At 46.5% G+C, this 60948-nt stretch overlaps 2 protein-coding genes and 1 long non-coding RNA gene across 7 annotated transcripts in view; 2 read left to right on the top strand and 1 right to left on the bottom strand.

The window, feature by feature from the left end:
* The first annotated feature begins 1488 nt into the window (after window positions 1–1488).
* Window positions 1489–46425, top strand: Jhy (junctional cadherin complex regulator). Of its 5 annotated transcripts, XM_090319295.1 has the most exons (10): window positions 1848–1921; window positions 3607–3666; window positions 4245–4517; window positions 16415–16931; window positions 25626–25739; window positions 30452–31059; window positions 34163–34463; window positions 43079–43159; window positions 43771–43899; window positions 45977–46425. In XM_090319295.1, exons 1-10 carry the CDS (start codon window positions 1848–1850, stop codon window positions 46172–46174), a joined length of 2355 nt encoding a protein of 784 aa, XP_090175421.1. In that variant the 3' UTR covers window positions 46175–46425. The 5 variants fall into 5 exon arrangements, with proteins under 5 accessions (XP_090175419.1, XP_090175420.1, XP_090175418.1 ...); XM_090319292.1 differs by lacking the exons at window positions 1848–1921; window positions 3607–3666 and adding an exon at window positions 1500–1652 and having other exon boundaries at window positions 4096–4517; XM_090319291.1 differs by lacking the exon at window positions 3607–3666 and having other exon boundaries at window positions 1892–1931; window positions 4096–4517.
* A 1971-nt stretch (window positions 46426–48396) lies between these two features.
* LOC150045445 (uncharacterized) lies at window positions 48397–52549 on the top strand. Its single transcript, XR_016532856.1, has 3 exons — window positions 48397–48442; window positions 50181–50256; window positions 52097–52549. It is a non-coding gene; the product is annotated as an uncharacterized LOC150045445 (long non-coding RNA).
* Window positions 52550–58956: 6407 nt separating this feature from the next.
* Window positions 58957–60948, bottom strand: part of Bsx (brain specific homeobox) — a 4097-nt gene continuing 2105 nt past the window's right edge. Inside the window, exons 2-3 of the mRNA XM_090319785.1 lie at window positions 60921–60948; window positions 58957–59193 (exon numbers count right to left, since the gene is read on the bottom strand). The exon at window positions 60921–60948 is cut by the window's right edge and continues 169 nt beyond it. Coding sequence (XP_090175911.1) covers window positions 58957–59193; window positions 60921–60948 — 265 coding nt within the window. The remainder of the gene's footprint in view (window positions 59194–60920) is intronic.

Raw genomic sequence — 60948 nt, 5'->3', positions numbered from 1 at the left:
CCCCACCTCAGCCTCCTGAATAGCTAGGATGACAGGCGTTGAGACTGCACCCAGGGACTAATCTATGTATTTTTATATGGTTTTTAAAACTTGTTTTCCTCATCCTTCTGTGTTGTGTTAGATCGGGGTCGGGCTGAATTCTGATCACAGAATACATGAAAAGACACAGCAATTCCCAAGAAACGCTATTCGCATGTCAGTTATCTGGAATTTCCATGGCATCAGCTGGAAACAAAGCCCTTTACAGCCTTGTCTGTGGGTGCTCTCCCCAAACCTTACCTAGCTCAAGAACAGAGCATGACAGCACTGCTTCCTAAACTATTGTCTCTGCTTTAAGCACACTGTCTCCCACCGGCTGATGGACTGAACCCAAGGCCAGCTGGCTCTCCCTTAGGGGGCAGGACAGGGAGACCGTCCTCTGCTTCCCAGCCCTCCCAGGGGCCCCAGCACAAGGATCCCGCATTCTGGCCTGGAATTTAGTTCCTAGCTGCAACTGACTTCCGTTTTTCTATCACCCCCAGAAGCAGCTGGGTTAGACTGTTTTCCAAGACACAGCATCCACCAGCCTGGGTGCACCAGCTCTGAGGGTCACTGCTCCGAGGGTGTCAAGAACTGCAGATTCTCCCGTGTTCTAGATAAGACGCATCAAGCAAGGCTCTTGCTACCAAAAGGAAAAAAATAAAAAACTGCATCCAATTCTACTGAAAATCAGAATGAAAACGGCCAAGTGAGTCACAAGGACATTTTCTGTCATTCCTGAAGCAACTAAAGCCTTCTTGTGCTTTTATTTATTTATTTATTTATTTATTTTGCCAGTCCTGGGTCCTGAGCTCAGGGCCTGAGCACTGTCCTTGGACTTTCTCAAGGCTAGAGCTCTACCACTTGAGCCTCAGCACCACTTCCAGCTTTTTTCTAGGTATGTGGTGCCAAGGAATCGAACCCGGGTCTTCATGCATGCTAGGCAAGCACTTTAACCACTAGGCCAAACTCCCGGCCCCTTCTTGTGCTTTTAATGATGTCATAACGTGCATCTAATTCCGTTTTCCCTCCCCGTCCTCCTCCTCCTCCTCCTCCTCCTCCTCCTCCTCCTCCCCCTCCCCCTCCAGGGCTGGGTGCTGTCCCTTGGTTCTTTCTCTCACGGTTCAGCTTCTGGCTTTGGGGAATAACTGGAGATGAGGGTCTTGCACGCATGCTGCCCCAGCTGGCTAGGATTGCAGGCCTGGGCCCTGGGCCGGGCTCTTTTAGTTCTTGGAGTGTGGCCTAGTGGTTAAAGTGCGGGCCTAGCATGCACGAAGACCGGGGTTCGATTCCTCGGTACCACACACGTAGACAAAAGGCCGGAAGTGGTGCTGAGCGCCCGAGCCCCCCTCCCCGCCCGTATTCCTCCGCCCCTCCCTCTCTCCGCCCCCCTCTCCCCCCCCCCATCCGCGCCTGCACAGCCCGTGGCATTCGCGTGGTCGCCTTCCCTCTTGTGAATGCTCTGGCAGTAAACGCGCGTGTGGGCCTCTCCTCGTCCCCCGTGGGCCGCCCTCGCCGGCCTTCCTGGGAGGACAGGCCGTGGACGCGGCCGTTGCCAGCCTGGGCATCCTCCCCACGCGGGACCGCGCCGGATGCAGCGGCTGGTGTTGGCCTCGGTCTCCAGGCAACGCGAGGTGGGCGGGGGCTTGGGGGGGATGACCGCGTGGCGGGCGTGGCGCTGCGTGGCGGGCGGGGCCTCACGGGGGCGGGGCCTCTAGGAGGGCGGGGCCTGGCGGGGGCGGGGCCTCGCGGCGGGCGTGGCGCTGCGTGGTGGGCGGGGCCTCGCGGCGGGCCGGGCGGGAGCCGGGGCGGCGGCCGTGGCGTGACGGATGCGGGGCCGGGGTCCCGGCCGGGAGCGCCGGGCAGGTGACGGGAGACGCGTCCGGGGAGGACGGAGGGTGGTCAGGACCGCGGTGAGGGCCGCGGTGGGCACCTGCGGAACCTGGACCGGGGCGGAGACCTCACGCCAGGCGGGCGGGGCGGGAGGCCGAGGTGGGGCCCAGGTGGGGCCCAGGTGGGGCCCGGGGCCCGCGAGGCGCCCTCCCGGGTGGGTCCAGGCCAGCCCAGGCCGCAGACTCGCCGCCCGTGGACGGGTCTAGTCCTTCCTGGCGCCCCCTGCCTCCCCACCACTTCGTCTCATGAGCGGGGGTCCTGTTCCTGCCACCCCCGAAGGGGTCCGGGGGACCCGCCAGACCCAGGGCCTCGAGGACCGGGGGGCCAGACCCAGGGCCTCCAGGCCAGACAGTTGTAACCCTTAGGAACTGAATTGGTTTTTTTTCTTTCCGGGGTGGGAATTGAACCCTGGATGCTCTCCAAACGGATTGTTCTAAGCTTGCTTTTCAATGGTAAACCTGGTGTTTATGGAGACTTTTATTTAAAATGTGTTTGTGTTTGCTCCCTTCTAAAAACACCCTAAAAGGCAAGTTAATCAGCTTGTTGGTATTGAAATATAATGTGGCAGAGTGCAATATGTATTGGTTAACATAAGACATTATAGCAAACCAGTTGTCGGAGTTAGGCAGTGATGTTAGTCTATTAACAGTTCCTGTGTACCTGTGAACATTACCTTTTGTTTGTGGTGTTTGTTAATCTGTTTTCCTCAAGGAGTGTTCCCTGACGCCCTTAGCAACAAGGTCAACATACTGAGTAATGCTAGAGGAAGGAAGTTAGGCTTTGCCAAAAGTACATGAGCAACCCAATGAAACAAATATTACAATCATCTCTAATGGTAAAGATTTCTGTTATCTGATTTACAAGGGGGGTAGGGGAGGAGCTTTGCACAAAGGTGATGAGATAGAAAATAAACAAGTAGGAATACTAGGTAGAGATGCAGGGACACACAGTCTAAAACAATTGTCTCCTTCCAATCCTACGTGAACGCAAAGCATCTTTCTAATAAACCCTTCCATGGGTCACAGTAATAACCCTTGGAGACACGCAGCGAAGATTCACTGGGAACCAAACCCTTCATTTAGGGGACCCAACTAACTGCTAGGTTTGACTCAAGCCAAGACTCCTACACCCCAGTTTTTGCCAAGACAGCATCCCTTAGGTGGTCAGCCAGCCTTCCTGTGAGTTACTCAGTGGCAGGATTTACATTGCCATCAGATCTTTTGTTGACCGGTTTTTATTCTTGTTTTTATGCTGCTGTTTAATACTGACAAAAGATTGATCTTCACATAATGTCAACTAAAATACATGTTCCTCCTCCAGTAGTGCCCTTTATATCAAAGAAGTCATTTTTCTTTTTATCTTTTCTTTGGGGGGGAGGGTGTTAGTGGTGGAGCTTGAACTCAGGGCCTGGGTGCTATCCCTGAGTCTCTGAGCCACAGAACCAGTTCTGGTTTTCTGGTGGTCATTGGAAATAGCCTCATGGGCTTTCCTGCTGGCTTTGAATCTCGAGACTCAGATCTCAGCCTCCTGAGTAGCTAGGATTACCAGCGTGAGCCACCAGTGCCTGGCAAAGAATCATTTTTCAAATGACTTCAGTCCAAAATAAGGTCTAGAAACAAACAGTAACCACCTCCCCTGTTTACAGTTCTAACTCTGAAAAGCACTCTTTCTCTCCTTCTTTTAATTTTCAAAAGGTGGATCTGAACCTGTTTTATTCTACCCATGGCTCCTACTGAACAGGATAATAGGAGGTAGGTAGAGAGGTAGGTAGGTAGATGTTCAGATGATAGATAGATAGATAGATAGATCTGTCCATCCCTGCACATCTGAAATACTGCCATCAAAGTACTGTCCATAATTATCCCCTATTTGCCCTTATCTTGGCTTGTTTGTAACAAGCCCTTGGTGGAACCTGGAAATAAGAATCTGCTTTCAAGTAGTCATTTGATTTCCTCAATAAAGCTGCATTCGATTACTCAGGCTGTTTATGAGCTCTAAATCAGATGTGTTTCTGTATAGAGAGAAGCAATCATTTTTCCAATTGGCCTTGCTCATACACACAAAAGGATGCAGCAAGAGCCTGCAGATAATATAACAAGGCTTTTACTTGTTGAAAATTTTTGATAAACATTTATGTCAAAATTTCTGTGGTCACAAAAATAACAGAAATATGATTTTTTTTAGGTCATGCTTTTTCAAGTCACAAGTTAAAATGTCAGCCAACTGCATCTATTAACAAGAATGTCCCATTCATTTTAAATTTTTTTCAAGATGAATAATAAATTAATTCCCAAGCTTTCCATTCAATCTCCTGTCCATCATGCCAACTTAAGTATCCAGTCTTCAGATCCACCTTTTAAGAAAGACTTAAATCAGATGGCAAAAGACTCCTTAGAATCTGATTCAGAAAGCCTCACTCAAGAGATTAAGTCCCAGTCTGAAGTTGAGGGCCAAGACCAGGACAAAGATATGGAGCCTGACAGCTTAGAGGAAGACAGCCCTGGCCCGGACAGCCTGAGTGAGACAGAAGAGGAAGCAAGCAGAAAAGCAGCTCAGATGGCCAAGGAAAAAGGCTTGTCCCTTGGCGACAGCAGCATGAATCACAGGTAAGGGGCTGGTGCCAACTAACTACTGGCACTGTTGCTCTCTGTTGCTCATCTGATGAGCCCTTGCTATGTGTGTGTGACGTGGATCCCCAAGCATCTAGGGACAACGTGGCTCTTTGCTTTATGCTACATGTCTTTCTCTCCTTAAATTAAAAAGCAGAAGCTGGGTGCTGGTGGCTCACTGCTATAATCCTAGCTGCTCTTTTTTTTTTTTTTTTTTTTTTTTTTTTTTTGCCAGTCCTGGGCTTGAGCTCAGGGCCTGAGCATTGTCCTTGGGCTTTCTCAAGGCTAGAGCTCTACCACTTGAGAGCCAGCACCATTCCGGCTTTTTTCTATGTGTGTGGTACCGAGGAATCGAACCCAGGTCTTCATGCATGCTAGGCAAGCACTTTAACCACTAGGCCAAACTCCTGGCCCTCCTAGCTGCTCTTATCTGAGGACTAAGGTTCAAAGCTAGCCTGGGCAGAAAAGTCAGTGAGATTCTTATCTCCAATTGACCACCAAAAAATTCCAAAAGTGGATCTGTGGCTCAAGTGGTAGAGCACATTCTTGTGGATGTCAAAAAAAAAAAAGTACAAATAATTGGGTGCAGAATCCCACCTCACTTCTTTCTTCAGGCTAGTCGAAATCTATCTCCTGGGCTGTCTGATCGTACACAGATGATTTTTTTTTTGGCAGTCCTGGGGCTTGAGTTCAGGGCCTGAGCACTGCACTGTCCTTGGGCTTTCTCAAGACTAGAGCTCTACCACTTGAGCCACAGCATCATTGCGGGCTTTTTCTATGTATGTGGTACTGGGGAATCGAACCCTGGTCTTTGTGCATGCTAGGCAAGCACTCTACCACTAGGCCAAACTTCTGGCCTCACTGATTTGTTTTTATTTTAATAATATGTATAAGACTTAAGTTTCTGCCATGAGCTACCTAACAGTGGGAGGGAATAGAAAATAATGCAGCAACATCTCTTTGTTTTAATAAAGTGCTAGAGAATATGATAACATTCAGAAGATGTTAAAAAAAAAACTATTGGTTAGAAAAGGATTTTAGTGGGGGAGAAGTGTGTGGAATGAGGCCGAGCTCATGGGTTCAAATACTGCTTCTGCAGCTTACTAGCTATATCGCCTTAGCCAGGAACACCTCATGCCTTTGGGCCTCCACCTCCTCACCAGTTAAAATGGGGTACTAATCGCTTTACATGTGCAGCTGCCACCCTCTGTACATCTTCACAATAAAAAATGGGGACAACCGGGGCCGGGAGTTTGGCTTAGTGGTAGAGTGCTTGCCTAGCATGCATGATGGCCTGGGTTCCATTCCTCCGTACCACATACATAAAAAAAAAAAAAAAGCTGGAAGTGGTGCTGTGTCTCAAGTGGTAGAGCTCTAGCCTTGAGAAAAAGTCCAAGGTCAGTGCTCAGGCCCTGAGTTCAAACCCCATGACTGGCAAAAAAAAAATGGGGACAACAGTAACAGTATTTATTTAATAGAGATACCATAAGGAGACACACACACACACGCACGCACACACGCACACACTCGCATCATCTCCAGTTGCCATTTTGCCCCATGCCCTTAGGAACAGAGCTTCATTAAGACCTGTGCATCCAGACGTTCCCAGGCTGGCTCCCAGGAGACCCTGCATCTATCTGCCTCAGCATCCACAGCGCCTGCACTTCCCGCACCTCACACCCAGGCCTTTTGACATCTGCTACTTTGTCAGGCTAGAAAGTCCTTTTTCTAGATGTCAGTGGTTTTTCCTGGTGACTTACAAGCATGTCTACAGCCAGAGGAGATCAATTTATCCACATTCTTTTGCTACTGGTTCATTTCAGTTAACCAATTTATTTTGGGTTTTTCTTCTGTATTTATAAGTGTGGGTTTGCCTTGTGCTACAGCGTTCCAGTCACTGGAATATGCTATGCTGTGAACTTCCACGCTAGGCTGGACATTATAATAATATTGGGATATCCCCCGTCATTCTTTTATGGATTGTACTCTGGTACTCATGAAGAGATTGGCAGAGCTTGATTAAATGCAGAGGCTGTGGGCATAAACCGAAGAAGCCATGGGCTAAGTGGAATCACCATATGTAACATGTACAGAATGACTGTCAGGAAGTCATCTCTGTGCTGAACACCACAGGTATTATCTCATTTAATGCTTACACACCCAGCCGGGAATGGGGATACTGCAGTAATCCCGTCTGAGAGGTTTCAAATGAGGTTTCAAGAGGTTGTATTTATGCCTACGCCTCGCATCTACTGAAGCGGAAAGCTCAGGTGGTCTGACTCATGCTCTCAAACCTGTTTTCATCCTGGCTTTAACCAAAGAGCTTCATAATCTCCTAGGTAGTAAATGGTAGTCGCTTTATTTACAGAAATGGGAGCATCAGAAAGGGAAAAAAAAATCCTCCAACTTGTACCAAGTATTCTTATCTGTACTTCCAAAATGAAGAAACCAAAGTTTGAATCCATTAAGTGACCTCACTTCCCCAGTTATTCAAGTTCTTTTCTTTTTTGCATTGTTGAGAGACCCAAGTTCAGTCCTGTTCTTTACCAAAAGGACAATTTACTACATAATGTTCCCAAAATAGAGAACAGTGCTTAAAGAAACAAAATTCCAATGAGATTCTTAGTCTACTGATTGAGAGAATCTTAAACAGCACTCTCCTCCTTCTGACTTGCCTTGAAAGTGTTTGATGATAGCCTCACGGCCTAAGGGCAGGGTTAGAATGGATTTTAGCTGAGTGATTGTTAGAGGGTAGTGCTTAATTTACTGGTCTTAGGGCGGCCAGTTCCATACTAGGAAAGGAGACAGAAGCAAAGCTTTTGGCCAAATACTCAATGTCTCACAAATGTAATTCAGATGCAGTTAGACATCAGCCTTTCTCTCTGCCTTGCTTTAGTCTCAGGAATCTTTTCTGGGTGTGTTGTTCAGGTTGGCGTAGTTATGAGCTGTGATACAAATAAATTGATCTCAACCTCTCAACATGAAATTCAAGTAGGCTTTCATTTCTTTAAGGGTAGGTGGCATTCTGGGGATTGTAGTTCAAAAGGAATTAGTCAAAGCCTGGCCTTAAACCAAACAAATCTCTTTCTCCTTGCTTTTATAAGCAATAATTTTAAAAGCTGCCTGACAGTTCACTTAGCCTTACTCTTGTGTTTTGATGTTACCCAGAACCTCCCAACGTGAAAGCCACAGTTCTGTGTATATGGATTATAGAAAACCTTTTACTTAATAGAAATTGAGCAGCCTGGACAGTACTGAATGAAGGAAGAGTGGAGAGAGGATTTTCATGTGACAGTCCTTAAGCCCCACTCCAGAACAAGCCGTATGACATTCAGCACTCAGGAAGAAAGAGATCCATGTGAGACCTAAGCGTCAGAAACAACCTCTTCAGACCTGAAGCCATCTGAAGGCTTCTGTTTGGGGTTTTTGGGGTTTTTTATCAGCAGCAATTCAATGCCTAGTATGTGTCCAAGGATCTTCATTTATAGGAATACATATTACTAACGTTTGTAGAACCATTTCTACTATATATACTGTCTTGTTCCTCCTTCCAGGAGTCTCTGAGAAAGGCACTTACAAAGTGTGCATTCTACCACTGAGGCCAGCCCTGAGCTATTATTATCAGCACCCCTTTTTTTTGCCTGTCCTGGAAACTGAACTTAGGGCCTGAGCACTGTCTTGGGCTTCCTCAAGGCTAGAGCTTTGCCACTTGAGCCACAGCACCACTTCCAGCTTTTCTATGTATGTGGTCCTGAGGCAAGCACTCTACCACTAGGCCACATTCCCGGCCTTTTATCCCCTTTCTATAGATAATGAACTGAGACTCTAAGACTATATAGTATACGTAGTTGCAAAATGGCATAGCCAGACATTAAATTGAATTCTTTCCTAACTCCAAAGCCCAAGCTTCTAAATATCATTGATTTGGGGGCCTTGAAAAGGACTACTGGAGAATGAAACATGCACTGGTGTAAGGTTCTGAGCAGGACTTCCTGAGCACTGAAACTCAAGAGTTATGTTCCTCCCCAAGTTTCCCAAGGTATTTAGTAGAACATTTTGGAAATATTTACACTCAGGCTAGATCACTACTCTTTACAGGTATTGTAAATTTGTCTTTATTTTGTTTGGTTTTGAAAGAGAATAAGGAAAAGACATTTAAGGACGGTTCTGATAGTCTAGGGAATGTTATTACCTCGAGAAAATTAGAGCTGCTGTTGTTGTTATTCAGAATGTAATATCCCAACTATTTGCGGGGCCCAACCCCCCCCCCAGTGAAGCGAGCTAAGAGCCAGTTTGATGGCAGCGCAGCGGCTGCTTTCCACCTTCAGGGGCCTGAAGGTTTTAAAGGTAAAACCTGTGTGATATCACCTTCCGTCATCCACAAGGATGAAGCCACGCACAGGTGGTCGAGCAGGTTAAGCATTTTTACATAAAAAGTTTAGCAGCTAAGCCCACCAGGTTATTACAAGAACATTCTAGTAACTTCCAGAAGTCAGCTTTTATTCTTGGTGATTTCTGGCAACGTACTTTTATGTTGATCTCTCATGCCCGTTATTGCCTGTAGGTTGTCCACGTAAGGCCATTGTTAGCCAAGCTTTTCTAATACATCATATGCCATGTTCCAGGAATTTCCATACAGTAGCTAGTATTTAGGTTATCTGTTTTGTGTCACAGGAAAACACCTGCAGTGACTTTTGGCCTGGGTTTTAGGTATTTCTGCTTTATGCCCATCCTGCATTACTTTCCTCCTAAATGATGCCTTAGTTACACCCTGGCACCTCCTTGGGGCAGGCATGGTGCCACTGTGACAGAGGAGCAGTCACTGCGAGGTCAAGGGTGCAGAGGCACAACCTGAGTCTATTAAGAGCAGCCTCCCCGCCGGAAGGGCCAGGGCCACCGTGCCTCCTGGGGCTTGCGAGCTGCCCCCAGAGACAGCCACTAGGGCCTTCTTATTTATTGCAAGACTGGGTTGCTTCCTTCCTTCCTTTCCCTCCCTCCCTTTCTTTCTTTCCTTCTCCCCTTTCTTTCTTTATCCTTTTCTTTCTTCCTTTCTTTCCTTCTTTCTTTCTCCCTTTCTTCCTTTTTCTCTCTTTCTTTTTCTCTTTCTTCCTTTCTTTCTTTCCTGTTCTTGAAGCTTGAACTATGGGCCTGGGTGCTGTCCCTGAGCTCCTTTTATTCACGGCTAGCACTCTGCCGATAAGCCATGGCACCACTTCCAGATTTTTCTGTGGTTAATTGTAGATAAGGGTCTCATGGACTTTTTTGCCCGGGCTGGCTTTGAACTTCAATCCTCAGATCTCAGTCACCTGAGTAGCTAGACTTACAGCCTCCAGTGCCTGTCAGGTTGCATTTTTTGTGTTAAAATAATAGTCCCAAACCTCATAAAATATCCATTTATTTCACCTGTGGGTTGGAAGAGCACCTGTCTAGTGAACACAGGGCTGTGAGTTAACCCCACTGCAGCCAAAACAAAAACAACCAAACCAAAACCAAATAAATGAACAGAAATTTACAGCACCCGCAATTCTGAGCTTACCAAGAGGATAGAGAAGATTGTGGAGAAATTACTAAAGGAATCATTTAATGTATGAAGTTTACATCTTTATTTAGTTTTTACACCTTGACAAGTTTGAAAATACAGAAAACTTGACTGAAATAATTTTTTTAATGTTTTGAACTTAACCTGAATGAGTTTCCAAACACGTACTGACATTGAGTAGTTTCATGTGATGGAACCAATCTAGTTAATAAAGTGGTGGTTTCTTAGAGGGTCTGGGCCCTGAAAGGTCAGCTCACGTCCTTACAGTCCAGAGGAAGAACCCAGACCCAGATCTGCTCATCCCACCTTTGAAGCAAGAGACACTAGTTAAAGGAAATGTAACCACCTGTGAACTTTAAAACTCAAGCTCTCCATGTGTTAGCCATTGCTTGGAAAAACAAGAGGACCCCCGAGTCTTCCGTGAGAAGGGGCAGCATGTACCTGAACATAAACGGTCATCCCACACTGCCAGGAAGCTACAGCCCCCAGATCACGTCGCGTAATCTCCATACATTGGAGTCTTTCATTTGCCATAACTAACACATGCTCTTTAGATAAATCACACATTGTCCTTGAATCAAGATTGGTCCTAAAAAGGATTTGGGACAAATACCTAGTTAGTTTGCAGTCACAGATCGGCTGATGAAAAAACAGAAAGGATTTTTGTGTCATTTTCAATAAGATTGTAATAACCTGGCAGGCTTAGCTGCCAAATGGTTTTTGTTTTTGTAAAAATGCTTAACCTGCCTGACCACCTGCGCGTGGTTCCATCCTTGTGGTTAGTGACTGTGGACATCGTAGGGTGACATAGCACAGTGACAGCCACCTGTGTGTAGTTATGACCACCTGCGCGTGGTTCCATCCTTGTGGTTAGTGACTGTGGACATCGTAGGGTGACATAGCACAGTGACAGCCACCTGTGTGTAGTTATGACCACCTGCGCGTGGTTCCATCCTTGTGGTTATTGGCTGTGGACATCGTAGGGTGACATAGCACAGTGACAGCCACCTGTGTGTAGTTATGACCACCTGCGTGTGGGGTTTACCTTTGAAAGCTCAGCCCCCTGAAGGTCGGGCTGCTCTCTCAGCCCGAAGGTGCAGAGTAGCCACTGCGCTGCTATTAAAATGACTCCTGGCTCCGTTTAGTGAGTGCTGGTGACTATTGCTGGGGCCCAGCGCCCTCCAAAGTGGCTGGGATATGACAAAGCTGTAACTACTGTAAACAAAACTCACTAAGTAATGGGTCCATCCCTTCCCTGTAGTGTGCTCCTGTAGGCAGGCTTTGCTCTCTGGTTCATTAAACCATCTTTTTTTATTATTAAAATGTGTTAATTTTTTAATCAAAGCAAATGCCTTCATTAAATGAAATTTTCTTTCTAGATTGCAAATACTCTCCACAAAGCATTTCAGTGCACTTGTGGAACCATTTTATTTCACACTTGCAAAGTGAATTTTTAATCTTTTGGGTGTATTGCATTTTATTTACTTAAAAAGCCATTGATAAGAAGATTAAGATGAGCATAGAATTCAGACATCCTTGGAAACAATTGTCAGTTTTCTAGTTTCTTGAAGAAGCACTAAAAACTTTACACTTAAACAGAAATTGAGTTCGCTGCTCATATGCATAAAAGATTTAATGGCATATAAATTAAGAATAATTGTTCTGTTTAAAAGGATTAAATTAAACCTAAATCAGTAATAACATGTGCAGTTTCAATCTAACTGCCTACTTAAAGTGGCAAATAAATAACAGCTAAATGATTAATAGCAATGCTTTTATTCACCTCCTCAACAGGAAAAATGGCCAGTTATTGAATATTTTATTGTGAGTGCCAAGGATGTTAATTGTACGAGAAACATGCTCTAATTTTAGTAATTTTTTGATTGCATACAAAACTGAGTATGAGGCTCTTCATTAAGTGGAGATTTGATTTTATTTTGTTTGAAGTTATCACAGTGAGTACTCAACTTGGGTCCATTAAAGCCAGCAAATAGCCTGGTGTGGGCTGTGCAGCCGCCGCCCCTCCCCCTCCCCGCCCCCGTCCCTCCCCCTCCCCAGACCACCCCTTCACTCTCTGCATCTATTTCTAACCCAAGCCTCTGAAGAGGAAACCCAGCATCTGTTGTCTGAACAGTAACAAAAGAGTTGTGGACTCATTGTCTGTGTAACCTTTCTATCAAATGAGGAGGAAAGAGGCGTGTGCTTTGTGTGTGGATGATTATGGATGAAAGGGCTCTTCACACTCATTGTGTCCCAGAGCGTTGACCTGGACCACAAAACACAATTGAGCTGCTTAGCACACAAGGCCGGGATAATGGGGTTCTTTAGTATCATGTTCTATTTCAACCCTTAGATTTGTTCCTGTGAAACATTACAGTTTTCCATACTCACAGCTTTGCTAAACATTATCTCCCACTTACTTCAGTAGGCCTTCCATCTAGAAAGGGCTGTGGGAGGTTTTAAGACAACTGCTCTAGAGTCCAGCTTTGCAAAAGCCCTGTGTTCAAACTCTGTCCTTGTATATACTCATCCATAGGCCTCCTCAAGTAATTGGTGCATAGAATTTTGTTTGTTTGTTTTTGCCAGTCCTGGGTCTCTACCACTTGAGCCACAGCGCCACTTCTGGCTTTTTCTGTGTATGTGGTATTGAGGAATGGAACCCAGGATTTTGTGCATGCTAGGCAAGCACTCTACCACTAGGCCACATTCCCCGCCCTCAAAAACATTTTTCTCAGTCAAAAGGAACTAACGGTCTTTGATCTGTGTTCAGATCTTTTATCTAGTTTCCACCCAGACGCAGTCCGTATGACGTGTGTTTCCATAGCTACGTAGGACAGAATATTGGTTGAGGCTAGGTAGTACAGTTCTGGTTTTGGTTTTGGTTTTTGCCAGTCCTGGAACTTGAACTCAGGGCCTGGGTACTGTCCTTGAGCTTTCTCAAGGGTAGTACTCTACCACTTGGGCCACAGCACCACTTCTGGTTTTTTCTGGGTATGTGATAATCAAGGAATGGAATCCAGGGCTTCATGCGTGCTAGGCAAGCACTCTGCCACTAGGCCACACCCGCAGCCCTGGGTGGTGGTGGTGGTGTGGAGGTCGCTGTTTCAGATCTAAGGTAATTCGGTTCCCCCAGTTCTATCTTATCCCCTCTCAGCAGTTGTGAACCTACTTGCACATATAGGAATGACAACATTTCTCGGCCCCATCTCCCAGATTATGGCCCAGGTATTCCTTACAGTGGCCAGATCAAGATTCAGAGCTAGAGTTTGGAAACGGGCGTTAAATCTTTCAGGCCTCCAGGGTCCTGTTCAGAACATCCCCAGACAGCCGTGTGCCCTTGAAAGAATGCCAGCCCTGGAGAGACGAGTCCCCTGAGCTCTCAGCAGGAAGCACAGGCCACACACATGAGGTTATGTCATGGCCACCGAGCCCAACACAGCAGGCAAAGACTGGCGACAGAGCTCTCTGACACATCTTCACAGCGAGCCCTTCCTGGATCCTTATTCTGAGGACACGTAGATTGATTCTAGGGCTTGCCTGGCACTGCTGTCCTTCCTTGTAGCTGGAAAACAGAAGTGCACCACCACGCATGGCAACTGGTTATGATATGGGCCTCCCAAACCTTCTGCCCAGGCTGGCATCCAACTATGATCCTTCTGATCTCCACTTCCTGAGTAGCAAGAATTACAGGTGGGAACTTCGTGAGTCCGGCTTTGCTTTGCTCTGTTTTGTTGTGAATTTTTAGTCGTAGCACTAGCGATTATTCTCAGTGCCTCACAAACATGGTATCACTTGAACAACTACCCGCCACCCCCCCCCCGCACAGTAATGCTTCGTATTGGTTTTAAGAACTACCTGATTCCATATTTGTGTTGGTGAGTACTTGTAGAGATAGGTTACTTTTTCTAGAAGCATTTATTCATTTATTGCTTCTTGTACCTATTGCATGTCACAGAGTTTGAGGCAGAGGTCAATTGAGGAACTCAGCCTCGTATTGGCTGCCCAGTGAGGAGAGAGGATCATAGTGCAAAGATAAATAAGCACAAAAACAGTCCCTCTAAGACCTGTGGGTTATTGGGCACTTTTTTTATTAAAAGATTTAACACTGACTTTTTACATCATATTTCAAATGCCATGTTTAACAAACAAGTATTCAAGAAGGAATCTCTATATGCAATCACTGACATATAAATCTTAGAACATAATTAAAATTAATCTGAGACTTTGTATGTCATAGATACATATCGATCTACATAATAAAACATTATGTCAATAGAGTATATATCCCATCATAGATTTTTTATGTCTATGTACTTAAATTTATAGCTCCAAGACCATGCATTGTGCATTCTTAAGAAACCAGCAATGGCCGGGAGTTTGGCCTAGTGGTAGAGTGCTTGCCTAGCATGCACAAAGACCTGGGTTCAATTCCTCGGTACCACCTACATAGAAAAAAAGCCAGAAGTGGTGCTGAGACTCAAGTGGTAGAGTGCTAGCCTTGAGAAAGCCCAAGGACAATGCTCTGGCCCTGAGCACCTGCCCAGGACTAGCAAAAAAAGAAAAGAAACCAGCAATGTTGTGCTGAAGCCCCTTTGTACAACTACTTAAAGATAATTTAATGGGAAAAAACAAAAGAAATAAAACAAATTTTAGGTACTATTTGCAAATGAGAGAAACTGGTTGGGAGATGGCGTGGCTGGCCCTGGGATGCAGATCCCAGACTGACGGGCCCAGGGCGGGAGCCAGATGTGTCCAGCGTGTGTGGACGGTGCCCTGCGTGCGCCTGCATGGCCCTGCCACCTGTCCCTTGGCTCTTACGAGTTCCTGAGAATCCTCCTGACCAAGGCCCTGAATCAGGCAGTCACCCCGGGGTGCTAGGCCAGGTAGGGGCTCAGCCTGATGTCACATTTCCTGACTATTCTTCAGGTTGTTTTGTTTTTTTTAACCAGTCCTGAGGACTAAACTCAGGGCTGAGCACTGTCATTGGACTTTCTCAAGGCTAGAGCTCTACCACTTGAGCCTCAGCAGCACTTCCAGCTTTTTTCTAGGTATGTGGTACCGAGGAATCAAACCCAGCCTTAGTGCATGCTAGGCAAACACTCTACCACCAGGCCAAACTCCCAGCCTCTTCAGACATTTGATGGCAAAAATCACATCTCTTTCCTTGTTGAAAATAAAAGCATCTCTCAAAAAGTTTTCCATTTTAATATGCAAACCAAAATAATTCAAGATAGCAATTTAGCAAGACCTAGGACTTTTGGCTTTTTCTACAGCTTCTTTGCTTTCTATCAAATCAAAGAAATCCAGGGTCCACATTAAGAAGAGGAAATTAGCGTTATGGGGACCATTAGTTTGTTTACCGGGCATAAAATTATGTTCTCTGCAAACGGGAATATCAAATAGCATAAAAAGCCTGGGGTGATTTACATTTTCTTTTTGATTAGAAGATTGCATCCACTGTAGTCAGGAAGGAAAATCTCTCCCATTTAGCTTTTGAAGATCAAAGAGGCTATTAAATATGCTATATTACCAGCATTTTTTCTTCCTTTTTTTAACTTTTTTTTTGAAAAGACCAGGGGATGCCACTTTACAAATTGTGATTGTCATGGGGGAAAAAAAGAGACTTAATTTGGGGTCAGGAGGACAGGACCATGTTTAACCTTTTATTCAAGCAGCTCTTTCCTACAATTTCATGTCCCACTGGCCTATCTGGTGACTTTTATATGCATAGACCCAGTGACCAACAAACTAAGAATCCTCCAGTGAACAATGGTCTGATTCTGAGTCTTGGGAATCTCTCTGTGGCATATTGAGAATCTTTGATAACCACTGCAAAGACAAAATAAAGTGAAAAAAATTACTGAGATGAGCCTATATAGGTATTCAGTATGGCTGAAGCCTGGCTTTCCTCCAAAAAGAAACAGGCTGAGGCAAGCGTTGCCAAGGCAACAGGCCCTACTTCCCCTGCTAGATAAATAAGCAAATGTGCATATCACCGGCTAACGTGAGAATCGCACTTCTGTTTTCCCTAGCCGAAAGACTTGAGTCCTTGCTGATGGCAAGTAATAACTCTTTGAACCACAGTGCTTCATTGGTTTAATGTCACCAGCATTTACTTCTCATTTGTGTTCTGGCATTTAGAATTCAGCTGTCCTTTAGTTTATGACCTATTTCAATGAACTTGGGGAATGAAGACTTATTCTGTCCTGATCTGTCTCATCTGAGTCTGAGACAGGTCCTTAACCTGTAGACAGTAAAAGGGAAGTTGGAGGAGAAAGATAGATGCCATTAGCTGAATGAAGTGAATTGATTTCTTTTGATTAAAGACATGCCCTTTCTTTTCTGCTTTGAGCAGTCAACAACCAACAAATGACAAATATTCAGACTTGCGATATGATCCAGATTGGAAGAAGAGGAAAGAGGAGGTGCAGTTGTTGGAGGTGGAGACATTGCCTCGGTCTGCAGGAAGTCCTTCAGAAAATCGGCCCTCGGTTCCACTCTACCCATCCAAGGAGCCGTCCATGGAACTCTCAGCTGGAACTGACAAAGAGAAAAGAAGCTCTCACAGTGCAGGCTCCTTGCTTGGAAGTGAATTTTTAAGCCCAAACTATGAGCCTGGAGAGCGTCGCAACGAGTCATTTCTAGAGCTGAGTGACAGTGACCAGGAGGCATCCAGCAACCTCTCTCAGAACCTGAAGAGTTCAAGTTCGCATAATGAGGTGTTCTTGCCAGTGACACGTGGCCGTTGGAGAAAGAAGTCCAAGCAGTACTTTGTAGAAAAGAACAAGCTGACTTTGGGATTGCCCATTCCTAAAACAGACTCCTATCTTCAACTTCACACTAGAAAAATGGGGGAGACTCCCCCAGAGCAGGTAGGTCGTGGCCACTTCACCATCTCTTCCCGGGTGCTGGGCCTGAGTGTGTCTTTGTGTGAAATGACTTTTGTGTGAGATGATGTCATGGCAACCACCTTCCTGGGTAAAACCAACACTTCTCTGCTGTTCTCTCTACATCGCCCCTTCTTGTAGAACAAAATAAAAGTTATCGATGGTTTCCAGTGCTGCAACAAGTATCCCTGTTCAAGAAATCACAGAACCTGTCAGTGTTAAGGTTTGAACTCGGGGTCTTGAGCTTTCTTGGCAGGTACAGATGTTCCTCAGCTTGAGTCACTCCCCAGCTCTTTTTGCTTTAGTTATAGTTGGTATTAAAAAAAATTCTCAAGTTTATGTCAGGGCCAGCCTGGTTCACAATCCTGCCGTTTACACTTCTAAAGAGCTGGGATAACACTAAGAGCTAGCTTCTTTAATTGGTTGACACAGACTCTCAAGAACTTTTTACCCAAGCTGGCCTCAAAGTGTAGTCCTCTTATTCTCTGCCTCACAAGTGGCTGGGGCTACAGGAGTAACCACACTGCACCCAGCTAATTACCTATTTATTTAAGCAGTGCTGAGATTTGAACTCGGAGCACTGAATTTGCGTGGCTTTGCTTGGGTGCATGGTTCAGAGCGGAGCCACACGGCTCTGTTCAGCAGTTGCTCAGTGTTCTCGCTGCTTTTCATAGATCTGTTGATCATACATGAAAAGGCCCCTGGAATAAATTGGTCTCAGTCTCATGATGTGTGAAGCCAGGAAGTGGTCCTGAAGGCAAAAACCACTAGAGGGCAGCTGAGCCTCGCAGTCCACCACAGCCCCACTGAGAAGGCAGAGCTCTCTCCTCTACCCTGGGTTCAGTGTCTGGAACTCATTAGCATTTGAGTCAAACTTATGATCTGCTATTAAAGGAAATTGTACATTGAAAATGAGCCACCCTTCTATCTTTATTGGAATGTTTCTTTGAAGATGAAATTTAGTTTGGGTTCAGAAGAGCTATAAGTGCTTTATGCATGTTATTCTGCTCCTTCCTTGTAATTTCTTGGAAAGAAATTGCAGGTATGTTACAATGGTAAATATAAAAAATGTTATTCCATTGTCTACCGAGACAAGAGAAGGCGCTGAATGGAATCCACTCTCCAGATCCACCATCCACCCAGGGGTTCCAGAGTAGACAGCCCCGTGTGGCTCTTAACGAGACAGTAGACCAATCAGATTCCCTGCTCTGCAATAGGAATTTAACAGAACAAGACTCGCAGAGCCCCTGCTGTGCTCTTACCTTCCAGTCCTAGGGTGCAGACAAGAAGCAGATAGCAGAATTTCAGATGCTGAGCAATACTTCAAAGGAGAATTCGAAACTTGATTCACTAGAGAACTATGAAGTATAACTAAGTAGCTATCTTTCAAGTTGAGACAGGGAGGGATGAGATGTCAGAGAGCGTTGGTTGGACCCACCATGGTAGCTGCATTCTCGCACAGGAGGCATAACAGTGTTGGGGCAGAGAGGAGGCAAATCCAGACGAAGCTCTGCCGGGGAGTCCGATGATGGGGCTTACTCCGGCTCTTTGACATCTAGAACTCACTGATATTGGAGCAAGTGGCTTCCTGAGCCGTATCTTCCTCATCTCTTACGTGGATCAGCTTCTGTCTTGGAAAGCTGTTTGAAGAATGTATACAATGCTCCTGACCCGGTCAGACCCAGGGAAGGGGAAGCTATAGCCACGAGGGTTTCCTCAGCCACGAGGAAGGAGAGGGACGACTAGGCCCTCCAGAACAGCTTTCCTGCATGTCCCCGTATGGTCACCCCGCACAGCGTGACAGACAGTGTCTGCTCCTGTCTGCTTTCATCGCTGTGATCACCTTAGCAGACCACTCCTCCTTAGCAGAGGAGGAGGAGACATTTGTGGTGGCTCACCCTTTCAGTGCTCTCAGCCCATCACAGTGGTGGAGCAGGGCAGCTCACTCAGGAAGGGGTGAGGGGGCTACGCTAGTTGTCTACACTGTGGGCTTCTTTCCCCATTTTCTTCTCCCTGGGCCCACAGCCTGTGGTTCACAGCTTCTCCAGGTTGATCTCTACAAATGCCCTCAAAGAAATGCCAGAAAATGAGCTTCACTGCTCACGTGGGCTGATCAAGCGGGCTTCCCCAGCAGACGCACTTTCCATTGTTCTGAAGATGTCTCCCAAGCATCCCCAGTCACCCAAACTCTGTCCAAGGGCACAGAGCGCCACCATGTGCCAGTTAGTTGACATATTCATTTAACAGTGGCTCAAGCCTGACATCCTGGCTACTCAGGAGGCTGAGAGCTGAGGATGGGGGTTTGGAGTCAGCCGAGGCAGGACAAGTTCATGAGACGCTCATCTGCATTTAACCACCGAAAGATAGCCAGAAGTAGAACTGTGGCTCACGTGGTAGATCACCAGCCTTGAGCACAAACACGCAGGGACAGCGCCCAGGCCCTGAGTTCAAGTCTCAGAACCAGAACCCCACTCCACCCCACCCCCCAAAATACAGTTATTCAGATACAGCTCCAAACATTCGTAATTCATAATAAGTTACTTATGAGTAACTGGGATTGCATACACAAAATCTGGTGCTTTGGTTTTGAAGTACAATTTTGTATTATAATCCTTTCTACACTTCTCAATCCTACCTTCTCCTATGGTTTTGTTGGGTACAAATTGCTTCTTGTCCACCTGCTGCTTCTTGAGACTTCCCCATTTTCTTCTTGATAAATTCCAGCTCTCAGGCAGTAGAAAGGCCCTTTATGACCTTCCCCTTTTAGGTTCTTCCCTTGTCTTCTCTGTTTTCATCATCGACTCCAACCATGCCCCACTTTCAGATCCTGTGTGTCCTCTGGGCCTCTCTACCTTTATTCGTACTCATGGCCCATTCTTCTCCAGCTGTTTTTTGTTTGTGTGTTTTTTTTTTAGAGAAAGCTTACTTTTCTTTTTTTGTTTGTTTTTGTTTTTCTTTTTTTATTGCCAGTCCTGGGGACTGAACTTATGGCCTGAGCACTGTCCTTGGGCTTTCTTCAAGGCTAGAGCTCTACCACTTGAACCACAGCACCACTTCTAGCTCTTTATGTATGTGGTACCAAGGAATCAAACTTGGGTGTTCATGCATGCTAGGCAAGCACTCTACCACTAGGCCAAACTCGGAGCCCCCAGCTTACTGTTCTTTAAAAATCTCAGCTCACATGTCTATGAAGATGGTTCTTACTTGAACCAACCACATGGCACCTGTAATACGGAGCCCGTGTAGGGCTCTCTTTCTGCATCTCTGTAATAGAGTACTGAGCATCTTAAAGCTAGGAGCAGATTCATGTCATATTTGATGAAGAAATGTCAGTTAAAACACTCTTAAAATACTCCAAAAATACAGCATTCCAGCCCTGAGTTCAAGCCCCATGACTGACCAAAAAAAAAAAAAAAACCTCCAAAAATAAGAAAAAGATCGTGTGCTATTGATTTAAACTATAGAATATGTAGCCAAAGACTTGGTCTGAGCTTCATGTATTAGAACTGTATATTAGAAGCCATGTAATCTGCTGCATATTGGTGGCTCACACTTACAATCCTTCCATCTCACGAGGCTGCGATCTGAAACCTAAAGTTCAAGAACAGCATGGGCAAACAAATCCATGAGACTTTTCTCCAAATACCCAGCAAAAACAAAGCTGAAAATGGAGGTGTGGCTCAAGTGAGACATAGAAAAAAGCCCAGTGATAGAATGAGGACCTGAGTTCAGGCCCACGTACTGGCACACATACACATACACATACATCCAAACACATGAGCACCAACACATATGTGCACAAACACACATACAAAAGCATGTACACACGCAAATCATATAATCCTAAGCCTTTGGTTTCCTTTTTTGAAGTGAATATACTTCAGGATTATTGAGATGATCACAAAAGATACTCTATGTAGAAGATTTTCATAATCATATAGTGTATATACATATATATCACATTCACCATTGAATGTTTAGTTTGAATATGTAGCCTCTTACTAAATAAGATTAGCTTGTACGTGGCTATTCTTTCTCATCTTTTTGAATTTACTAGAACCTTGGGTGGTCCCTAAAATTAAGCTGTACCTTTATTTAAATTATCATCATTTATAATTATATTTGATTAGAAAAGAATCCTTTTTCTGTAGATCTTCCAGCTTGATGGTGCTTTTCAGTTCCACCTTCATTACACTTGTAAAATGTATTCTCCACCAGAGTGGGAACTCTGTAGATGCTCATTGATTGATAGATTTTCTTATTTTGTTCAGTGCTACCACAAGAGCACTTATGACAGTGAAATTTCAATTGAACTTTATGGTGTTTTCAATACCAGACATTTCTTGGGGCATCCTTCTCATGTGCACTGCTCGACACTTAACTTGCTTCAACCACCAATTTGTATAAGTTATGGACTTAGAGAGAGACACTTCGTTAAATCCACATTATTGAAGAGGGTTCCACAGAAGGAAAACTTCCCATGGAACTAACCCATGCCCTTCCAAAACTGAAAATTTCACCTAATCACTTTTCTCTTATGCTGGTCTGGGGGTCTGAATTCAGGGCCTGGGAACTGAATTTTTTTGTTTTTATTTTCTCCACTACTTAAGCCACAGGTCTACTTCTGGCTTTTTTTTTTTTTTTTTTTTTTTTTTTACAGTTAATGAGTCTCATGGCCTTTCTTGCCTTTAATGGGTTTGAACTACAATCCTCAGATCTCAGCTAACTGAGTAGCTAGGATTAAGGTGTGATTCTGCCAGGGTCACTGGCATCAACAGAGGAAGTATTTTTAAGGAAGTGGCTGGCTGTTATAATGGGAGCGAGGTTGTTAGAATCTCAAGATTCTTAGGCTGAAAGCTGTGTGTGTGTGTGTGTGTGTGCATCTCCAAAGGTTCCAGTGTCGTCTTCTTGCTAAGCTCACACAGGCTAACTGCTTTCTTAAGTGTTGGGTAGCAGTGGAAAAAGTAGCCGTCACAGAGTCAAATAGTTCCTGTGTGGTTCTCCACACACGGGTGTGATACAAACCTGTCAGTAATTAAGAAAGCTGCGCTCAATGGTAGAATAAGTTTTTGAAAGCTTTAGGAATAATTTCTTTTAGCGTCACAGGATTCAAGTGGGGAGGATTTTCCTTCAGGAAAGGGGGTTAAAGATTCCTATCTGTAGCTTTTACACAGGACTGGGTGAATCCTGGAGGCCAGCTCTGTCTAATGACTGCCAGTCCTTCGCCCTGTTTTGTGTGTATGGGAGGGGTGAGGCCCCCCTAACCCCAGGTAACCTTTAGGACTTCCTTTTCCCAGTTGTGCCTGCCTGCCTTCCTTTCCTTCTGACTTTGCCAATCTAGGAATTTCCCATACTTTTACTGGTTCAATGGAGACAATAGATTTAGATGACATTTATCCTGTTGTGTTGGCTCTTAAGCTGACCGTGTGTAGATACAGCTGGCAGGTATGCTGACACTAACAAGCATAATATATTAGAGATGTACTGGAAAACACAACACATAGCAAGATGTATAGAAATAAGACTGCAAAATAAATTCTTCTCATCCAAGTGAATAAAGAATGATCACTGCATCCGCTGACTATCCCAGAGAGAGATTAAATAGTAACCATGCCTGGAAGGAAATACTCCATCAGAACTCATACACATGTGCATCAGTACATCAAGGAGGAAGACTCACAAAGAGCCTACGAGATGGTATGGGGCTCCCCACACATAGAAACATAAAATCAGGAGTAAAACCAGAATGTAAGGGAACATCTCCAGCAAGCACACACATTGAACACGTGTGAGCGTGTGCCATGACGCCTATGACAGCTCTGGGGAAGCATGAACTGTTTTCTGTGGCTCTGTCTGATTCTCTAAGAACCCGCGTTTCTTTGAGAGAGAAGTGGGAGCTCAGTCTAGCTCAGCTGCACTCGATCTGACTTGCTTTTCCTACCTGCAAACCCTCACTTCAAAGCAAGGAACATAATGTACAATTTTTTAATGGCTCTAGACCCAGGCACTCCGACTCTCTGCTCTGCGCCTTACCTCCGTGTAAACACCTAATCAAGATTGCCTTCGCTTCAACAATAGCAGCCAAATGCAATTCGAGAACCGCAAGCCTTTGAAGTCCTCCCTGCAAAGGCCGGTTTTCTAGTCTGGGATAATGGCATGCCATGATTGCTGTCTTTGTTGTATCTTTTCAGTAGAGAAGCAATTATAGGCCCCAATTTAACAGAATAGACATTACACAGCTTATGATGCTCAAAATGCAATTTCATTTGATCATTTTCTCGATTTGATTGGTATTAATAGAATGGTTCACAAAAAAAAAAGTATATAGCTGGCAGAGGTTGTGTCCCATTCCACTTTCAAAGAGATAATGTAGAAGTATGCTTTACCTGCCCAGCGAGTGCCCCTGAGGAGATTCAGCCAGAGTTCCACCAAAACAGCCTGTGGGTGGACTATCAGACATCATTCCCCGGCAAAGGATGTGTCACACACTCCTTCATTAATTCGTAAATTTTATGTCAGAACTATGAGATGTCATTGTTATGAGTATATAAATTAATGGCATTAGTAGGAAACTGAATCAGTGAACCAAGTCCCCTTTGTTTCTATGGCATAGAGACAGGTCTATAGAAGAGATCTACTGCTGTCCCCTTCTTTCCTTTCTTCCTTCCTTCCTTCCTTCTTTCCTTCCCTCTCTCCCTCCCTCTCTTCTTCCCTCTCTCTTTATCTCTCTCTGTCTCTGTCTGTCTCTCCCTCTCCCTCTCTCCCCCTTCCTCTCCCTGTCCCTCCCTTTCTTCCCCTCTCTCCTCCTTCTCTCTCTTATCACTGCTTCAAGGTTGAAAGAAGATATTTCCTGGCGTGCCGAGTTAACTTATTTATATATTTTTTTCCACTCTCCCTTGACCTTCATTTCTTCTCCAGGGCAGGGCTGGTTTTTCTTTAAGTGAATTGTGTGTCTATTTTACATTGTGACAGTGAGGGATCCAAACCCTTGCACTGCCAGGGAAACCTAGTATTTTGGTAATGTAGGTTTTTCTGGGATTGCTGAGACGCAGACTTGACGGATGGGTTCCTGGCCGGGACTACCAGGATCGGTTCTAAACTTGTCTTCTCCATACAAGTTACACTGTTGAGTGATGCAAGGTCTTCCTCGCAGAAGATTCTCCTCATGCAACCTAGTGAGTCCCTTGACTTAGGATCAGAAGAATTCCATGATCAAATAGCACTTCTTTGCTTCCTTTTCTTAGCAGTGAAAATCCAAGCAAAACCCCTTTCTCTTTATTTCCCCTCCCACATTCAGTCCCCCTCTTAAGTGTTGAAGCATCTGTCTGGTTTACCTATGTGTGTGTGCGGTAACTGGGATTACTCCAGTGAAGTTTGCAGTGATTGTTGGTAAACAGGTAAGACAGCACTTGAGATAAAGAAAAGACAGCATTGTCTGTTTTGTGCCAGGGAAGCACTGAATGGTAAGGAATGAGAGTATCTCCATTGTCAGTATTCCCTTATCACTTCATATTTAATGCGTATTTTTTGCTCTTTCTGTGTTGAACACTAGACTCCATTACTAAAAGTCAACAGTAGAGGGAAATGTTGTAAGCGAAAACATTACAGAGTCCAGATCCCAGATTCTTTCTTGTCACACACCTGGCTGCTTCTCAGCCTACTCAGAAAAAGAAATTAACAAAGCAAGTGCAAAGCCCTAAAGCTACATTTACAAACTAATTTCGCTCGTTCACAAAGGGAGAGATAAAGTGAGTCACACATCATGGGAGGGATGGGAGAGAAACCTTGAAATGGTCTTCTAAGTAAAGAGAAGGAGGAGAAGAGACGCTGGGTCACATGCTGCCCCAGGGTGGCTGTTGTCTGAAGGAGGAATGCACCTGTGGTGTGGTTTTCCAGACAGCAGAAAGACAGCGAGTGTGGGGAGACACATTTACGATCCCACAGGAAGACCTTCCTGGCATCCACGTTGCTCAGCGGTGCAACACTGGACATCATGCTTGAAACAGAAATCCCTGTCTTACCCTGGCTTTTCTTTCTTCCTCTTTTCCTTCCTTCTCCACTGGAGAAAGTGATACCATACCCTCAAAGAGAGCCCAGGCCCATCCTATGTCTCTCTTGGCTTTGCGTTTGATTATTCTTTACTTTATTGTTATTATGAAGGTGATGTGCAGAGGGATTATGATTACATGAGTCAGGTAATGAGTACATCCCTTTTGTACAGTGTCTTCCCTTCCCTCACTCTCTCCCAGTCCCAACCTCCCATCTTTTTGCTTTCTGTCTGCCAGGAAGTGTGCAGCTTTGTCCCCCACCCCCACCCCCACATACCAAACACACACACACACACACACACACACACGCGCGCGCGCACACACACACACACGCATGCACACACACGCATGCACACACACACACACACGCATGCACACACACACACATTCCTGACCGTGTTAGATGGCCTTGTCTCAGGTCCAAACCAATAGAGTCCAGTGACCATGGACTTCAATCTCAGAAGATGTGAGCCTCTTTCTCTGTATTAGTTGTTTATTTCAAGTATTTTGTCACAGCCTTGGAAAACAGAGGACTGAAGAGATGAATCTTTAAAATAAACTAACCTTAAAACCCTTATAGGACTTCTCTCTTTTGCCTGTGACTCATGCTGTATGTATTTTACCCTCTCAGGTCTCCTACCCCATCAGAGTTGCCAGCAAGATGACTATTGAGGACGCCAAAGAGATTGAAAACACTGCCATTGATCCAGAGGACAAATGGCATCAAAGAGCCAGGCAGCTAAAGGTTACTTGCTAGATTGCATGCTAAGTGTGTTTCAAGTGATACTGCTTGAATATAAGTAATGTCAGTGAGTTCTTGTCACTTAAGGGTTCATTTTTATGTCTGAGAATAGCTACCCACCACAGAAAGCATGGCTTTCTCAGCTGGATGCCCTTCCTGTGTTCCCAGAGGCTCTGCTTTCTCAAAGAACATGGTCTTGTCATACTTCTAACACAGAGGGCAACCCTCTCCCAGAAGGCAGGCCTGGGGATACGTGGGGAAAAGCAAATCTCAGCTCCAGAGTGCCCACACGGCTGTGCCTTTTGGAGCTGTCTGCCTCTCATTATGGGGACACCGTCCCCAGCAGAGGACGGTGGGGCCCCCAAAGCCTCTTGGGTCTTGCCTTTGCTTATCAACTGGCAGTATGGGGTGGCAGCTCCCTCTGTCTGAAATCATAATTGTAATATTGGGTGTCCCAATATTACATTTCTGGCATTGTTTCTCTAGGACAACAAACCAACAGTAAAAGCAAGGAGCAGCTACTTTGTTCCTGAGCCAGAGTATGAGGCTCTGGAGTCAGCCCTGGATCAGATTTGATCCTTATTTAGAAAGGATAAGACCTTTAAAGCCACCAGCCTGTAGAGCTGTTGGCATCACCTGTTCAAACCATACACATGGCAACAAGAAACCAGAGAAATTTGGAAATATCCTAAATTATCTCTTTTTTCCCTTCAGTGGCCCCCGGGCTGCTCTTAGACTTGAACACTTAATGCTATTAAATTAATTAATAGCGTTCTTTAGAGCCTCCTCAATGCTGAAGCTAGGGAAGCCACGCCCAGAGCCAACAAGATGGAGAGTGAGCTCTCCTGGCCTGGGGCCGGGGAGGATGGGATCTGACAGCATACGGGACACAGACCTGGGGTTGTGACCGACAGGATCCTGGTGTCAAAGGAGCACTTGAGGGCCACATTCTGGGCGCTGGACCTACTCATAAGGGGTGAATTCTGGGCCTCCACCTGCCATGTACTTGATGCATGTTCTTAGCAGACATCAACTTTTCCTATAAGCCTTAAGTTTCCTTGTTATGAAAAAAAGAATTGGCCTAAATGACCTTCAAGGTCAAGTCCAGCTGCAAAATACTACAATTCTATAGCCATGTATTCCTAAGTCATCTAAGTGATCATAGAAAATCCATTGGAAATATATTGTGACCCAGAGCTCTCAGAACCGTCACTAAAATGGGATAAAATCAGAAGAAAGGTGAAAGAATGATTTCTGTTGTCCAGGCATACTAATGGTGACGTTATCACTCTCTAGAATAAAGACCAAACAGCACGACATTTGCAGTTGTTTTACCCAAAACACTGCCACACAGAGAGGCCCCAGGAACAGTTCCCTTTCCTGATTTTCACCTGGCACCCCGGAAGAAGCCATTAGCAGACTGTGCACCGCAGATGGCATAATCGGCCTCACGTGCACGAGGGGAAAGCAGCCCTGTGAAGAGGACTGAGGGAGGGTTCCATTCTCCTTTTTCAGAGGAAAGAGCCTCACATGCACATGCTAGACAGAAAGGAGGAACTCAGAGGAGGAAAGTGAGAATATTGGCCAGGTGCAATGCAAACCCACACATCTTCTACCCTCAGATACTGGGAATGGTGACGAGAGCGTCACTGAGTCGCAGCACAAAGAAGGCACTGGGTTCCAGCCTAGCACCACTGGGAAAGCCAGAACAAAACCCTACAGAGGTGACCATTTGTGATGGGTGACCTGCCTCTGTTCCTCCCCGCATGGTTCTTCCTTACCAACAGTGAAGGCAGAGCCATACTCCACATTGCCTTGATATTGTCCGATGGATTTTACAATCCGCATTGAAAAGACTTGTTTCTGTTGTCCATGAGCAGAAAGAAAAAAATGCAACAGGAACTTCTTCATAACAGAGATGGTCCTGGAGCCCAGGGCCGAGGTGGTGGTGGGGGCGGGGGCGGGGTTGAAAGCAAGGGTGGCTTTTGCGGTAAAGCCCTTAAGCACCTACTTAGGATCAGAGCCTGCAGTCTGCCTTCTGCTTGTGATTTGCAAGCAGGAGAGCTGCAAGAGAGAAGCGGCAACCAGCAGCCCGTACCTTTCACAGGGACAGGGCAGACATCCTCGGATGGCGTGGTATGAATGGACATTAATGACTAAGGACAGGCCTTGCTGAGAAATTGTCATCCCAGCATTAGGCATGAAGACTCCCCAGGGCTAACACACCGCATGTGACGTGAAAACCTATTGCCATTAAGCAGTGTGGGTAACAAAAGACCCCCAGCGAGAGCAGGATGAAATCGAGGATTCAGTGCTGATGTAAGAGATTAAGCAGCCTGAGAATGGCTTTGTATATTAACTTCAGGGAACTCAGATCTTGCCACCTAAAGAGTGACACCTGAGGCCTCAATTGTAGGGTAATAAATCTTCCATAAACCGCAGACCTCAAGTAGGCTGCCTGGAAGGTGAGCGAAATCACATCAAGCCCATAAATGTCCTTTCTGGGGACTGAAATGCCATCTCCAGGCACTCGGGTGTGTGTGAATGGCGGATTTAGCACTTGAGACAATTGAAGTTTCATCAAATGAGGAGGCCTTGCTCTGTTGACAAAGCCCCCTGTGAGGGGCCATTGTGAACACAAATTGTCAGGCCGAAGAGGTAAGGACAGGGCAGGAATCAAGTGCTAACCGTGGACTTCAGATTCATTTCTTCCCTTTTGGGGGAGGATGAGGAAAGGAATGGAGGAAGGTGCCTCAACAGAAAACGTGTTTATTCACTTCCTTCTGGGGAGAGTTATTGGTGGTGGATAGGAAGACCTTGTCAGTGACGATGGTGATTGCAGAGTGCGGGAGAGGGGCCCTCGCTGGACCTTGGTACACAGGAATGGCAGCCAGGCAGAGGGTCTTCCCCTCGGAAGGGGAGGCTTCCTGCCCACAGCCCCCCCTTCCAGGCAACTCAATATACTGCATGCAACAAAGAGCCTTTTCTCGCCTGAATATGTTTTGCTTTGTTTGTTTGCTTTGGAGAGCCGTGATATTTTGGCAGCTTGAACTCAGGGCTTTGTGATTGCTAGCAGCACTCTACCATCTGAGCCATTCTCTACTCCTTTAGGCTTTCGTTTCTTTTTGTTTTTGTTTTTGCTTGGTTTGGTTTTCTCAGATAGAGTCCCAGGTTTTTGCCTCGCCCAGCCTTGAACCGTGATCCTCTCATCTCAGCCTCCTGTGTGGTTGTGCCCCACCGTGCCCTCTTGTCGATAGAGATAGGGAAACCTTTTCCCAAGCTGGCTTCCAACTTTGATCCTCTCTATTGATACCTCCTGAATAACTGAGGTTAAAGATGGGCCCCCTGTGCCCAAACAAGAAGGATTTTTCCCCTTTTTTCAGAGCAAAGTAAGCAAAAAATAAAAATTAAGTGGAACTAATCTTAGCATGGACTCCATAGCCCCAGAAAATTCAAATTCCAAAGTGAACATGCTCTTCATTTCAAATTAGAAGTGATGGTTTACTTAGACGTCTGAAACAAGTAGTACTAAACTGTTACTGTTTAAATTCTAATGCCCTCAACCTTATTACAATGTGATTTTATTAGAAGTAGAATAGCACCTCCTATTATGCAGGAATACAATGCAGCTCAGGGATCGAATCAGAAAAAAAGCAAAATAAAAGCTGATACTTTATCATAAGGTCCTTTATAACAAGCTAAAACAACCTGAGCACAAACATGCCCCGTTCACTTCGAGGTATTTTTATCTCCAGTGATCTAGCTAATTGTTGCATTTTTCAATTCATGTTGCATAGATACTGGATGTAGGAGGGCTTTATTTAGTTTTTATTTATTTTTTTTTGTAATCTGTGTGCTCAGAAAGGGAGAAATGCCTTGCAGTTATTGATGCATCTGGCCAGTGTTTTCAATAAGCACTTAATCATTCTTTCCAAAGGCCTCTTAACTCAGCCAGGTTTTCACAAAGTAATGAGTGTGCTTTTCCTTGGAAAATATTCCTAAATGGCTCTAGCACAATATGGTTACGTTGTGTATCTGTTGTACAGGGAGTACATCTTGTTGTTACTAGACTCTGAAAGCATAAAGACTGCTCTGAAATTGAAATCCTGTGCACACATTGAGGGTTCTTCGGCCCAGGCGGTACGGAGGGGCAGAAAGCACACAGCCCTCTGTGTTTGTGATATCTGCCACAGCGCTGCTGTTTCTGGATCTGCTGAATAAAATCTAATTTGTTTCATCTGATGAAAAGGCCGTCTCTAGCTTCTAACCTGTATTAGCAGGAAGAGCAGATGCTTGGAACTGTGTTCCACAGTAAACTTGTTCTTGGGTGGGAAAGCAAACCGATAGTTTCCTGGTGAGGGTTTTCATGAAGGTAAAATTGCATATTTTGAGGTATCCCTTTTTCTGGATACCGCTTGCAGAGCTTGCCTCTGTCTCACCTACCATGCAGTGACACTCCCCTTTCCAGATTCATGCCAGAGGTGTGACCTTAGCACAAAGCAGATTCGAACTCGCCATCTCTTCCTAAGCCCACAATCTAAAACGCCTTCACCGAGGCCTTCCCTGTGCCTGAAATAAGGAAATGGGCCTCTGTAGTGTTCCTTCCTTGGATTGCCTGTCTGGCGTCAACTCACAAAAAATAAGTTTTAAAAACCACTGTAAAGTATATAGCATGCCAGTCTTCCAATTTTACAATAACCATTGTATCTTTTTAGGATTATCAGGAACACCAGTCTCAAAAGTCCAGCAGTGTCCCAAGAGGTCAGTCCTCTGAAACAACCAATGGCCATCAGCCTTGGCAAAGGCCAGCCAAACCTAGGATTCGCAAACAGCGGAAACGCCAGGGCGTCTTGCCTTCTTTTAGGAAAGAGGAGCTTGCCCTCAGTCACGGAAATGAGAGCACTCCTCCACAACAGCCTTTTGGTACCTCAGGAAAGCATGGCTCGGCCGTCCTTCTGAATGCCTCTAACAGTGACTTGCCAGGCAGGAGGGCCCTTAGGGGCCAGAATCCCAAAGTCACTTCCAACATCTTTGTTCTACCAAGTGAGGCTTTTGACAAGGTGTTACACAGAAACTCCATGCTGAACGTGAATAAAGAAGGAGGACTCAGACATGAAGAAGAAAAGAAAAGATTTTCTTCTCAGCAGCTACCCATCTACACTCTGGCTGCTATGGATCTGAAAAACCTTAATGAACTCTCTAAGAGACACGGGTTCCTAAGCCAGAAAGGCCCTTCGTCTGTTCATAACGGACCAACAAAGCAGAAGAAAAAAGCCACACAGCCTCCCCCAGAGATGACATATAAGAACTTAGAAATGCTATGGTAAGAGCTCAGATATTTTTCCCAAGGGGAAAGACACGAGAGGGAGAAGGAAATGGAGGAGACATTGGGTAGGGTCAGGCAGGAGGGAAACCCCAGTGTAAGGCTCAGATAGGATTAACCTCATTCACTTTTGATGTGTTTCTGTTCTTCTCTATCTCCCTGTCTTCTCTACTCTTGCCACGGTAGCTAAACTAGTACCCAGAGGGAGAGAAGGGCACGGGATCCAGAGTGCCTCCAGGATATGCAGTGAGTGGAAAGAACCAGTCGTCTCCAACACTGTCACAGGCCTAATTATTTTTCAAGCAAAGTGGTTGAATACATCTCTGTATATATATACATACCTACATATATGCCACAAGCCTTGATTATGAATATTAGGTTGGTATAAGAATACTGAATCGGGAAGTGGCGCTGTGGCTCAAGTGGTAAAGCAATAGCCTTGAGCTGAAGAGCTCACACCAGCTGGGAGAATTCCCTCTCTGATGGATTCCCTTGTCCACCTGACTCTGTTGGCACACACCCTCCGGGAATTCCTCAGACTGGAATCTAGGCATCATGGCAGAGATGGGCCATGGCAGTGTGTCTTAGGCTCACAACCCCTCCAGGCCACATCCCCTGTGGTAGAGCCCGTGTGGACCTTCACGCCCCTCCTCCCGGCCACCCCTGCCTCTCCTCTCTCATCTTGGTAGAGAACGTCCTACCATCAGGAGGAAGAATGTTTTCAGACATTGTGTGGCTGGGCTTTTTCATTGTTCTCCAGCCCCTGACTGACAGCTGGCCAATTATTGTAGAATTCTAGCCTGGAAACCATTTTTCCTGTGACATCTATGCTTGCTTCCAGTGCTACTGGTAAGAGGTCAGAAGCCACTTCTTTTTGGATTCTTTCTATAAGGCCTTATTTTTCTCTCTGAAGCTATAGCATCTTTTCTTTTCCTCCTTCAAAATGAAAAGATACCACAATGTGCCTTCATGTAGGTCTATTTTCATGGTTTGTGCTGAGCCTTTTAACCTGAAAACATGTGTCCTTCATTTCTGGGAAAACGTCTTGAATCATCTCCTGGCTCCTTTCTTCTAACCATCTTGTCTGTTTGCCCTTTCTCAAAACTCCTGTTACTCACATGTGTTCTTTCTTCTAGGACTGTTCTTTCTTCTGGGACTATTTTTCTTTTCTCTCCTGTTCATTTCGTTGTGATTTTGTCCTACTTTCTGTGAGAGTTTAATTCTAGCTTCCAATCTTTCTACTGCTCTGTTGCTTTGTGTTTTTTAACTTTCAAGAGCGCGCGCGCGCGCGTGTGTGTGTGTGTGTGTGTGTGTGTGTATGTTTGCTTCTGTGCTTCTGTGATTCTTCTGGATGTTCCTTTGGCATCGATGTGGCATCATTTCTTGTCAACGTCTTACATCTCGATAGTTGAGAATGGAGAGTGTGGACCTTAGGGACCATTTTTAAGTATCATTCATTCCCTCCTTAATTTCTCTTTCCTCAAGTTATTGTTGGTGGTAGTGTGTTCAATTTCCCTTCCCTTGTTTTCCTATTTCTGTGTGAGGCTGTTCTCACTCATCTGGCATTTCTTGAGTTCCTGTTGGTGATTAAGGGTGAGGGACTGACAGACTCCCTGGGTGCTGTGGGGGGGCAAGCCTTGTTAAAGGTGGGTTGTGTGGACTGGCCAGTGTGGGCCGTGAAGATCTTCTGGATCTTCACGTGTGGTGTGATGATTTCTGTACCCTCCCAGGATACAAGTTTCCAGGTCCTGTGACAGTGGAGAAGAGACATGCACCTTATTGCACAAAACGGGGAAGAAGATGGGCAGATTTCCCTGCTTTTTAAACAGACTTTCAGCCATTTCTTCTCATGCTGACATAGGCGTCCCTTTTGAATCAACTCTGCCCTCTGGCCCCAGGACTTTACTAGCACTTTCTCACATTCTGTTTTGCTTAATCACAATAATTCTTTTCTTGCACAAAGAATATATCACTTGCCTTTTGGAAAACAATTTGGAATATATTGCTCCTCTCTTTTTCTATTTCATCAATCTATATTTTGTGTGTGTGTGTGTATTTATGTATTTTTGTTGTTGGTGTTTGGAAGCTTCACTCTAAGATATGCAGGCATGAGATTTTTAGTTCTACTCGACACTCTTCTGTGATTCCTAAATCTAGACTGTCGTAAGTTCTGAAAACTTAGTACTTGCTTTTCCCATTGGATAGCATGCTTGCTTCTCTCTCATGGCTACAGAAGCACTTCTTATCCTGACTCATTTTAACCTTAATTCCTTAGTTGGACTTCCATGACTGTGTATAAATCCAGAGTGCAGGTCAAGCTAGACTTGCTTTGCCATACTAGAGCCAGTGAAGGCGCTTTCTTAACCCATTACGTTGCTGAGGATGCAGCCCTTGAAAGGTGATCATCCTTATTCATGGATCTCAGTCAGATTCCCTGCCACTTGTAGAGCCAAGTTCTCACGTGTCCTGGGCCAGCATTAACTTAAACCTCATGGTTTTAGACCCTGACTCCCACAAGGAAAGCCAATGCTACAGCAAAAAAAAAATCTGCTTTGCCTTTATTTCCATGCTGATTTTCACCCCTAGAGATTTTCTGCCTTTCTTAGAATTTAGCTATATATTTGGCCATGTATAAAGCAACATTTGAAACGGGGCGCTGGTGGCTCACACCTGTAATCCAAGCTACTCAGGAGACTGAGATCTGAGGATTGTGGTTCGAAGCCTGCCTGGGCAAGAAAGTCCATGACAGTCTTATCTCCAATAAACTTTACCCAGAAAAGCCAGAAGTGGAGCTGTGGCTCAAGTGGTACAGCATTAGCCTTAAGCAACAAAGCTCAGGGACAGAGCTCAGGCTCTGAGTTCAAGCCCCAGTGCTGGCACCAAAGGAAAACAATTCCTTGGTGTTTGGATTTTCAAAATGGTGTTTGTTCTGAATGCATCAAGTTAAAGTTGTAAAGAAATATCAGAATGTCCTAAAGAAGAAAAACCGGGTTTGAAGGTGAGAGATTCATATATTCATTAACTTCGTTTGGGCAGTGATTCACACTGAAAGTCTCATTGACTTCAATGTTACTAACACCCCTGGGGTTTGTTCCCCCCAAAGGAAATTCCGCTCTTCCTCTGAGCATGAGCCCTGCAGAGCCTCTCCGGGCTCCCTGCTCGCCCACATCATGGAGCAACACCAGCAGGCCCTGGTGCAGCTGGCTGAGATGCAGCCCAGCCAGGGGCCCTGGCCTGGCCTGGCCACCCTCCCTCCCATCCTGCCCAGGGTGGAGAGCGAATCCCAGCTCAGCCTAGCAGGAAGCGGCCACCAGCACCAGATAAAGCTCCAGCGCAGCAGCTCGGAAGGCTATGTGTCCCAGCTGGAGAAAGCTGGGACGCACAGGAGAAGGAGCAGCACCAAGGTAAAACACGCAGCCCTTCGCACCAGCTAACTTTTCATTTTGGTAATGCAGATGGACCTGCATGCTCCCCCCCACACACACACACAGTTAGACCCCTGGGATGGGAGCGGCCATCCCCCGCCCAGGAATGCCTACCGTCCCTCCCTCCCTTCCTCCCTCCCTCCCTCCCTCTCTAGATGTGGTCGATGCCATTGGCTTTCCACGCACACGCAGGGAGTCAGTAATAATCCTCCCCATCTCCAGCTTGCAACTCATTTCCTGGGAGAAGCTGGTCCACCCTGCCCCAGCCCCGGGCTAACCACTGTCCTGTCCACGGTCTGCCACTGGCTCCCTGGAGATGAAACGGCCCCTTGGCACTCACGTCACCGCGGTTCCTGTAGTCAAACACGCAGACTAGCCAACAGCTGGAGTCTCCCCTGCAGTGGGGACCACTCTGTACCAAGTTCTTTATTTACCATCACTAGCATCTTTGAGCATCACCTTCTGTGTCCTGTGTGTTTCTCCACCGGTAAAAAGCAATGGAGAAAGATCTCTTAGGAAAGATCTCTTGCCTCTAGTGTCAGTGTATTTTTTTCAGTTTTTATTAGTGTAATGAAATACTCGAAGCAGGTTACTTTACAAAGAGGTTCTCTAACTTTTTAAATGTTTTTAGTTAATATACATTTATTGTTTTCTGTGCCTGTGTGTTGTTTTGTTTGTTTGTTTGTTCATTTTGTTAGTTGTGGGGCTTGAACTCTGGGCCTAGGCACTGTCCCTGAGTTCTTCAGCCCAAGGCTAGGGCTCTACCACGTTGAGCCTCAGCGCCGCTTCGGTTTTCTGGTGGTTAATTGGAGGTAAGGGTCTCAGGACTTTCGTGTCTGGGCCGGCTTTGAACTGCAATCCTCAGATCTCAACCTCCTGAGCAGCTAGGATTACAGGTGTGAGCCACCAGCGCCTGGCAGATGGTTTTCTTTCTTTTTTTGATACAGGGGATTGAATCTAGGCTGTTGTGCTTGCTAGGCAAGTGCTTTGCCATGGAGCCCAATACACGTTCGTTGTACGAAGGTGTAATGAATTATGGTATCTTCATACACATATATAATATACTTGCATCAGATTCCTCCTTCTGTTACTCCTGCCTGTCCTCCTTCCTCCTTGAGACCTATGTAGCTTGAAATTCTGGAGATTCAAGAGCTCACTGCTGGCATGGGCTCGGCTGTGGCAAGGACCCTGTGGTAGGACTTTGTGGTACCAGGCAGGAAGCTGGAGAGGGACTCAGGCTGGGCTTGGTATGACCTACATTCCGGCCATTTGGAGAAATGAAGCCGGGCACCCTAAGTTCCGTCCCATTGTAGAGGTGGTGAATCCCTGCGAGGGTCAGTGCTAAGTGCTAGGATGCAGAGGTGAAAGCCGCAACTCCCCCGAAGCCGCTCAGAGTGGCCTGGAGCTGCAGGAGAATGACGTACAAATAGTTTCAGTATAATACTGCATGCAAAAAAAACCCCACCAAAACTGGGAGTGAACACAAAGGAGGCATCTGTCCAGACCCGGGGCGCACACAGCCCTCCAAGGACCCTCGTGAGGGTCCTCGGACTCCATCGTCCTCCCAAGACACAAATCGGACCGAGCTTAACGCTCACCAAACGAGCTGCATGCCATGGCCGTGCCTCCTGATCAAGTGCTCTTCTCCCCTCCAGCCTACAGAATTAAGTCTTGCTGCTCTGAAGGAAAAACAAGATTCTTTAAGCTTGTCCCACCTACTTCTCTCCCCCGTCTCCACACCGGGTGCCCCTGGCCTAGTCCTGGCACCGGGAGGATTGGCTGTTTCCCAGCATGCACCTGGCGGTCCCGGGCCTCCCCCAGGCCCAGTGCCAGCAGTGCTCCCAGCCCGGCCCCTGTCAGACCTCCACTGTCCTGTGCACACACACTGCCGAAGAGAGCTTCGCTGGCTGGCTCTGGCCAACTCTGCACCTCCGTCAACCATTCAGACTTCAAACTCAGTCCTTAGTCTACAGAGCTCCGCCATGCATTCCCGCGTGTCACCGACCCTCGTGTCAGTGACTTGGGCAAAGCATGGATAAACACTCGGAATCACTCTCTTTGGAGACCCAGTGTGATATTAAATGAAATAATGTACTGAAACTTCAGCTTATTCCCTAGCAAGACATAAACATAAGTTGATGTTATTTTCCTCTTCCTTCTTCTTTCTCTTACTAATTTGAATTCCAGTTCTACTGAGAAAAGATAGAGGAAAATGCATCACTAGAACCCTAAGCGCATGGGAAGGTGAGGAAGAGCAAGGAGGGCTTCCGGTTCCTGCCTCCCAAGCTCTCTTCCCAGCCGGGAGCACCCTCTCTTCCTGCCTTCCATGAGCCAGTTACAATCCAGGCCTGCCTACGTCCAGTCTACCCCAAAGCGTTCTGTCCTCAAAGCTGTTCCAGAAGCCGAAGGGACTTAAAACTGTGAGAGCACAGTGGGCTGTAAGGGGCACCAGACTGAAAGGTCAGAACTCCAGCCACGCCCGTGTGCAGTCGTCAAATCCTGGACTCTCCAAGGGAATCACCCTGGGGCATATTTAAAAGAAAAAAAAATGGAGCTGGGTGTAGGTGGCTCGTGCTTGTAATCCTAGCTACTCAGGAGACTGAGACCTGAGGAACGGTGTTCAAAGCCAGCCCAGGCAAGAAAGTCTGTGAGACGCTTATCTCCAATTAATCATACAAAAAGCTGGAAGTGGCACTGTGGCTCAAGTGGTAAGCACTGGCCTTGAGCAAAAGGAGCTCAGGGATAGTACCCAGGACCAGCAAAATAAAAAAAAATAATAATAATAATAATAATATAATAAGAGTAATCCTCCACCCTTTCCTCATCTGGCACTTCTGCCATGACTGATTTGGGAATACCGAGCATTGTCTAGCCATTAAATCCAGACAGGGAGAAGTTTACACTGGGCAGGGGATGTGGAGAAGGATAAAGACACACTTGTGATGTCTGCTCCCCACACGTGCCTGGAGCCCCGTCATGAGCTGGTCTGCTTGCTGTCCTACAGTCAGGCCTGGCCCACAGGAGCCTGATGTGGGTTCAGTTCAGCCACCACATATGCTCATTGCTCTGCAGCCGGGGAAGAGCTGTTTCCTGTCCTGTTCTTCAGCAACTTTCTCACACTCCACGCACAGCCCAGACAGCCCTGCCCTGGGCCTGAGATGAGTGCTTTGCAGAACAGTCAGTGTCATTTTGGTCCAGGCACTCTCTGTTCCAAGTGAACGGTACAAATGGGCTGTGTGGCTTGAGGAGAACGATGCTTCATTACTGATGGAAACCTTCTGTCCCTAGGGGACAGCCGCTATGGCCCTGGGGACAGCCGCTATGGCCCTGGGGACAGCCGCTCAGCCTCGGCGGGTCCCAGACAGCATCGGAAATGGCTAAGGGAAGACCAGCAGAGCCAGGCTTGGCCTAGGAATCATTCCCCCTGAGCTCAGAGTCAAAATAGAAATGTTACTGTTGGTCTATTGTTGTTGTTATTACTATTATGATGATACTTTTTTGCATTGTGGTACTGTGACCTTTTAGTCTTTTAAAAGTAATAATAAATCATAAAACAAAGGAAGGTATACCACCAGTCAATTCTGGGGATTACTCTTCTAGAAAAGACTTGGGAAGAGGAAGAAAGTAGATTAGTGGTTGCCTAGGGCTAGAGGTGGAGGTTGGAGCTTCTGTTTATAGAGTGATAAATTGGATCTTGGTAATGTTTACATAACTCTGAATATCCAAAAAGACAACAAACAAGCATGGAATGATAACTTCAAGTAGTGAGTTCCAGTGTGTATGAATTATAAATACCTCAGTAAGGCTGTAAGAATGCTGTCTGTTGAAAAGATGGAGAGACATCAGACAGCATTGCAGGACTGAGGAGCAGTGCCCTGCACCAGCCCTGAGCCAGTCCAGATTTTCATCTCCAGCCCCCCAGAACAAACTCCGTTAGGAGCTAGGGCTTTTCTTTGAGAAATGTCTGGCTTTGCTGTCGGCAGCTCCTCCAGTGGAGTCTTAGGGCTGGTTGCCACAAGCTCTCTCTTTACTCATATGAAAAGCTAGACCCTTGACTCTGTTTTTGTTTTTTGTCTGTTTGTTTTGTTTTTGTTTTTTCTACGCTGACTGAGACATTTATTTGCAGCAGTTGTGAGAACTGTGGCCAGAGACTAATAAGCAATTATTCACGTCTTCCGTGAGTCAGTGGATGATTGAAAGTTAAGCTGCTTCAGGCAAAGGGTGATATTTCTGGGTGTTGATCATTTCTCTCTCATCATCTTTGGACAAATTGGATTTATGACTTAGATATGAGTAAGGCCTGATTTTTTTAATCCCCTCCTTTTCATTATCGATTTACTCAGGCAAACAGACTAGAATTTAGTGATTGTGAGAAAAAGAACAAATTTGTTTAGGCAAGTTATCTGAGTTCACTCAACTATTCAAAATTATTGCAAAGTTTTACATGTGATTAAAGCCAATTTCACTGCTCCATTGCAGGGGAAAGACTGATGACCTTACATGTTCATTTGGGTTCAGTAGTTGCCCTTCTATTTATCTCCAAGAAATCAGCAGAGTGGCCGCAAATAATGCTTCTCCCAGAGCATCTTGAGCCTTCCACATTTAGAGAATTAGCTAGAAATTCAACTATAACAAGACAATAGAAAACCATGCTTTAAAAAAAAATCACAATTCTTATATATGTAACCAAATGACCTCCCCCGCCACCTCCCCGCAAGAATGAACACAAGAGTTCTCTTTGTTGGTGGTAGTGGTTCTGTTTTCTTTTCTTTCTGTATGGCTCATTCCTGTGTCTATCTTTGGGAGATGGGAGAGGGGAAAGGATGGAAAAAGTACAGCCATGGAGCCCACTGGACACTTTGATGACAGTGGGTAGAGACGGGAGGGAGAGACTGGGAGAGAGTGAGGGAAGGGAACACTGTACAAAAGGAAATTTATTCATTACTTGACTTGTGTAATTGTAACACCTTTATTATAACAATGCAGTTGGGGGTTTTTTGTTGGTTTGTTTTTGCCAGGCCTGGGAGTTGAATTCAGGGCCTGGGCACTGGCTTTGAACTTTCCCATGGCTAGCACTCTACCACTTGAGCCACAGCACTAATTCCAGATTTTTCTGTATATGTGGTACTAAGAAATCAAACCCAAGGCTTCATGCATGCTAGGCAAGCGCTCTACCACTAGGCCGAACTCCCAGCACCTACAGTAGTATTTTTTTTTAAATCACAATGAAAATACAGAAAAAAAAAAACATTTAGTTACAGGAAAAGAAGATGTAATGCTAAAATGCTTATTGAAAAAAAAATAATAAAATAAGTATTAGCAGCCTGACAGAAGAGGTCAGCAGCCAGGAAGGCAGCTTCACTTGTGTCGGGGGCCAAGTAACTCCATGTCTAATAACTTTCTGCTGGGACAAGGCAAGGCGCAAGAGGCATGGGCGCAAGGCTTGATTAGCATTGGTTACAGATGTGTTATTGTTGATCACTCTCTGCTGGGACCTAGAGTGAGGGTATATTAGCTGGAGGGACTGCCTCGGGAAGGGGGTTTTTTGGAGAGAGATTTTCCTGCCTTGGTGAGGCTGCGTGGCGTCTCTGTTCGTGCTCCGGGGAAGGAAGGCTGAGTGCGGGAGGACAGTGGGTCTCTCCTCTCGCGGCTCTTACTGGTCGGGGTCCTTTTTTCCCATCCCTCCGACTAGTCGAGAGAGACTGGGGACGAAGGACCCCGACAACTTGGAGGTGCCTTCTGGGGTTTTCTTTTAAAGGAGATTTATGAGCTTGAAATTCCCTTCAGAGGACACTATTTCTTCTACCTTAAGGTTATTATTAGTGATTTTAGTCTAAAGATTCCCTTTAGACTCCATGCATGGCCCGAAGGGTTTTCAACCTACGTGTTTACCATTGTAATGGAGCAAATTCTGTGTACAGATGTTTTATCCTTGTGCTATCACAAGCGCCACGCCTGTGGCAGCCCGCGGGTGCTTCCTTCGAGTCAGGACACTGAGGCGGAGATGTTAGAAACATTGCCTTCCTCAGCAAGAAACGCCGACCAGCCGAGTCCAGCCCGCAGAGGCGGCGGCCAGCCAGTGTGGGCTTTCCTCAGCTCCCCACCCCAGCATCACAGTGACTTTCTCTTCTCGCTCTGGCTCTGCCAGCTGCAGGACAGGGTGGTCTGTGCTCCTCTCTCCAGACAGGGAAAAAGAGGGGGCTGGGAGTTTGGCCTAGTGGTGGAGTGCTTGGAGAAGCCAGGTACCCTGGCAATAAAGGCACACCCCCTGCTTAGCAGCGCTTCCGTGACCCCGCCCAGACTGGAGCCCCACGCCTGGAGTCTGGAGGAAGTCCTCCCTGTGCAGCCGCAGACTTAATCAACATGGAGCAAAAACTAAGATACTGCATCTGAGCTAGGCAGTGGTGGCTTACGCCTGTAATCCCAGCCCCTCAGGAGGCTGAGATCAGAGGATTATGATTCAAAGCCAGCCTGGGGGATTCTTATTACCAAAATAATCAGCAAAAAGCTGGGCTGGGAGCATGGCTCATGTGGTAGAGCACCAGCTAAGCAACTGGAGGACTCGAGTTCAAATCTCAGTACCACCACAAGAAAAATAAATTACTACGTCTGTACTGAACATGTACAGACTTTGATTTTTGTCCTTGTCATCATTCCTGGAGAATCTCAAAACCTATTTCCATAGCACTCAGATTGTGTTGGGCATTCCAAACAATCTAGAGATGGTTGAAGGCATACAGGGGTTATAGGTCACTTACAGGCAAATGCCGGTATATTTTCATAAAGGCCTTGAGCATCTGCAGATTTTGTTATCTTTGGGGTATCCCGGAACCCCAGTGTTCATGAATAACAGGGACAGGTGATTTTGACTGTTGAGCCTCTACCATGACAGACACGGGAATGACCCCTGGGAATCTCCCTGTGAGGAGCACACACTGTGGTCATGTCTGGTACAGCAGGCGTGTGGAGGGGCATTCTCAAGCTTGCACGAGTTGCGTGCAGGAGTTCCAGTTAACATGCCGAGAAGTCCTCTTTCATCTGGGCTGCCCTTGCCAAGTTCAGTGTTAGGAGAAGGCTCCATAGGTCCGGGCAGGAGCTCTCAACATGGGTAAAAGGTTGTGCCAAGCCAGGCTTGGCAGTGCGCCCCCGCACTCACGCCCACTGCGAAGCAAAAACAGCAGCACTGGGAAGCACAGGAAAATCCTGTCTCGGACGCACAATACAAACAAAAGGGACAGGGTCATAGCTTCCTTAGCAAGCTAGAACACCTGGGTTTCTTCCCCAGTACAGGAAACAGCACGTGTCGTCTTGACCCTGACCACAGATGGAGCACCAGGCACAGTGGGTGTCCAGAGGCGCGTCTGTGCTGGCTGCTTTCTCCACGCTAACCATGAACTTAGATGCGCCCTAACACGATTACTCTCCTCCCAACTATTTCTTTGGTATTTGCCTTCTCTCCCTCTCCCAGGAAAGGGAACCACATTAATTCAGACATCGGAAGGTAAAAGGATTTGGCGTCCTCACAATGGGAAGTGGCATGTCTGATCTTAAATTTTAATGCTGAAAGCTGCCATTTGGAGAGTGTCTTAATCTGGCCTGTGACCAGCCGAGGATTAGGGTTTCTTCCTGTGGACTATTTTGGCTCAAGGGTCATAATCTAATAAACTTCCTTACTATTGCTTGGTAGTACCCATGCTTATAAATCCCACTGACTGAACAAAACCGATTTCTCAGTGGATCTTGTGAAGACTCTGCAATGCTTACTTTCTTTTAAGTATGATGAATAGATTACAGTTGAATTGCTTGGAGTTACCTTTTCCCCCCAACAATCAGGAGCAAAAATGTTTTGTGCCAATACTGGGCACGGAACTACAACTTAAGACCTGTGTTCTTTAGTGGCCATTTTGCTCAGGCCTGGTGCTCTACCAGTCGAGCCATAGCTCCACTTCCAGCTTTTTTACTGATTAAGTAGAGATCAGAGACTCACACACTGTTCTACCTGGGCTAGTTTCAAACCAGGATCGTCAAATCATAGCCTCCTGAGTAGCTAGGATGATAGACATATGAACGAGCCACCAGCATCCTGCAAAGAGCAAAATTTTAAAGTTACTACCTTCCTTGATTCTGTTCTGTTCTGTGGTGTCTCTAAGAGGCAATATTATACCACACTGGGCCTTTTAGAGCAATGTTCTTAGACTGCCTCTCTAAGGGAAGTCATTTGATGTAGCAAATGGCACAAGGCTGAACCTCGTAGGCCAGAGCATTGGCAGTGTGGCAAAGTATGTGTTCTTGTGAACGTGTTGATAGCAACAAAGCACATTGTTAGCTTGAAATTTTTAATTTGCAATTTTTAGAATTTCCATTTTATTGCAGAAATAGAAAAGTCAGAATATGTTAGCTAGCCACTCACAAAGAACCAAATCAACTCATCAACAATTACCATGAAACTGGAAGAATGGTCAGGAAGTGCACCTGTGCCTCCAGCTATCCACACAGGCTTCCCTTGCTCCCTTCCCTTCTGTGCTGAGGCACCAGCGACTACTTGTGGGGCCACAGGTCCCGGAAAGACCCTGTTTCTCTGGTTGTACTTTCAGAGCTCTAAAGTGAAAGGCTACCAGAAAAGGGACGTGAAGCTTGGAGGCCTGGGACCTGACCTTGAGTCCATCAGAGACAAAGTGAGTGAAATGTACACAGGGCGTGTCCAGCCCTGCCATGGCCCACCTGTCCCGAGGCAGCACTCAGCCAGCCTGGTCCCCAGCAGCAGGCCCCCAGGTCACTGTCTCCCGCTGAAAAGAGGCCCCACCCCAGCTGCCCTGCTGCATGCTTTCTACTGCAAAACAACAGCGCCTAAGTGCTTTCATGCCCCCACCTTCCCGTTATACTTAAGAACCCGCACACGCGTGTGAGGTTGGATGTGTTGGTCTATGTGGTTTGGGTGTCTTCCAATGGTGTTCCAATGAGTCTGAAGTAGCCACAGAACAGACCTTCCCCGAGCGACTTCCCCAGGCTCTGACGCAGCCACTTTATTCATCTCCTCTAGTAAAAGGAGTATAGAAGCAAAACATGGAAATAAATTGAGTAAATGCAACCCCCCCCCCCGGCAAATGGAGCCAAATGGGACTTGGCTTCAGTTAAGGGGATACTGTGCGTGTCACTGCGGTGTGTCCCTCATCACAGAGGACCCTGCAAGGCCACTCTTGTCACCTTACCCCTGCCAATCTTGAGAGGCCAGAGGGAGAGCCAAGCAGGACCTGTGACTTGCCGTGGTTGTGTTTCTCTGGGACAGATGCAAAAGCTGATGCAGCAGAAGGAATACGCGAGGCAAGTTAAGGAATACAACATGAAGACATTCCCTGCTCCATCCAAACCACAGACCGCAAAAGTGGAAAATAAGTCAGCTCTGCCTCGGCACAAGGTAAGGAGGTCTCGTCGAGGCAGTTCTTTCTTTTCAGTCAGTGTGAAAGGGAAACTGTTGTTTCCTCTTAACTTCCGAAAGGCTTCCCCACGTATTTGGAATGCAGGAAACATGTAAGTAACTACCATTTCTGTACTTGCCCATTATCACCAGATGTTAAGGGACACACACACACACACACACACACACACACACACACACACACACTTATTTCCCCCAAGTTCATTATCACCACATCTTTTCTTCCAAATTCAGAATTTTAGGAAATCACACAAAAAAGCAACAGAATGATTTCTTAGAAGAAACCAACAATCCCATTTAATTCTCGTCATTCACTAAGTTTCAAGGAAGTTAATGTCTCCTCGCTGTTTGTGTCCACGAAAAGGCCTTTCTGTTCCTCTCAAGTTCATCCCCTCCCTTCCCTGTGGAGATCAAATGGAGGTTTCTCTAGTGAAAATAATACGATTTCAAGAAACACAGAATGTTCTTCCTCTCACGTGTCATCTGCCCCAGACTTGGATGGGAGACTGTGTCTGCAGTGGGAGTCTCTGCCTCAATGTATCCCAGCCACTCAGGGGGAGAGGCCCCTGGCCCCCTCTCCCATGGGGACAGGCACCTGGAGGCCCCCCCCCGGCCATCAGGTCATCTCTTCTTCCCCCCTTTCCATTACAGTTCCAGGAAGGAAGACAAGGCAGCAAATACACCATTAGAAATTTCGAATTTCTAATCTAGAGCACTTGCTCTGCATTTCATCTAGATGCACTGAGAAGTTTGGACTCTTTCCCTCTGTTTTAAAGTTTTTGTCTCTCTCATTTTTTTTCTAGGGCTTGAATATTATCTATTCCCATTTCTGCTTTAAACAAATGTCTATTAAAATATAAAATCCAGGGCCGGGAGTTTGGCCTAGTGGTAGAGTGCTTGCCTAGCATGCACAAAGACCCAGGTTCGATTCCTCGGTACCACATACATAGAAAAAAAAAAGCCAGAAGTGGTGCTGAGGCTCAAGTGGTAGAGCTCTAGCCTTGAGAAAGTCCAAGGACAGTGCTCAGGCCCTGAGCTCAAGCCCAGGACTGGCAAAAAAAATTTAAAAAAAAATACAATATTAAAAAATAAAATAAAATAAAATATAAAATCCAGCTGGGTGCTGGTGGCTCACACCCATAATCCTAGCTACTCAGGAGGCTGAGATTTGAGGAGCGTGGTTCAAAGCCAGCCTGGGAAGAAACATCCCTATGAGACTCTTATCTCCAATTAACCACTCAAAAACCAGAAGTGGTGCTGTGATTCAAGCGGTAGAAGGCTAACCTTGAGCACAGAGAGGCTCTGGGGCCCTGAGTTAAAGCCCCAGAACCAATCAAAAATAAGTTAAGATATAAAGCTCATCTAAAGGCAGACTTACACACTGCATGTAGCCGTCCTGTGAGTGTGTGAGCGTGTAGCTGAGAGCCAGTGTCTCAGCAGCACCCGGGTGGCGCTGCCCATTGAGCTATATGCCCAGCCCAGTTGGTTGCATTTTGTCATGAATAAGACAACAATTAAAAACAGGCTGAATTTTTTTTCAGCATTTAGGTTTCTATAAATGTGCTGAATAAAGAAAAAATGCAGCTTCTATTTTGGGGTTCTGAGAGCCTGGGAACAAGGGTGAAGAACAAGGCAGGAGGTGCACCCACTGCAGTGACGGCTCTACCTCACTATACCAAGTCCTCCCGGGTAGAGAGGTCTGTTGATCACTCACCAACACACGTGTGGTGTTGACAAGACTGTACATAAACACACGAGAAATCTATTTCCTAACAGCTGAGGGAAATTCAGTCTTGGGGAAAAGATAACCAAAGAACCTGTCTGTAATTCCCAGACTCCTGGTTCTCCTCAGTGTACTGCCCAGTGGGTAAAAGTGCTGTTCAGACACTGCAGTGTATCTCACTGTTTGCATTTTCCATTTGATTTGTTCCCCACCCCCCCCCATCACAGCAGCCACCTCCAATTATATTATAAACATTTCCTAAGCCCAGCTTTAGCTTGAGGAGTCCACGTCTCAGTTGCCATTGTCAATACAAGCTTCTCTGTGTGCTTCTAGGCTCTGGAATATGCAAAGACCATCCCAAAACCCAAACCATCAAATCTGAGAGATCAGGGCAGCAAGACAAAGACAAAAGCAGCCCACAGTGGGAAAGAAGAAGGCTTACCTGAACTCTCACTGCTGGAGCTCCTGCAGACCAGACATGAGAGAGAAAAGCAGGCCGTGGCTGCCTTCAAAGTCCTGCACATTGTCTAGACAACATCCCCTGGGACCAAAAGTGCTCGAGCACTGACATGGAGAGAAGCCCCAGTCAAGCTGCCCCACAGACAGCGGTGACCTAACTCTGTCCTCTAGCCAGCCACAGGCTCGTGAGCTTTGTGTGGGATTTCCCACTGCGGCCTGGTCACATGCTTTATCTCCTAGGGAAAGAGAGTTTTTATTTATTTTTCAGGCCAGCTAAAGTTTGGGCTGATAGATAACCAAAAAATAAAGCCTTTGATTTTATACTGGATCTTTCCATGCCTTCAATTATCTCCACCCTATCTTAGCATTATGAAAACCTTCAAGTTACCGAGAAATAAATTTAGCTACTTGTGTCTCTCTCCTACATCCCTGATAAACACTCCCATTTCCCCTAAGATGATTTCAGCTGGGACAAATCACTGGTGAATTCTGAGATAACGTTTCAAAATTGTTACTTGAATCTCCAAGTTCAGCAAGTAACATATATGTAAAATTGAAAGAAATGAAAATGCATCTAGCTGTGCCTTCTGAAATGGAACAAATCAAGTGTCGTTCTAATCGAGCATCAAGACATTTGTTGCACATCCTCAAGAAATGCCCTCCCCACACAGCCGTAAGAGACAGGCTTCGTCAGAGCCTTGCTCCCGGGCGTGTCACCATCGCCTAAAGTAGCTTTACTGTTACCCAGTGTTTGCTTTCACACACACATGCACACACACAAATGTTTTGTAAGATAAATCTATTTCATGGCTTATTACTATGTGTAAATATTAATCAAATTTTTTCTTAGTACTATCTTTAGAAATATTTAAAAAAAAAAACTAGTCTTAATTACCAGAAGACTTCCTGGGCTTTGCCTCTTCCATGTTCGTACCCTGGAATGATTTGTGCCATCTCTGTTTCTCTTTGGACGGGAGGCAGGAGAACTAGCTTTGGAAATTCGCTCCTGTGTTGTTTATGTATGGTGATGTGAGACAAAGCTCCCTGCACCTAACACTCTCTTAAGACTGGAAGACACGTGGCCTGGGAAGTGTTTGATTATTTGTCTGTGGAATAAGAATGCCCTTATTTCTCTGTGCTGGTAAGGAACATGGAGTTGCTGTAGATTTCAACACGGGACCTAATTTCCACTAAGCTTAATTTTTAGAAGTATTGGTGACTTTGTACCTGGCCGCATGCCTACACACACTGATGAAGGTGGAGTTGACCTGGCAAAGCTACACAAAGTGAGATGTTGATCGATGAAATCTTGTTGTTTCTTTTCCAGGACATTTAGGAAAGCATGGTTTGGGGTACCCCTGCATAGGGTTGATCTTCCCCGCTCTGCACCTCCAAAACCCAGCACCTAGCTGAAGCAGGCGACGTGACTGCATGTCAGTCATCCCTGCACAGAGCCCTGTCCCCCCACACACAGTCCACACCTTCCGTACACAGTGCCAGGTGGTATCTAAAACGACTTTGGCTAAAGCAGTACAAGATCATCACTTCAGGGGTCTGTGGTTAACAACTGTACCCCTCACTCTTCAGGCTGACCAGACGAGCACAGCTGGTAGCCATTCCAGACAAAACTCCAAGAGACTCATTTCCACTTAACCAGCCAAATGCTAGACTGGAGGCACTGGCCCAAGTGGTAGAGCGCTATCTGTGAGCAAGAAAATTGAGCAAGCACAAGGCCCATGAGTTGAAGCCTATATATTGGTATGCACGTGCACATGTGCACACACACACACACACACACACACACACACACACACACACATACACATTGCTGTGTCTGCAACAGACTGATCTGGAATTGTGTCACAAGCTCCATAACCTTAACAGAGGGGGGCATTCTGCAGTCAGTACTTTCGGTTTCTTTAAATTGTACTAATGACAACAATATCGATCTGTTATACGCCCAAGTGGACTCGTGGTCAGCGTTGTAGCATTTCTGTTTGAGATACTCCGGAAAGTATGATGAGGAAAGGCCTGGATTTGGCCAGCGTTATCCAAGCCATTGAAAGCCGTAGGACAAGTCCACCAATCTCTGAGCTGGTATAAATAAAGGCCCTTTAAGCCATGTATGCTCTCTTATATGGTCTCCTTTTACAGTGATGTTCCTATCTTGAGTTTTCAACAAGAGCATCCTCTTAAAAGGAGCTTTTATTTTCCTTTTTTACAAGTAGCTGAATTTAATGACAGCTGTCTTCTCGATATTGTTTTCTATGGTAAGGAGTCTCTTGGGAGTTATCCAGAAACCAAGTCAAGCAAAGACAATATTGAAGAACAAAATAAAAGGTAAGCCTAGCAAAGGCACCGATGCCTAATGGTTCCAATTGGGGCCTTATTATTGGTTAATGAATCATTGTCAAAACAGCACGGCAAGCAGGAGCGTGCCCAGTCCAGTCTACAGTGAGAAAATGACTCTTCATCCCAACAGTTATTAACTGGGAGTTGTTTGAAAACACGTCCAGTAATTATAACAACACTGCAGCTAATTGAGAACTTGGAGTTGATAGCAAATGGCTTACAATAGCGGACTACATCAACTCAGAAGGGGATTCTTTCCTAATTACTTACTGAAAAATAGCAGAAAAATGAAATTGAATTTGAGTGATTGTCTTCAGGTATCAAGACAAGTATAGCTAGTATAAAGCATGCACATCTTAGAGCGATCTCGCATATTTTTTATTGTATTAGAAGTAACATTTGATAATGAAAAGTTTTTAAGGAAACCGCAAAGTTGCCTTTTTTCTTTTCTTTTTCCTTTTTTTTGGGGGGGGGGTGAGAGGAGAGCTGATCCTGGGGCTTGACCCTAGGGCCTGGGCTCCATCTCTGAGCCTCTTTGTGCTCAAGGCTAGCCCTCTACCACTTGGGCTACAATAGTACCTCTGGCTTTTTCTGAGTAGTTTATTAGAGATAAGAGTCTCACAGACTGCCTGGCTGGCTTGGAACTGTGATCCCTAGATCTCAGCCTCCTGAGTAACTAGGATTACAGGCATGACTCAATGGTACTTGGCTCCAAATGCGTTCTTTTTCTTAAAGATTGGTTTTACCTAGAGCTGGGAGCATGGCCTACTGATACAGTGCTGGCCTAGCATGCACAAAGCCCTGGGCTCAATTCCTTGGTACCACATACACAAAAAAGGCCAGAAGTTAGCCAGGCGTGGTGGGTCACGCCTCTAATCTTAGATATTCAGGAGGCTGAGATCTGAGGATCGAGGTTCAAAGCCAGCCTAGGCATTAAAGTCCATGAGACTCTTATCTCTGATTAACCCCCAGAAAAACCAGAAATGGTGTTGTGGCTCAAGAGGTAGGGTGGTAACCTTGAGCTGAAGAGCTCAGGGACAACACCCACACCCAGAGTTCAAATCCCACAGCTGACAAAAAAAAGCCAGAAGTATTGCTGTGACTCAAGTGCTAGAGTACAAGTCTTAAGAAAGCTCAAGGACAGTGCCCAGGCCCTGAGTTCAAGTCCCAAAACTGGCACACAAAAAAAGTAGAGTCTCAGAGTACCAGACACTGCTATGCCATATGTCCTTTCTCTGAGCCCTCCAGACTAAATACAGTATTTGTTTATATTCAATCCCTGTGGCTTCACTGAGCAAATATCACCCATCTTTCTTACAAAAGGACTGAACAAATATAAAATGTCTCAGTTTCTTAAGCAAATATCTTCCCAATGGAATACCAAAGGCTTTTGATGTCAAACTTTCCTTCTTCCTTCCCCTCATTTATTCACTTCCTAAATTCTCTCCCATTTTTCATGTCCAGTTAATTTTGGCTCAGGGCTGTAAGGAAAAAGTTGGAGGTCTTCCCAAAATGTTATCAAAGCAGAGTAAGTTTTTTTCTTCAGCCCTCTTTGACAGTACAGGGGCTCTCTAGAAAATATAAAGAGTAAGAAAGAATTTGGTGGGCAGGGTTTGTCTCCCTTGCTGCCTCTCCATAGCTTTTTCATTTCCCCCTGGAAAACCTGGGGAATGTAAGTCATTAATTTTCAATAAGCTTGAATAAATGGTCTTCTGCTATTAAATAGCTCTAACAGGTTGCAAGGATTCCAGAAATGTGTGCATTCCAGGCATACATCATTCGTGAAGACTTGGAAATAACTGGTAAGATTTCATCCCCCCCACCCCGCAATAAACTGGCAAATTACGCAGACCCATCTGGTTTCTCAGGCACCCTTTGTCATGGAGGCCCCAGACTTCTACAACAGATGTTTTGAGACATCTCAATACCTATGGTGCAAATTTGATAGTCAGAAAGTTAAATCACAGAATTATTAATCCTTTGAAAAACTGCTTATACAGGAAAACACTGTGGATAAAATCAGTAGCGGTCTCTGGGTAATAACTAAGAGTAAATATTTTGGACCATAAATGTACTTTCTCTCTTGACAGTAAATTTGCTTCCCAACGTAATCTTACACCATATTTTTCAGCATCCAGACATCTGAGAAGATTAGTATCGGGAAACCCATTTCTGTTCCTCCTCATATCCCTCCACCCTCTCCCCCAGCAGTAAGGTCTTTCCCTGTGTCCCCTGACTCCACACAATGGTGACACTTTGAAGTCGGACTGATGAGCTCCCTGAATTTGTTGTCTCTGGTTAAAATTGATAATCCCTTATGTTACAAACCTCGAGTACCTATTTTGAATGAAAGCGTCAGATGAATATCAAAGAATTATTTAGCCACATCTAATATTTTAATTAGATTATAGTCTCAATTTAACCCATTAAGTCTCCTTTGATGCTCCTGTGTTTAGTGGTTAGCCTCAGATGCACGAGGTAATGGATACTGGACCTTTTGATTTAATGAGAATTTCGGCTCTTCCAGCCTGCACCTCTTTGTATACCTTCTATTTTGCTGGCTATAGAATCCTGTTCATTGAAGGGGTCTCTCACCATTACGCATTAAGGAGTATAAATTAGCATCCCTATTCGAATTGGAAAATACAAGCAGACAGTTCTGCTTTGATCTGAGGATTGAGCTGAGGAAGGCAGCAGCCCCCTGAAAATGAGCTGATGGCCTTGTTATCGGGGCAAAATACAAATGTGTCCATGTGTCACAAAACACTTAATGTCTTAATTGGTCACCTTCCAGTTCTGCCTGTCCTGCTTGTGTCTTGTCTCTGCCAGCCGGTCTACAATGCATGCATGTAAATGTGGGTGTCTCAGTGAGGAGGGGGTGTCAGCCTGCTTTTCTGGTTTTTGTTTCTCTTATTTCCCTCCTTGATTCAATCAGGTGCCTGGGTTTTTAATTCATCTGAGTCCAAGAAAAATGAAATGTCGCTACCCCTCAGAATCAACGTGGGTGTGGGTTCTCGATGTCTCACAGGCACCCCAGTCCATACAGACACCCAGTGCACAGCTACTCCAGTCCCTCCCAAACACGGCGAAGTATTCGCATACAGCCTCTTGTACACTGTAAATCATCTCTAGATTATTTATCATACCAGCCAGAATGTGAGTGCGGTGTGATTAGTTGCTACATGCGTGTTTAGGGAACAATGACCAGAAAATGAGGAATGCCTACCACAAATGTCTTCTTTCCCCCAGTATTTTCAACAGGCAGTGGAACTCATACATGCAGAGCAGCGCCTGCCCTGGCCTGGAGAGCCAGTTGTAACCAAAGTTCCCTCACCTGGAAATCCCTACGAATGTCTTGTTGAGGGCCCTGCACTGATGAAGATGCTTAGAGACTAAAAGCCTAGCCTCCAATGTCCCCAGCCCCAGAGTTCCTGGGGAAGGGGCGTCCTGTGCACAGAGGAAGGAGAGAACGCTCAAGTGGTACGGCACTAGCCTTGAACACAAAGAAGCTCGGGGACAGTGCCCAGGCCCTGAGTTCAAGCCCCAGGACTGGGCGGGGGAAAAAAGGCACTCCCACAGCGCTACATTCTAAGTAGCAGTAGGGAACACCAATAAGGGATCTGACTTCCTTTTTCTTATCAGCTAGCCAGGATGCTGAGGAACTGAGGTGGCAGATACCTGGAATAGCAGTGACCACATGTGAGACGCTACATGAAAACCGAGCAGCCAAATGCCACTGCTTTCCTGCAGCGGTAAGAGAGACTTTGAATGCCTGCAGCCATCAAAACAGTGTCTCCAGGGAGAGGAGAATCAGCTGAGACTCGCCGTCCTAAGTCATAGTGGGCATGTGTACACTAGAAAGCTCTGCCCTTCTTGCACATGACCCTCGGGACGCTTGGACTCTGTCTCACATGCAAGAGTTTGGAAACGCAGGGAGGAAGAAAAGTGACAGAGGAGAAAGAGTGATGTGGTGATGTAAGAGGTGGTGGGTCTACTCAAGTTATATTGAATGCACAGAGGGACAGGACAAAATGTGACCCCTGTGTACAACTAATTAATGCTAGCAAAAATGCAAGAGAGACAGAGAGAAAGAGACAGAGCTAAAGAGAGTCCGGAATTTGACCAGCCAAAAATAAAGGACTTCAAAAATGCTGACTTCAGGGCCAGGAGCTCAGCCTAGTGGTAGATTGCTCGCCTAGCAGGCACAAAGCCCTGAGTTTGATTCCTTGGTACCACATATACAGAAAAGGCTGGAAATGGCATTGTGGCTCAAGTGGCAGAGCACTGGCCTTGAGCAAAAAGTGTCCCAGGACAGAACTCAGACCCTGAGATCAAGGCCCAGAACTGGCAAAAAAAAAAAAAAAATAAGAATTTATAACATGGCTGAGTTCTTCAAGCACGTTGTCCCCTGTAGAGCTTATAGTTAACAAGCCCCACCCGTACTTCCAGTTTCCTCCACTGTATTTATTTTCATTTCTCACTTAAATATAACCAGACAATTAGAATTTCCAAACAGTGGAGCAAATTAAACAAGATAACTTTAAAAAAAGAAAAGAAGGAAACTGAAGTGTTCCTGGGAATTAGAAATGTGCCCAAGAAAATTAAAATCTCAAAAATAAGTTCTGAAAATAACTGGAGTTTTCATAGAAACAAGCAAAACAGAAAAAAAGCAAAAGCATATAAAAATAAGGAAAATGAAAAATTTAAAGAATAAATCTAGTAGGTTAAAAAAATCAGAAGAATAGTAGTTTCATAATGAACACAGAAAAAGGCTCACCACTGGGCTGGGGGTTTGGCCTAGTGGTAGAATGCTTGCCTAACATGCATGAAGATCCATGTTCAATTTCTCCATACCACATGTATAGAAAAAAGCCAGAAATGGTGCTGTGCCCCAAGTGGTAGAGCTGTAGCCTTGAGAAAGCCCAAGGACAGCGCTCAGGTCCTTAGTGCAAGCCACAGGATGGGCAAAAAAAAAGTTGAATAAAAAAAAAGAAAAAGGCTCATCAAGGAAATAATTCAACATAATTGGGGAAAGAATTCAAGATAATTGACTGGGGCAAAATGAGTTTTCCAACTAAAAGGCCTGTTGACTATTTGGAACAATAGTTGAAAGTGGAACCAAAGCAAGGCACATTTTCAGCACACTGGCTACCAAAAAAAAATCCTACTAGCTGCTAAAAATAAGTAAATGTGTAAATAAAACAGCTCACAACCATCATGAATCAAAGCAGGTTGAGACTTCCCAGTTGAAATTGAAAGCTAAAAATGGAATGGAACATTCAAAATTATTCATAAGTGATTTACAATTTGGAATCCTATACTTAGCCAATAAAGCATGAGATTGAAATAAAGATTTGCTTTCGCAAAGGATGGTCTCATGACATCTCTCTGGCATCAGTACTCAGAAAGCACAATCGAGGGCTAGGAAGGTGGTTTAATGGTAGAGTGCTTGCTAAGCATGCAAGAAACCCTGGGTTTAATTCCTCAGTACCATATAAACCGAAAGGACAGCGCCCAGTCCTTGAGTTCAAGGACCAGGACTGGCAAACAACAACACAAAGAAAGTATAATCAACTGCGCTCCCTTGAACACACACACACACACAGAGGCAGAAAAGGAAGGTACAGAGAAGAGTAGAATAAAAGAGATATTGGGCAGGGAGTGCAGAGCGTGGACTAGACCAGAAATATGGAACAGATCCTCTTTTATTCCAGGCTTATAAATCCTTCATTAGCACAAACGATAAGGAGATCGCATAAAGAAAACACCAAGTCTTGTAAGGTGAGAGGAAGCCCTTGTAGTTAATCTGCGGCTGGTCCCAGGTTGCTCTGAGGTGCGAATGTGCTGGTTGGTGCTGCAGGGCCTTATCTCCCTCCGTCCTCGAGCTGTTTGCACCCAAAGCACTGTAGCAGGTACACTTGCAGCTTATCTCACAGACCTCACCGTTTTTACCTGATTTATTGGACACACTCGTTTCCTTAGTGGCCAAGGAAGAGCAACAATGCTACTATTGGCAAAAAACAAACCTAGGGGTCGGGAGTTTGGCCTAGTGGTAGAGTGCTTGCCTAGCATGCACGAAAACTAGGGTTCAATTCCTAGTATCACAGACATAGAAAAAAGCCAGAAGTGGTGCCGAGGCTCAAGTGGTAGAGCTCTGGCCTTGAGAAAGTCCAAGGACAGGCAGTGCCCAGGCCGTGAGTTCAAGCCCAGGCCTGGCAAAAAAAAAAAAGAAACAACAAACACACCTAGAATGTAAACCACCCCGGCGAGGCGAGGCACCTAGCCAGTGGCTGGGATGCAAAATCTGACTGGGTTCTCCTATCTTACAAAGAGAGTACAACCACTCCAGGAGAAGGCTCCGGGTACGATCATCATGGAAAGCATGGAGGAGAGGCTCTCTGGTGTATCCACCGGGAATCCTGAGAGGGAAGGAAGGATTCAATGGAGGCAAAACAACAACAACAAAAAAAACCTACAACCAAAATATACTTGGGAGCTGGGTATGGAGGTGCACCTGAAATCTCAGCACTGGAGAAGGGAGGCAGGAGAGCAGCCGCTTCGGTGGCATCCTGGGCTACAGAGGAAGCGTCTCTAATGAATGCACATGTGAAATGAAATGAAGAGAATCCATGGGAGTGACTTTGAATTTCATCTCCTAAATAGTTATTGGAATTATCTCTGACCACCAAATGTACAAACTCTGTAATCCCTCCAAAGTAACAGGCCATGAGACACAGGCACTCATTTTATCTGAGACTTGATTTCTTCCAGGTATAAAATGAAGGGCTTCAATTTTATCTAATGCTCCTTCTAATACTGACAATTTCTTCCTAAGAATCTTTGTCCTTCCTGTATTACGCCACTCTGTTTCCACTTACTTTCCAGAATAGAGTGCTGAGATTTCTCCTTTCTCTCTCCCTCTCTCCCTCCCCCCCCTCTGTCTCCCTTCCTCCTAGTCATTGTTGTATCTGAGACAAGATGTCCTAGCCCTGTCAGACCACCTATCTTCCAACCTCAGCCTCCTGAAGGAGGATTGTAGGTGGACCCCATGTCCTCTGCCACTTGATAGCCCAGCAACCATGTGAGTAACTCGGCTTCCTCCCTCCTCCACTCATCCCAGAACGCCCCTCCTCTAAAATAAGAAAAATCCCAGTCCCTTATTTGTTTTTTTTCCACGCCCAGAACTCAGCTTTCTGCATGCAAGGTGACTTTCAGTTTGTCAAAATCCTCTTTAGAACATGATGCCACAAAATATAACAAGTATACTATGTACAATATTTCAACTAATTATTTCTACGTGTATACATTGAGCTAAATTTAGACAGGCCAGCGAACCACTGACTCAACTAAGCCTGTGTCTTGCAGGATTCTCTTAGCACCAGAAAGCATTCTGCTTGCTCTGTCTCTCCAAATACCAAATCCATCCCAAGAGGATGGAGTGGTGTCATGGATTCTAGTGAAGTATTCCTTAATGGTACTGTCAGCTAATATTAGATTGGCTGCTGCATTGTTTCTTATCTCTTATGTCACAATCAGACAATGACCAAAACTCCCTCTCAAAAATCTGTGGAATCCAAACCATCTGAGATGGAGCATTAGGGACAAACATGAAAAATAAAATTATGACATTTGGGGTTAGAAGTGGAGTGACTTGCCTACCCTGGTTATTTGAAGATGCCTTTGTTCCTTTCAAAATCAGACCTGTGTGTGTCTTTCTGTATTATAGCCTCACGAGCAGACATTTGTCGGACCTTCAACACAAGTGAAACTGAGTTGAGGCAAAACCTGGGGGGACATTCTCAGCCTGCAGAGGCTTTGATCAGTTACGAGGGTCAAAACCAAAAAGTGCTATCATGTGACACCGAATTGAGACCAAATTGTGTCTGTTCCCCATCTCTATCACCAAGCCCTTGTATGAAAAAGAAATGAAAGGAGAAACTGGGAGAACTTGGCTGTTGGATTGTTTGCTATCAACTTAACGTGTGTGTGTGTGTGTGTGTGTGTGTGTGTGTGTGTGTGTGTCCACACACACGATATGTCACAGTCAGCCCATTCAGTGTTGCACTGGAAGATTTTCCTTTTCCCTCCAGGAACCACAGGAAGGGAACTGCTGTCTCCCCACGCTTGATGCTCAGGAGTCTGACCTGGGTTGGCTGGGCCTGCAGTGGAGCCCAGCACGGCCTCCTGTTTACCTGCTTCTTTGAGAAGCTCATGAAATGCACCTGCAGAGCTCCTTGCAGACTCAATAAACCCTGGCATCTAGGGAGGGAAGGAGGAGAGCAGTGCCCAGCGGATGTGAGTTTGCACACTCTCATTGCGCTTCTCCTCACTACAGGCGATTTCTACTTTCAAGATTCTTGCCAAATCCTATTAGCAGTTCTTCTTAGGATTAGAAAAATGTGAACTGTCCTCTCAGCTCCACGTTCTTGTGTCATAGGTTCAACGTCCCCTTCTAGGATAGTCCTGCTCACAAATCACATTTCTCTCTCTAATCAAATCTTTTGTTCCATTGTCAATTCTTTGCTTAAATTGATACTAGAGGTAGATGTGGCTCGGTGGGAAATAACTTGCCTAGCCTTCAAGGGCCCCTGAGTTTGATCTCCAGAACAGACTGGGGGAGAAGGAGGAAAGATGCTGCTACACTGAACTGATGGGAAATGTGGGCTTGGTTTTTGTGTGTGTGCCAGTCCTGGAGCCTGAACTTGAGGCCTGGGCACTGTCCTTGAGAATTTTTGCTGAAGGCTAGCACTCTACCACTTGAACCACAGCTTCACTTCTGGATGGTTGTTTTTGGTTGGTTGGTTGGGGTTTGGTGGTTAATTGGAAATAAGAGTCTCATGGATTTTCCTGCCTAGGCTGGCTTTGAACAGTGCTCCTCAAATCTCAGCCTCCTACGTAGCTAAAATTGCATCTACCAGCACCTACCCTGGAACTGCTTTTAAATAACCAGGTCTACACAATCTAAATAAATGAGATTTTGGATCCCTGTGTCTTCTGTATACATTTATCTGATTTGGAAAGAGAAGGGGAATAAAGTGACGAGACAAAGGACAAAGAATGAACCAATGCGAGAGTGGTACCCACGAGCAGGACAACAGAGAGGTAGGGTAACAATGTTCAACAAGAAATGCACTCATTACCTTCCTGGCGTGGCTGTAACCCCTCCACAGATCACCTCTACAACAAAGCTAAATCAGTTCTTAAAAAGAAAGAGACGAGAGCAATGCGTATAAAGTGACTGAGGTAAAAATGCCAAAAGGGGGGGGGGGGGAACCACCAAAACCAAAGTGAACAAGAAGTGATTGTTTTTTTAAAATCCACCTTCGTATTATTAGTTAGCCTGGGTTTCAGGAATCTGTTCTTCAAACTTTCCAAGCGTCAATTTCCTCCGTCATCTGTGACTCACAATCCCTGATCGATTATGAAACAGGATCGGCGAAGCGCGTGCGTGAAGCGCCGCGTTTGGGGTTTGCCCCTGAATGGTGGAGTGAAGTGGCCTTTCCCGGGCATTTCGTTTAGATGCCCACAAAGCCTGGGGGGGGGGGGGCGGTCTAAGCCGCGTCTATGAGAACCAGAGACCTTAGACCTACGAAGATGGGGATCTGCGCTCGTCCTGTGGAAACAGGGACACGGGGTGGGGGAATCACGGAGCCCAGCCCAGGGCAGCGTGCGCTCCTCCCGGGGGCTGCGGGCCCACTCACCTGAAGGCGCGCCGGCCTGCGGGGGCCAGGGTACCCCCTCCTCCCCGTCCTCCCCCTCCTCCTCCCCCTCCTCCCCCGCCTCCCGAGGAGGAAGCGTTCATTTCCCACTCCCAACGATCCAAAAGGGCCTTTGGAAGCCCCGACCCTGGCCCCGCGCGTGCGGGGAACCTGGCGGGCCTGGGCGGCGGCGCGGCGCGGTAACAGACGGCCCGGACGCGGTCGGCCCCGATGCCGGCGAGCCCTTTATTCTGCTGCTTCCCGGAGCCCAGTTGGGGAGGAGAGGACGCGGGGCTGGGAGAGGCGCGCGGCCCGGCCGGCCCGGTGCTCCCGAGGTCTCCGGCCTTCGTCTCCGGCCCGGCCCGGCCTTGGCGGCCCTCCAAGCACGGGGCCGGGCCGGGCTCCCCCGCGTGGGTTCTCCGCGCCACAGTCCCTCCTCACCGCCTGCGCCCCGGCCTCCACGTCCACGCGGGCCTCGGCCTGGCAGGCGCCTCCAGCGTCGGGGGGAGCGGGGCGCCGGGGGAGGGTGGCGAGTGGGGCAGGCGGGCGGCCCGGCTCTGGCGGAGGAAGGCCGGGCGTGGGCTCCGCCGCCCCGCCGAGCGGCCAGGACGGGGCCCCGGGGCGGCGGGAAGGGCGCGCGGAGCCTGGGGACGGCGCCGGGCGCTGCGGTGCGGCGGGGGCTTCCGAGCCGAGGCCCGGCGCCGCAGTCCCCGCGGCCGGGTGCGGACCGCGGGCAGAGCCTCCGCCTTCCCCGCCGCGCGCCCCGCGCCCCGCGCCCGGCCCCGCGCGCCCCAGCCCGGACTCTCAGAGCGCCGCCGGCCGGGAGCCCAGCTCCGCCTCGTCCCCAATGTCCACGTCGTCCTCGGGCTCGGCCAGCGCGAAGGGGCCGGCGGGCAGGCTGGGCCGAGCGGCCGCCACGGCCTCGGCGCCCCGGGGGCTGCCCTCGGGGCTCTCCGGCCCGTCCGATGCCTTGGGCTCGTCCTGGCTCTTCCTCAGCTGCTTTTTATGCTTCATGCGCCGGTTCTGGAACCACGTCTTCACCTGGACTCGGGGCGGGGGAACAGAACCACGTCGGCTTTCCCGCGGGCGGAGAGGAGGGACGGCCGGAGCGGCGGCCGGAGCGGCGGCCGGGCTTCCCCGCCGCCGCGGGCTGGGCCTCCCGAGGTCCCCGGCCCGTGAGCACCGAGCTGCCCACCGTGGGGCCTGCGTGGAGGAAGCGCGGTTTACCTCCCTCGGATCCCCCCAAGAGCCGGCCGGCTCGACCCGGCAAGAACACAGAACGAGAGCTCCGGGTTTCATGGAGAAAAACCAAGCCCGGGGCCGGCCGGGTCTGCAGAGAAGGAGAGGAAGAGAGAGAGGAAGAGAAGAGGAGAGAAGAGGAGAGAGAGAGGAAGAGAGAGAGAGAGGAGAGAAGAGGAGAGAGGGGAGAGGAGAAGAGGAGAGAGAGAGGAAGAGAGAGAGAAAGGAGAGGAGGAGAGAGGAGAAGAGGAGAGAGAGAGGAGAAGAGGAGAGAAAGGAGAAGAGAAGAGAGAGGAGAGGAGAAGAGAAGAGAGAGGAGAGGAGAAGAGGAGAGAGAGGAGAGAAGAGGAGAGAGAGAGACAGAGACAGAGAGAGAGAGGAAGAGAGAGAGGATAGGAGGAGAGAGGAGAAGACGAGAGAGAGGAAGAGAGAGAGGAGAGAAGAGGAGAGAAAGAGACAGAGACAGAGAGAGAGGAAGAGAGAGAAGAGAGAAGAGGAGAGAGAGGAAAAGAGAGAAGAGGAGAGAGAAAGGAGAGGAGAAGAGGAGAGAGAGGAGAGAAGAGGAGAGAGAGGAAGAGAGAGGAGAGAAGAGGAGAGGAGAAGAGAGAGAGGAGAGAAGAGGAGAGAGAGGAAGAGAGAGAAGAGAGAAGAGGAGAGAGAGGAGAGAAAAGGAGAGAGAGGAAAAGAGAGAGAAGAGAGAAGAGGAGAGAGAGGAAGAGAGAGGAGAGAAGACACACACACACACACACACACACACACACACACACAACAGCACGAAGCTGAGGCTGCAGGTGAATTGAACCTAGAGCAAGAAGAGATGAAAACATTTTTTTCCACTCTGGATAAGGGGGATCAAGACGGAGTTTAAGGGCGCACTCTCTGTCTCTGTCTCTGTCTCTGTCTCTCTCTCTGTCTCTCTCTTTCTCTCTCTCTCTCTCTCTCTCTCTCTCTCTCTCTCTCTCTCTCTCTCTCTCTCTCTCTCTCTGTCTCTCTCTCCTGTTGAGAGTGGGGTGTGTCCGGAAGACTGGTGACTGTAAGGATGAAATAAGCCAAACAGAACACAAGTCCCCGCGAGTTTGTCGGGACAGGAGGCCAGAGGCCTCCACTTGGTCCCCGGTTTTCTTCTGAGCGGGTCCTTGCGCTCAGAGGGGAGTCTCGGAGCTTGGAGGTGGAGATTCTTAGTGGAGCTGTGGGGAGGGGTGGTGGCCATCTCCTGAGGGGATTTTCCTTTGGGGAGAGCCCGGCTGGAGAAGTTTTGTTTCCATAAGTCTACATATATAATATTCGCATTCAGTGATTTTTTTTTTGGCAGGGAAAAAAAATAACAACTAGATGTTTGAAGGGACATCACCGCGGCGTGTGTGGCTTCTGTGAGAGGTGGAGGGAGCCGGGCTAATCAGAATTAAAGTCTCACCTGTGGTGTACAGGAATCACAAATGCCCTGACACGCAGTGGGGGGCTCGCAGTGGGGTTCCTAGGGAAAGCTCAGGAGAAGAGGGGGTCCGGACGTGGCTCCCCACCGCGCTCACCTGCGTCTCGGACAGGCTGAGGGCCGTG

This window comes from Megascapheus bottae, chromosome 27, assembly GCF_031878675.1.
Source record: "Megascapheus bottae isolate mThoBot1 chromosome 27, mThoBot2.hap1, whole genome shotgun sequence".
NCBI lineage: Eukaryota > Metazoa > Chordata > Mammalia > Rodentia > Geomyidae > Megascapheus > Megascapheus bottae.
This window is presented reverse-complemented; position numbering and strand designations above follow the sequence as displayed.

Coding starts and splice junctions, on each gene's coding strand:
- Jhy (XM_090319295.1), top strand. CDS start 1,848: ATGCGGGGCCGGGGTCCCGGCCGGGAGCGCCGGGCAGGTGACGGGAGA. Junction 1,922..3,606: donor CGGGGAGGACGGAGGGTGGT/CAGGACCGCGGT, acceptor ATTTTCAAAAGG/TGGATCTGAACCTGTTTTAT. Junction 43,900..45,976: donor CAGCTCTGCCTCGGCACAAG/GTAAGGAGGTCT, acceptor GTGTGCTTCTAG/GCTCTGGAATATGCAAAGAC.